We start from the raw sequence: 69,232 nt of genomic DNA on the forward strand, positions 1-69,232 counted from the left end.
GAATCACGATTTCCACTTTCATTAGTTCACTTTCAGCATCAGCGAAGGTGCAGTGGCACACTCCAGTGACACACTGCGGATTATAAAGTGGTCACGGTCGAGTAAACGTGTGCAGGTGTGATGTGAGGTTTCAAAGGAGACCTGAAGAGAATCCGTGACTTTCAAAAGAGCGTCTGCTTTGCATTCACGTTTCCTGGTGTTGTATCATGCTGTAAACATATCAGTGCAGATATCAGGCTCTAAGCTGTGTGGTGTCACGAAATAAGTGTGATCAGTTGCAGGATCCAGGGGTACAAAGGTGTAACATATGAGAAAAATTAACAATTTCACCAAGTCATCAGAATATTGATTAATTATTAGATTTGATCATCCATCCATCTTTTCCTGTTCTACAGGGTCGCAGGCAAGCTGGAGCCTATCCCAGCTGACTATGGGCAAGAGGCAAGGTACACCCCGTCTAGACACGGGGAGAACATGCAAACTCTGCACAGAAAGGCCCTCGCCGGCCGCGAACCCAGGACCTTCTTGCTGTGAGGCAACAGTGCTAACCATTACACCACCATGCCGCCCTAGATTTGATCATCCATCCATTATCCGTAGCCACTTATCCTATTCTACAGGGTCGTGGGCAAGCTGGAGCCTATCCCAGCTGACTATGGGCGAGAGGCGGGGTACACCCTGGACAAGTCACCAGGTTATCGCAGGGCTGAAACAGAGACAAACAACCATTTGCGGTCAATTTAGAGCCACCGATTAGCTGAACCTGCATGTCTTTGGACTGTGGGGGAAACCGGAGCACCCAGAGAGAACATGCAAACTCCACACAGAAAGGTCCTCGCCAGCCACTCGGCTCGAACCCAGGACCTTCTTGCTGTGAGACTACACCACCGTGCCAACCTAGATTTGATCATCCACTCATCCATTCATTATCCATAGCCGCTTATCCTGTTCTACAGGGGCATGGGCAAGCTGGAGCCTATCCCAGCTGACTATGGATGAGAGGCAGGGTACACCCTGGACAAGTATCGCAGGGCTGACACAGAGACAAACAACCATGCGCACCCATGGTCAATTTAGAGCCACTGATTAGCTGAACCTGCATGTCTTTGGACTGCGGGGGAAACCGGAGGACCCGGAGGAAACCCACGCAGACACGGGGAGAACAGACAAACTCCACACAGAAAGGCCCTCGCTGGCCGCTGGGCTCGAACCCAGGACCTTCTTGCTGTGAGACTACACCACCGTGCCACCCTAGATTTGATAATTCATTCATTCATCCATTATCTGTAGCCACTTATCCTGTTCTATAGGGTCATGGGCAAGCTGGAGCCTATCCCAGCTGACTATGGGCGAGAGCCGAGGTACACCCTGGACAAGTCACCGGGTTATCGCAGGACTGATACATACCGTAGAGACAAACAACCATTCACACTCACGGTCAATTTAGAGCCACCGATTAGCCTAACCTGCATGTCTTTGGACTGTGGGAGAAACCGGAGCACCCAGAGGAAACCCATGTAGACACGGGGAGAACATGCAAACTCCACACAGAAAGGCCCTAGCCGGCCAGTGGGCTCAAACCCAGGACCTTCTCGCTGTGAGGTGACAGTGCTAACCACTACACCACTGTGCCGCCGCCCTAGATTTGATCACGGGAACAAATATTTTAGTCATTTTGAGAGATTATCTATTATATTATTCATTTTAACTAATACCCAGAATGCATTGCAGGTGTGGTCTTTTTTGATATTTTCACATTTATTGTCTAAGATTTGCATTCTTATGCAGAAGTCATACAAGTTCATTTTTATTTCTAAAAAGAAGACATTATTTCCTCATGCTGGCTAGGTGGAAGCTTGAAAGCTTAAACCTTCTTTCCCTTGCTTTTTCAGCCAGCACCTCATGGTTTTTCTCATAATACTCTCTTTTCTTCGAGTTCTTTTTTCCTTTTGTTTTTTTCTCCAAATCGCTATTGAATTCGTAGAATCTTCCATTGTGATATTGTTGTTTCGCAAGCGAAGCGTAAAAAGTCACGCTATCTTTGCTAGTCACACAACGTTTAGCAAGGCTGTTCGTCATATCTATTGTTATTAGGGGTACTATTATATCAGCCCCCCTCTAACAGTCCCTCAAAGACCTTCACATGAAGAAGAAATGGCCGTGAAGTGAGCGGAGAAGAAGCGAGTTTGAACCTTTTTGTTTACCGCGCTCGCTTGCTTTGTAAACTGATACTGCCAAAGCAATTCTTAGATGTCGTTGATTGAAATATCTGTTCGGGGCTTCAGAAAATGTGTGAATTCGGGAGCTGTTTACGATGGAATCAAGAAGATTTGGTACCAAAAGAACATTTGGGATACGAGATTGACAGTTCAAGCCTTGCTGTTGTTAAGATGCATTGTACGCGATCCCAAGAAAGCATTTTTCAAAGCAAAATGGCTGAGTTTTCCTGCAATTTTATCTGCATAAACGTGTTCGGGGGTTGAGAATTCAGTGTAATTTTGGAATCGTTATTAGAAGTAGAAAGCTGAAAATTCGCAACCAGTAAGTAAATCGTATGAGAACTCTTGTGTATTTTTTGGAAGAGAACTTTAGCTTGTATGAAGTTAAAACTTAGTGATTTACAACCCCAATTCCAAAAAAGTTGGGACAAAGTACAAATTGTACATAAAAACGGAATGCAATCATGTGGAAGTTTAAAAAATCCATATTTTATTCAGAATAGAACATAGATGACATATCAAATGTTTAAACTGAGAAAATGTATCATTTAAAGAGAAAAATTAGGTGATTTTAAATTTCATGACAACAACACATCTCAAAACAGTTGGGACAAGGCCATGTTTACCACTGTGAGACATCCCCTTTTCTCTTTACAACAGTCTGTAAACGTCTGGGGACTGAGGAGACAAGTTGCTCAAGTTTAGGGATAGGAATGTTAACCCATTCTTGTCTAATGTAGGATTCTAGTTGCTCAACTGTCTTGGGTCTTTTTTGTCGTATCTTCTGTTTTATGATGCGCCAAATGTTTTCTATGGGTGAAAGATCTGGACTGCAGGCTGGCCAGTTCAGTACCCGGACCCTTCTTCTACGCAGCCATGATGCTGTAATTGATGCAGTATGTGGTTTGGCATTGTCATGTTGGAAAATGCAAGATTTTCCCTGAAAGAGACGTCGTCTGGATGGGAGCATATGTTGCTCTAGAACCTGGATATACCTTTCAGCATTGATGGTGTCTTTCCAGATGTGTAAGCTGCCCATGCCACACGCACTAATGCAACCCCATGCCATCAGAGATGCAGGCTTCTGAACTGAGCGCTGATAACAACTTGGGTTGTCCTTCTCCTCTTTAGTCCGAATGACACGGTGTCCCTGATTTCCATAAAGAACTTCAAATTTTGATTTGTCTGAGCACAGAACAGTTTTCCACTTTGCCACAGTCCATTTTAAATGAGCCTTGGCCCAGAGAAGACGTCTGCGCTTCTGGATCATGTTTAGATACGGCTTCTTCTTTGAACTATAGAGTTTTAGCTGGCAACGGCGGATGGCACGGTGAATTATGTTCACAGATAATGTTCTCTGGAAATATTCCTGAGCCCATCTTGTGATTTCCAATACAGAAGCATGCCTGTATGTGATGCAGTGCCGTCTAAGGGCCCGAAGATCACGGGCACCCAGTATGGTTTTCCGGCCTTGACCCTTACGCACAGAGATTCTTCCAGATTCTCTGAATCTTTTGATGATATTATGCACTGTAGATGATGATATGTTCAAACTCTTTGCAATTTTACACTGTCAAACTCCTTTCTGATATTGCTCCACTATTTGTCGGCGCAGAATTAGGGGGATTGGTGATCCTCTTCCCATCTTTACTTCTGAGAGCCGCTGCCACTCCAAGATGCTCTTTTTATACCCAGTCATGTTAATGACCTATTGCCAATTAACCTAATGAGTTGCAATTTGGTCCTCCAGCTGTTCCTTTTTTGTACCTTTAACTTTTCCAGCCTCTTATTGACCCTGTCCCAACTTTTTTGAGATGTGTTGCTGTCATGAAATTTCAAATGAGCCAATATTTGGCATGAAATTTCAAAATGTCTCATTTTCGACATTTGATATGTTGTCTATGTTCTATTGTGAATACAATATCAGTTTTTGAGATTTGTAAATTATTGCATTCCGTTTTTATTTACAATTTGTACTTTGTCCCAACTTTTTTGGAATCGGGGTTGTATTTTATATACGAGTATAATTAAAAACTGTTACATCATGCGTGTTTTGTTCTTTTGCTTGAAATCTTTCATTCTCGAGTTCCGTATTCTCCAGTTTGGGTCTATATCGTTAGCATAATAGTCAAAGTGTAAAATTCATTCAAAAATGAAAGAAAATTGATGCATTTTTTAAAAATAGTGAGTAAAAGTTCTGTTGGTGAGCGGCTTTCGTGTTACACCTTACATCGGAATTTAGCTCAAATTTCCAAATACTAAAATCGGTAAAAAAAAAACCCCCAAAAACAAAAAAACACATTGATTGTATTCCTATGACTTTTGGTCTGGAAGCAGTTTTCCCTTCTAGTAACCTGTGTGAGCAGTACCGATTTTATTGCCCTCTTCGTCGTTACATATTTTAACAATATATACACGGGGTACATCTTGTACCCCTGGATCTTGCAACTGATATGTCATGTTACCTTTATCAGTAAATGTCATGATAACTTGCGTCATATTCTCCAAGGTTTCTATTAATCCATTCATTCCGTTATAATTTCTACAGTATAGTATAGTAATGACGTACAAAGCAACTTTGGATTTAAAAAGTTGTCTATTCATAGATATGAAGACGTTTTCTGTGAGGGGATGTTTATTTAAGGAGACTCCAGTGTCAGTGCTTTGTAACAGTTGTGGTAAAAAAAATTCCGACACTGGAAATGGAGGGATTTGCATTTTCCCTGGAAAGTATATACATCAATTAGCTATAACATTAAAACCACTGAGAGGTGAAGTGAATAATATTATCACGTTGCAATGGCACCTGCCAAAGGGTGGGATACGAGTATATTGAACAGTCAGTTCTTGAAGTGGATGTGCTGGAAGCAGGAAAAATGGGCAAGCATAAAGACACAAGCAGGAACAAGGCACACAGTACACAATAGGCAGATTGGTGAATGTATATACAGTACAACCCCGATTCCAAAAAAGTTGGGACAAAGTACAAATTGTAAATAAAAACGGAGTGCAATGATGTGGAAGTTTCAAAATCCATATTTTATTCAGAATAGAACATAGATGACATATCAAATGTTTAAACTGAGAAAATGTATCATTTAAAGAGAAAAATTAGGTGATTTTAAATTTCATGACAACAACACATCTCAAAAAAGTTGGGACAAGGCCATGTTTACCACTGTGAGACATCCCCTTTTCTCTTTACAACAGTCTGTAAACGTCTGGGGACTGAGGAGACAAGTTGCTCAAGTTTAGGGATAGGAATGTTAACCCATTCTTGTCTAATGTAGGATTCTAGTTGCTCAACTGTCTTAGGTCTTTTTTGTCGTATCTTCCGTTTTATGATGCGCCAAATGTTTTCTATGGGTGAAAGATCTGGACTGCAGGCTGGCCAGTTCAGTACCCGGACCCTTCTTCTACGCAGCCATGATGCTGTAATTGATGCAGTATGTGGTTTGGCATTGTCATGTTGGGAAATGCAAGGTCTTCCCTGAAAGAGACGTCGTCTGGATGGGAGCATATGTTGCTCTAGAACCTGGATATACCTTTCAGCATTGATGGTGTCTTTCCAGATGTGTAAGCTGCCCATGCCACATGCACTAATGCAACCCCATACCATCAGAGATGCAGGCTTCTGAACTGAGTGCTGACAACAACTTGGGTCGTCCTTCTTGTCTTTAGTCCGAATGACACGGTGTCCCTGATTTCCATAAGGAACTTCAAATTTTGATTTGTCTGAGCACAGAACAGTTTTCCACTTTGCCACAGTCCATTTTAAATGAGCCTTGGCCCAGAGAAGACGTCTGCGCTTCTGGATCATGTTTAGATACGGCTTCTTCTTTGAACTATAGAGTTTTAGCTGGCAACGGCGGATGGCACGGTGAATTGTGTTCACAGATAATGTTCTCCAGAAATATTCCTGAGCCCATTTTGTGATTTCCAATACAGAAGCATGCCTGTATGTGATGCAGTGCCGTCTAAGGGTCCGAAGATCACGGGCACCTGGTATGGTTTTCCGACCTTGACCCTTACGCACAGAGATTCTTCCAGATTCTCTGAATCTTTTGATGATATTATGCACTCTAGATGATGATATGTTCAAACTCTTTGCAATTTTACACTGTCGAACTCCTTTCTGATATTGCTCCACTATTTGTCGGCACAGAATTAGGGGGATTGGTGATCCTCTTCCCATCTTTACTTCTGAGAGCCGCTGCCACTCCAAGATGCTCTTTTTATACCCAGTCATGTTAATGACCTATTGCCAATTGACCTAATGAGTTGCAATTTGGTCCTCCAGCTGTTCCTTTTTTGTACCTTTAACTTTTCCAGCCTCTTATTGCCCCTGTCCCAACTTTTTTGAGATGTGTTGCTGTCATGAAATTTCAAATGAGCCAATATTTGGCATGAAATTTCAAAATGTCTCACTTTCGACATTTGATATGTTGTCTGTGTTCTATTGTGAATACAATATCAGTTTTTGAGATTTGTAAATTATTGCATTCCGTTTTTATTTACAATTTGTACTTCGTCCCAACTTTTTTGGAATCGGGGTTGTAAAAGCTGCATATTTTCATCGTAAGAAATTCATAACAGAGGGGAAAAAGCAGGAAAAAAGGCTGGTGAAGAAAATTATTTATGGCTATAACTCGTGTCATGGATGTTCTTCAACATTTATTGACATTTTAAATAACAATTCATTCCATAATGTGTCACTCTTTAATAAAGAAAATAGTGTGATTTTTTTCCCTTTCATAAAACCCAATCAACCCATCCATCCATGCATCAAACAATCCATTAATCAAACTATCCATCAATCAATCCATCCATTCATCCATTAAACAATCCATCAAACAATCCATCCGAGTCCATCAATCCATCCATCCATCATACAATCCATCCAACCAACCATCAAACAATCCATCAATCCATCTATCAGTCCATCCAACCATCAAACAAGCCATCAATCAACAATCCATCCAACAATCCATCCATCATCCAACAATCCATCCATCCATCCAACAATCCAGTCAATCCATCCATCAATCTATCCAACAATCCATCCATCCATAATCCATCAATCAATCCATCAGTCCATCCATCCATCCACCAACCAATCCATCCATCCATCCACCCATCCACCAATCAAACAATCCATCGATCCAACAATCCAGTCAATCAATCCATCCATCCATCCATTAAACAAACAGTCCATCCATCCATCAATCCATCCATCAAACAATCCATCCATCAAACAATCCATCAATCCATCAAACAGTCCATCATCCACCCATCTAAACAATCCATCAATCAATCAATCCATCAATCAATCCCCATCAAACAATCCATCAAACCATCCATCCACCCATCTAAACAATCCATCAATCTATCCATCCATACAGTCATGTTACTGAGAAACCACAAAGCTCTTTGTCCTGAAAGACTTCACCTATCGGAAAATGTAACATTTCAGCTTTACTTCTGAAGTGCTGATACTGGAGACTCCTTCCAAAAATACTAAATAAATGTCCCCCAATAGAAAATGTCACCACATCACCGATCACACGTTTTTTTAAAATCCATAGAGCATTAATATAAACCTGTTATAGAAAATGTACCAACAGCTTCTGAACAATCAGAATCGAGAATTTAACTGCATGTTCCAAATGTTCTCATATTGAAGAAAAACAGTGACAAGTCTCCATCTACAAGCAAATATGATTCTTAATATGGCTGTATCATTTTAAAAATTATCTACGTTTTTTGGAACTGTACTGAGATATCTTCTGACACGCAGCCTGTTAACAACACAATTAAAGTGAGTTTTCTGGGCTCTGCTGGCCAGTTAATGCTTCAGGTAATTTGGCTTGGGTGTTGAGGGATGTCGACAGGACAGTGTAACCCCCCATCCCACTGCAGGAGGCAGTGCTACTGGAAACAGGAAATTGCTTGCAGGTGTGTGAGCATGCTTCCAATGAAAGGCAGGCAGCTGTGTTTGGAGACTCTGCCGGGACAAAAGTGGTTCTCTGATTGTGAGGGTTCATTTACTCACAAGGCTATAAAACTGAGTGGGGCAATTAGAGGTCTCGGAGAGGAGCGACACAACAGGGAGAACAGGATTGCTCTCCTTCAGCTGCCCTCTGAGGAAAAATAATAGCTTCAAATAAGTCCATACTGGCTGCTCATAAAGTGAGTGTGAGACAATTAGCAAATACAAGCCAATGGAAAGATACGCTTCCTTTAGGGCAGTTTTCAACCAAAGTCATTGTACCATAACATCTGTGGCTTTATTAACATGGTGCACTCAAATGTAGCTGGATAGTCGTCTGGATTCACTCAAATTCAGTAATTGCTAGTTGATTTTATTAGACAGGAGGCTAACAATCTCATATTGATCATTAGCTTGACGATAAAATTAATTATGTCCACACAAAGGCAGATAGACAGCTGCATTTGTGATTTTTTTTAAAGTATGTAATACTCTGCTGGCTTCATTCTATTTCCTCTGAATACCAAACATGGTCAAGAATAATTAAAAAAAATGCTAAACTTACAGTTTGGATAACTTTTCTTTGATTGTCCAATTTGTGCTGAGAAAACAAAACAGAGAGCAAATCTAAGTGGCGTTTCCGTTTGTTTAATCACCTGATAAAGACGGTCACTGTATCAATCTACAGTCTGGGCTAGAAAGAAATCAGCCCCAGCATCTCTTCAGACTATTCTGTATTTTTTTTAATGACCTTTGGTGGTGCTGTTGAGTTTGGTTTGACAAATATAAATAAACTAATTCGATCAAGTAACCGCAAATAATCCGATGTGGATGCTGAAAATAATTTTTTTAATTTCTGTAGTATTTTTGAAAGCCAGGTATGAGGCTACGTCTGTTCAAACTGAGCACTAGGATCTAATACATACATGCCATACATATACATGAAGTTTATACAAAATAAGGATGCTATAGAAACACAACATAACCACATATGCGTCAGAAAACAGAATCCAGGGACACATGTCTGCCCGGGGGCATTTTGAGTTATTGACAGATTCAGAAAGTACAGTTTCTAAGCTTTCCAATGATGCCTTCCATGTGGAGATCTGACAATATTTGAAGAATGTGTGGCCTTTTGAAAGTGTATACCTCTTAAAACAGAAAAGGGAGAAAATCGCCCTCAAAGTTTTCCATCTCAGCTACTCTGGGTGTAGGGCGGGCACATAATGGTGCTCATTTGCATGATATTAAGGAAAGCTCTACCCCCTACGAGCTAGCACGATACTACTTTCATGTAAACAAAGATCACCACGTCAATTTTCCTTCCATGCAAAGTATGCCCAACACAATTATGAAGTACAAAAATAAGTCCTAAAGTATACTTTAACGTTTTGTGGTTGAAAAATTACTCACACCGTAAGAAAGAAAGATAGCACGATGATGACACAACTAACACAACGCTAGTTTCATGTAAAGCCTCGGTCACAACCGGCCGTACAGTACGTGCTCCTACGGCCGGTCTACATGCAAAAAACACAAGAAACGCACGGAGAGCGCGCGTGTGACGTGCTGATTTTCGAGCCGCAGACCGGCCGCAGAGGTTCTTTGTCATGTCAAACAAACTCTACAGGCGCTTACGTTTTTTTCAGGTTGCAAGACAAACTTACGGCCAACGCGCGTCTTTCTCCATGAACAAAAAAAAAAAACCGCAGCGATTTGGGAAACGCCAAAAATCGCACGGCCAAAAAATCGTACGTCCGGTTGTGACCTAGGCTTAACCAAACCACAACACACTCCGTTACATGCAAAAATAACCACACAGCCTTAGATTAATAAACTTACCCCATCAGAAAGAGAAACGGCGCCTTGCACACATCAATGCCTCCGATGGAATGTAGTCCTAGAACGGTCCGTGTATCATCCGATCATTCAAGTATTCCATTCAATCTGGAAAACGAGGTTGCGGTTTTTTTTTGCTAGAAATGGTTATCTCCGATGTAAATACCGTGTGTCTGGTTGCTTCGCGGGGCTCCTCTGCGCTCTGTTTAGTAACTCATTCCATAGTGAAATCACACGCCTGTATGCAGTTAAGTAGCCACGAGCTCAGCTCGTATCATACAGCTGATTCGCGAAAAAAAAAAAAAAGACTTAAATCATCATGTGAATGGCCCATATGGTAATTTACCCACACCCCCCAGCAGGCTACAGTCCTAACAAAAACGAGACAATTTGCAACAAAAAATGTATGCTTTTCCAACAAAACAATCTATTATCTGAAATACTGATTGCATTCTTCAAGATCTCAACTTGCACATGATGGAAAAAAGCAAAAATCACAAATTTCGAAAAAAAATGCTTCTTTTGCGATTATCTCGGATTCGTTTCGACCGACATGTGTCTCTGGATTCGGTGAGGGGTCACATATGTCCAATGTTTCCTGATGCTGTCCAGCTAGCCTAAGAAAGTATATTTTGTAATTTTAACAATTATATTCCTGAGGCGGGTGGCACGGTGGTGTAGTGGTTAGTGCTGTCGCCTCACAGCAAGAAGGTCCTGGGTTCGAGCCCAGCGGCCAGCGAGGGCCTTTCTGTGTGGAGTTTGCATGCTCTCCCCGTGTCCGTGGGGGTTTCCTCCACAGTCCAAAGACATGCAAGTTAGGCTAATTGGTGGCTCTAAATTGACCGTAGGTGTGAATGGTTGTCTGTGTCTCTGTGTTAACCCTGCGATGACCTAGTGACTTGTCCAGGGTGTACCCCGCCTCTCGCCCATAGTCAGCTGGGATAGGCTCCAGCTTGCCTGCGACCCCATAGGACAGGATAAGCGGCTACAGATAATGGATGGATGGATTCCTGAGGCAAAAAATACAAACAGCACCACAAACAAACTCTCTACCATCGTTATTGGTAGGCCGATCGGTTCTGTCAATTATCTGCTATATCTGGTTTTGTATTTTCAAGTTCAAAAAGTACCCATTCATCCACATTTCTTTTGTTCGGCAAATACAGATGATCATCCAAGTCTTTCTATTTTATATTTGTTTGTATTCAAGTGTGAACTCACGAGACAGCTTTACATACTCAAATTCTCCACAAGTAGGAGAAAATAAATTTGATTTGAGCCAGCTGCTTATTTAAAAAAACAAAACAACCCTGCATCTAATCCCATATTGCCATCTAGTGGTCACTTTTGGCTAATACAACTTATATTTCTAAATTTGCACAAATAAAATACACACACCTCATTAAAAATTTCCAATCGTTTATTCTTTATTTAGTACCAAATTCCAAAATGTTAGAAAAAAGATCTATACAGATGTAATATCTAAAGTTTTTAATTTAAGAACGTTCCTCCATCCTTACACATCATGCCTCAGAGTCCTCCTCCTCCAGCGAAAATGAGCTCGAGTGCTGCTTGTAGGTCTCCGTCTGTAGCCTGGAGGGCTCGTAAAGCCAGTTCTTCATCTCTGATGCCCATATCTCTCAGCTGCTGCATCTGCGTCTGCCAGCGCCCCTACGGGACAAGAGAAGATGCAGCGTTCTAGTATGATCACTAAAAAGACCCATTCTCCTGCCAGTGTTTGTCGATGAAGATTGCACAGGTACATGTGCTTGATTTTACTCATTTGGGTGTCCGTAAAAATTTGAACCATATACTGTACCTCTAAGCCATTATTATCCATTAATTTTTTTTCCAAATTATGGAAATAGTCTACATTGGATATTTAAAAAAAAAAAAAAAAAGTGTACACACCCCGTTAAAATGATCGGTTTTTCTGATGTAAAAAAGGAGACCACGATAAATCATTTCAAAACTTTTCCCCACCTTTAATGTGACCTGTACAATTCTATTGAAAAACAAACAAAATCTGTTAAGGGGAAAAACAAACAAACAAACAAACAAACAAACAAACAAACAAACAAACAAACGTATAATAGGCTGGTTGCATAAGTGTGCACGCCCTTAAACTAATACTCTGTTGAAGCACCTTTTGATTTAATTACAGCATTCAGTCTTTTCGGGTCGGAGTCTATCAGCCTGCCACATCTAGACTTGGCAATATTTGCCCACTCTTCCTTGCAAAAGCACTCCAAATCTCTCAGAATGCAAGGGCGTCTCTTGTGCACAGCCCTCTTCAGGTCACCCCACAGATTTTCAATTGGATTTAGGTCTGGGCTCTGGCTGGGCCGTTCCAAAACTTTTTTGGGGTCATTGTCGTGCTGAAAGATGAAACTCCTCTTCATCTTCAGCTTTCTAGCGGACACCTGAAGGTTTTGGGCCAAAATTGACTGGTATTTGGAACTGTTCATAATTCCCTCCACCTTGACTAAAGCCCCTGTTCCAGCTGAAGAAAAACAAACCCAGAACACGATGCTGCCATCACCATGCTTCACCGTGGGTATGGTGTCCTTTTGGTGATGCGCAGTGTTGTTTTTGCACCAAACATACCTTTTGGAATTGTGGCCAAAAAGTTCAACCTTGGTTTCATCAGACCAGAACACATTTTCCCACATGCTTTTGGGAGAGTTGATGTATTTGTTTGCAAAATTTAACCAGGCCTGGATGTTTTTCTTTGACCCTACCTCATAGTCCAGACATATGGAGAATATAGGAGATTGTTGTCACGTGTAGTACACAACCAGTACTTGCCAGAAATTCCTGCAGCTCCTTCAGTGTTGCTGTCGGCCTCTCGGCAGCCTCCCTGACCAGTTTCCGTCTCGTCTTTTCATCAATTTTGGAGGGACGTCCAGTTCTTGGTAACGTCACTCAGGGGCAAAGACAGGTTTTTAATTTGGGCACCATGGCGAGCGTAGCGAGCCAAAAATTTTTTTTTTTTACTATTTTTGCGTGTGGCGTGCCGAAAATTTTTGATGTATCATTTTTAGTCATTTTTTTTAACCAATTATAAATATATCGAGCAATAAAAATAATAGAAATTACATAATCATGTGAAAGTATACGTAAAGTAGTGCTGTATCTAAAAAGTCAAAAGTTTTCTCCAACATTCTGAATAAATAAAAAAAGATAAAAATAGTTCAGGAATTTTTTATATGCATGAAAAATGGGAAACAATATGTAATATCAATCTATTTGCACAAGAGTATGGGCAGCAGAGAACTTTAAAATCTCAAACAGTGAAACAATAATGATCTAGAACAATCAAAATATCAAAAATATGACATATGTATCTGTCTAAGCTATTGATACATATAGAAAAAGCTAGAATATGTCAATTCAACAATATATCAATTAAAATAAAACAAGATATCAATATATAATATAACCACATAAAATAGTTTATAGTATGTCTTTACATATATTAATATTAGGTCCAGTAGTATAATTAGTATAACAGTCATTCAACAACACAATTAAAGTTATTACTCTTAGAATTATCACAAACCGACAGCCACGTGTTATCATGAATCGTTGAGAATTTCACAACATAAACAAAGGAAGTATATTTTACGACATTCAGACGTCAGAGACTCGGACACGGTTTACGGTAATCACTAGACGCATTTCATGTTCACTTCATGTTATGAAGTGACTGAACAACAAATTGAAATATATGCCAAAAAATGACATTTAACAATAATTTAAAAATATTTTGGGTTCTCCACCCTTATGAAACAGGATTTTTTCTTCTAATTTCAGTCCCCAAAGGATTTCGCGGGCCTTTTTTGTGATTGTTGCGGGCTAAAATGTCTGATGTTGCAGGGGTTTTTCCAAAAAACTGCGATGAAAGTTGCGGTGTTTTTTAGGTTTTTGTTGCGATTACATTGCGGGAGGAAGTGAAAGTTGCGAGAAATTGTTGCGATTTTCTCTTTTTGTGATTAAAATTGAGTGATATGTTAAATATTAAGTCATTACTGAAAAACTATTGATTAAAAAAACAGACACTGAGAAATGGTCCTATAAACAACTTTACCAATATAAAAGATTACCAGGACTAGAAAAATAGGCTTTACTTATCCAAATGCACCTGTTGGTTCAAAAGTTAAAGTGCAGAGAACCTCACAGCACAACATGAAGTTACCTTAAAATATAATATAAATGCCTCAGCTTTCATGTAAGAAAAAAAACTATTAATACTAGTACTGTGTGCAGGCAGTCTCTCCTGAAGACTAAATTAAACAATAATTATAAACTAATAAAATAAATGGCTCAGGCTTCATAGAAGAAAAAACAACAACAATTTGAACAGAATCTCACAGTATGATGCTGAAGCTGCCTCAACAATGGAAAATAAAATACCATTTTAGCAAAAATGTTGGCATGTATTAAGTAAAAAATAATGTCAAGTGCACACAGTCCTTCACTGTAAACATAACACACTTTCAGTAACAGAATTTAAGCCTATATAAACACTGACTCACACATCATGCAATGTTGCCAGATACTGCTGACGTTTTCCAGCCCAAAACCCGCCAAAATGCACTTAAAACCACCCAATCTGGCAACATTGCGCACATGCTGCTTCTCTTGAACGTATACACGGAAGTAAGGCGGAAGATAGTTTGTCGACGTCACCTCAAGACGACGCCAACGATTGGTCAAATTTGCGGGAAAGTTGCGGTGATTGGATATAATTGCAACACCGCCCTGAATTCGCGGGGATTGGTTGAATTTGCGTTGAAGTTGCAAATCGCAACATCGCAAAATCCTGGAGGGTCTGTAATTTGGGCAATTTTCGTATGTTCTATTTCGGGCCTTTTGACAAGCCTGTAATTTGGGCGCCGTTATACGGTATGTAATTGGGGCTGTATTTGCCCTTGACGTCACTGTTGTCCCATATTTTCTCCACTTCTTGATGACTGTCTTCACTGTGCTCCATGGTATATCTAACGCCGTGGAAATGTTTTTGTCCCCTTCTCCTGACTGATACCTTTCAACAATGAGATCCCTTTGATTCTTTGTAAGCTCTCTGGCTTTTGCTGGAGGATGCAACTGAGTAAATGTCTGAACTTTATTTGGGGTGAATCAGAGTCATTTTAATCGACGGCAGGTGTGAACCCGAAAAGACTGAATGCTGTAATTAAATCAAAAGGTGCTTCAACAAAGTATTAGTTTAAGGGTGTGCGCACTTATTTTTACATCAGAAAAACCTATATCATTTTAACCGGGTGTGTACACTTTTTATATCCACTGTATATACTTCCAGGAAACCCAGATAAGGTTGGAGAAAAGACTGATCAGAATGACTGCTTGTGTAGCAGGAAGTCTATTGTGCTACAATACAGAGCCTTTTGTTAAAGTATTCTGTTTCGGGCAGCTGTGAAAAGTTTCCTGTTTGAGTAACTGTTTAGCTTCATGTTGATTGTTTTCTTTTATTCCAGCTGAAATAAACTTCAAAATAAAGCTACGCGTGTGTGTGTGTGGGGTGCTCTTCTGGTTTTGCAAACCAGCCAACCCAATACAGTGCGTCATGTTTTGTTATAATCTAAATGTGACTCTATTCATGGAGATGTAAAGGTCAGTGGCACAATTACTGAAACCACTGCAGAGATGTACACAGGCCTCAGCAGGTACGTGTTGTCATGCAGACGGTGTCTGCGAGTGTGTGTTTCACCTGTAGAGGGGTCACTCTGGAAGCCTCCAGAGCCTGCTGCAGCGCCCGACTCAACACACTACTAGTGACAGGAGTCCCTGCTGCTGCTGCTGAAGAGCTGCCAGTGGACACATCCTGCAGAGAAAAAGGTGAAGAGGAGGCATGTGGAAGGCTTGGATATGAGCATCATACTACCAGTGCTGATCTTTATATGAGTCATACAGGTGCTGGTCATACCGGTATAATTAGAATATCATGAAAAAGTTGATTTATTTCAGTAATTCCAGTCAAAAAGTGAAACTTGTATATTATATTCATTCATTACACACAGACTGATATATTTCAAATGTTTATTTCTTTTAATTTTGATGATTATAACTGACAACTAATGAAAATCCCAAATTCAGTATCTCAGAAAATTAGAATATTACTTAAAGGAACAGTCCACCGTATTTCCATAACGAAATATGCTCATCTGAATTGAGACGAGCTGCTCCGTACCTCTCCGAGCTTTGCGCGACCTCCCAGTCAGTCAGACGCGCTGTCACTCCTGTTAGCAAAGTAGCTAGGCTCAGTATAGCCAACGGTATTTTTTGGGACTGTAGTTAGATGTGACTAAACTCTTCCGCGTTTTTCCTGTTTACATAGGTTTATATGACCAGTGACATGAAACAAGTTCAGTTACACAAATTGAAACGTAGCGATTTTCTATGCTATGGAAAGTCCGGGGGCGGCATGGTGGTGTAGTGGTTAGTGCTGTCGCCTCACAGCAAGAAGGTCCAGGTTCGAGCCCCGTGGCCGGCGAGGGCCTTTCTGTGTGGAGTTTGCATGTTCTCCCCGTGTCCGCGTGGGTTTCCTCCGGGTGCTCCGGTTTCCCCCACAGTCCAAAGACATGCAGGTTAGGTTAACTGGTGACTCTAAATTGACCGTAGGTGTGAATGTGAGTGTGAATGGTTGTCTGTGTCTATGTGTCAGCCCTGTGATGACCTGGCGACTTGTCCAGGGTGTACCCCGCCTTTCACCCGTAGTCAGCTGGGATAGGCTCCAGCTTGCCTGCGACCCTGTAGAACAGGATAAAGTGGCTACAGATAATGAGATGAGATGAGATGGAAAGTCCGCACTATAATGACAGGCGTACTAACACCTTCTGCGTGCTTCGGCAGCGCATTGATATGGAGCTCAGATATCAATGCGCTGCCGAAGCGCGCAGAAGGTGTTAGTACGCCTGTCATTATAGTGCGGACTTTCCATAGCACAGAAAATCGCTACGTTTCAATTTGTGTAACTGAACTTGTTTCATATCACTGGTCATATAAACCTATGTAAACAGGAAAAACGCGGAAGAGTTTGGTCGCATCTAACTACAGCCCCCAAAAATACCGTTGGCTATACTGAGCCTAGCTACATTGCTAGCAGGAGTAACAGAGCGTCTGACTGACTGGGAGGTCGCACAAAGCTCGGAGAGGTACGGAGCAGCTCGTCTCAATTCAGATAAGAGCATATTTCATTATGGAAATACGGTGGACTGTTCCTTTAAGACCAATACAAAAAAAGGATTTTTAGAAATGTTGGCCAACTGAAAAGTATGAACATGAAAAGTATGAGCATGTACAGCACTCAATACTTAGTTGGGGCTCCTTTTGCCTGAATTACTGCAGCAATGCGGCGTGGCATGGAGTCGATCAGTCTGTGGCACTGCTCAGGTGTTATGAGAGTCCAGGTTGCTCTGATCGTGGCCTTCAGCTCTTCTGCATTGTAGGGTCTGGCGTATCGCATCTTCCTCTTCACAATACCCCATAGATTTTCTATGGGGTTAAGATCAGGTGAGTTTGCTGGCCAATTAAGAACAGGGATACCATGGTCCTTAAACCAGGTACTGGTAGCTTTGGCACTGTGTGCAGGTGCCAAGTCCTGTTGGAAAATGAAATCTGCATCTCCATAAAGTTGGTCAGCAGCAGGAAGCATGAAGTGCTCTCAAACTTCCTGGTAGACGGCTGCGTTGACCTTGGACCTCAGAAAACACAGTGGACCAACACCCGCAGATGACATGGCACCCCAAACCATCACTGACTGTGGAAACTTTACACTGGACCTCAAGCAACGTGGATTCTGTGCCTCTCCTCTCTTCCTCCAGACTCTGGGACCTTGATTTCCAAAGGAAATGCAAAATTTACTTTCATCAGAGAACATAACTTTGGACCACTCAGCAGCAGTCCAGTCCTTTTTGTCTTTAGCCCAGGCGAGCCGCTTCTGACGCTGTCTCTTGTTCAAGAGTGGCTTGACACAAGGGATGCGACAGCTGAAACCCATGTCTTGCATATGTCTGTGCGTGGTGGTTCTTGAAGCACTGACTCCAGCTGCAGTCCACTCTTTGTGAATCTCCCCCACATTTTTGAATGGGTTTTGTTTCACAATCCTCTCCAGGGTGCGGTTATCCCTATTGCTTGTACACTTTTTTCTACCACATCTTTTCCTTCCCTTTGCCTCTCTATTAATGTGCTTGGACACAGAGCTCTGTGAACAGCCAGCCTCTTTAGCAATGACCTTTTGTGTCTTGCCCTCCTTGTGCAAGATGTCAATGGTCGTCTTTTGGACAACTGTCAAGTCAGCAGTCTTCCTCATGATTGTGTCGCCTACAGAACGAGACTGAGAGACCATTTAAAGGCCTTTGCAGGTGTTTTGAGTTAATTAGCTGATTAGAGTGTGGCACCAGGTGTCTTCAATATTGAACCTTTTCACAATATTCTAATTTTCTGAGATACGGGTCATTCCATGCCAAATCAAAAAATATCTGACAAATTTATGCTCGACCATCTCAGATTTCAATGAAATTTGGAGGGCTCAGAGATGCTATTAAAAGAAGTTAATCCCCAAAATTTGAGCTTCCTATCTCCAACGGTTTCAGAGATACTGGCATTTGAATTTTTCTATTTTTTTGTTTAAAACATACATATTTCAAAGTGTAACAATCTTTATTATGCAAGATAGAAACCTAAAATTTTGCACAGAGAGACTCAATGTCTTGTACTACAAGCTTCAACTTAGAATTTCAGTGGTCATTGTATATTAGATGGTGATTTTAACAAGGAAATTAAAAAGACAAATTTGCATTTTTTGCATTTTTAATTCATCCTGGAAGTTTGCCTGTGGCAGTAATGCTTAAACTAAGAATGTTATTCAAATCTACACAGAAATATCTACCAATTTCAGTTTTACCAAGTCTCCACTATTCCTAGTTTGTCTGTAATAGGGTTTTGAAATTCGCCGATTTCTAAAACATGCATTTTCAGTAGCATGGATTCCAATGTGGGATAGCAGTTAGGAACTTGTAAATTTTTTTCAGTAATCTCCTAGACCCATATTTTATATTTCCAAGTTTTTGTTCTGTGTCTCTCAAGTATTTCTGAGCTACAAGTGTTTAAAAAATCCATTTTTTCCAAATTCGAATTTTTGATATTATTTCCATTTTATTGATGATTAAGGACTGATAAATACAACTAAATGATTTGTATAGATAAGGAAACATTTTACTTGTGTTCATGTCACAGAAATATGGTTTTAAAAATATTATCATTTTGAAATAAGCTAAATAATATATGAACATTTCACATTTTTCAGTAAATATATATATATATATATATATATATATATATATATATATATATATATATATATATATATATATATATATAAAAACTAAAGTCAGTCAGTCATTTTTCATATAAAATCACTTAACTTACAATTTCTGTTGTATGTTAGTTTATGGCAGTCAGAATCTTTCTTTAGTCCAATTCCTATAGAACAGGGAGGAAGTTCAGCCATTTCTAGATGTCTAAGAAGAAACTCATTTATACTGATCTCAAATTGAAAGCAACTACAATTATATTCCCTAGTCAACTATTCAAAATATCCAATCCTTGCAAAGAAACACATTCAGTTAATAACATTGGTAAATTTTCTCAGTGCTCTGTATTACAATGTATTTAATATAATCCAAGCAATATAATGTTATCTGAACAAGTATGCAGTTTACAGACTCTAAAACTATAAGATATGAGCCACCTGTTCTGGTATCAAAGGTCACCTATTGTGCTGTGTTGATATTGATAAGGCTGGCTGTTGACTGGTACACAATAGCTGGTCATTGATTGCTAATGTTACACAGTCTTAGATTAAAATCAATTTACAAATAATTAATACTGAGCATTAATTGAAATTTTATTTAAAATTGAGATAGAAACATGTCTCCTAACCTACTTGAGCCTTACTGAAGCATTTATTAACCCTTAAATATCAGTTATATGAAAATATATCAAAAATTCGAATTTGGTGAAAATGGATTTTTTAAACCCCTGTAGTTTAAAAATACTTGAGAGACACAGAACAAAAATTTGGAAATATAAAATATGGGTCTTGGGGATTACTGAAAAAAATTTACAAGTTCCTAACTGCTATCCCACATTGGATTTCTTGCTACTGAAAATAGCATGTTTTAGAAATCGGCGAATTTCAAAACCCTATTACAGACAAACTAGGAATAGTGGAGACTTGGTAAAACTGAAATTGGTAGATATTTCTGTGTAGATTTGAATAACATTCTTAGTTTAAGCATTACTGCCACAGGCAAGCTTCCAGAATGAGTTAAAAATGCAAAAAAATGCAAATTTGTCTTTTTAATTTCCTTGTTAAAATCACCATCTAATATACAATGACCATTGAAATTCTAAGTTGAAGCTTGTAGTACAAGACATTGAGTCTCTCTGTGCAAAATTTTAGGTTTCTATCTTGCATAATAAAGATTATATTACACTTTGAAATATGTATGTTTTGAGCAAAAAACAAAAAAATCGAAAAATTCAAATGCCTGTATCTCTGAAACTATTGGTGATAGGAAGCTCAAGTTTTGGGGATTAACGTCTTTTAATAGTATCTCTGAGCCCTCCAAATTTCATTGAAATCTGAGCTGGTCGAGTATAACCTCTTGTTGATTTGGCATGGAATGACCCATACTGAATTTGGGGTTTTCATTAGTTGTCAGTTATAATCATCAAAATTAAAAGAAACAAACACTTGAAATATATCAGTCTGTGTGGAATGAATGTATACATTATACAAGTGTCACTTTTTGACTGGAATTACTGAAATAAATCAACTTTTTCATGATATTCAAATTACATGACCAGCACCTGTACTTGTAGATCTTTTAATGAAAATGTCTTTGAAATTGGAGTCAGTCTTTAATAATGCCAACGATCATAGTCATCAGGATTCTACCTAGGTCTTTTCAGCGTATCGGGCCAATACACAATCTTTCCTTGCCGCTACGCCCACAATATTGCCGGCACGCCTGTAAAAGTTGCCGCTACACGAATAAAAAGACTTATCAAGATTGAAAATGTGGCCTTTTGTTTAATTTTCTCTTGCTATCCCAGTGCAGCGGCGACGGCACGCTGCGCCGCCATGCGAACGCTCTACATTCGGACATACTCACTTCCCCGTCCACATAAGCGCCCAGTGCAGAGCTGCCCGAGTCGTTCCATGTGGAAAGTCACTGATCATGCTAGTCCGGTTTACCTCCTTCCTTATGCTGTGTGCACGGTGTTAAGAGGCGCTTACGCACCATACACGTAATACCCCGAGTTAGATCAGGATGATCATGTTTTGTAATTGAATGGCTGAAGCTGAAAATAAAGCAGATGCTTGGTGAACATGAACTGGTTGTTTTATTGTTATTCCATAAACGTGTCACTAATATAGCAATTTTTGGCCAAAAAACCCCCCACACAACTCTCACTGATATTACCAAAAAAGAGTGACTTTCAGGGAGGCCTGCAAGTGCCAGGAAATGCACTAGAATGCATCTCTGAGCATGTAGAACCCGTGGGGGCTCTAAGGCGGCCCCGGAACCCCTGGCTGTTATAACTGGTGCCACTACGCTGATATTTTGGTCTCGTTAGAACCCGGAGTCATGTTGTAGATAACACAAATTTCCTTCGACTCGTCAATAATCCACCATTTTGTCTGCATTTTGCTTTGACTACACTAGCTGTGGCTTTCAGTTAGATAAAAATGGCATGTATACTCACTAAGCACTTTAATAGGAACATCTGTACAGCTGCTCATTCATGCACTCAATTATCCAATCAGGATACAATTGGAAACTCGGATATTTTCGCTACGTTCACACTGCAAGGCTTAATGCTCAATTCCGATTTTTTTGTGAAATCCGATTTTTTTGTGAGGTCGTTCACATTAACAAATATATGCGACTTGTATGTGATCCTCAGTATGAACGAAAAGCGACCTAAAAGTGTTCCGCATGCGCATTGTAGGATACGACGACGTCACACGCAGTGAGCATGGCCAGTGTTTACGGAAGTAAAACCGCCCGGTTGCGGTATGACCCATCCAATCTAGCTTGAATAGCTGTATCCCCCCAAATGGAAATCAGCTCCCTAACCTCTGCGTCCTTCCATTGAGAAGATTCAGAACCTTCACAGCCCGAAGTGTCCCTCGCATTGATGTCATGCGCAGGGGCGCAGATACGTTTTTTGAACTGGGGGGGACAAAGCTGCCAGCAAACCAACCCCAACCCCGATATGCCTGTCAAACTTGTTGTGGGTTACTATAGCAACCAAGCTCGAGCTCGCAACCTGTGCAGTCTGCGCAGCTCAACCAACCGAATATCAGTCTTTGTTTTGTTTTATGTGAGTTGTTGCAACTATGTATACACTGCCGTGCACCTCAATAAACCGAATGGTAATTAGTCTTTTGATTTTTCCATGAGGTTTGCCTTATGCAAAGTGGGGGGGACCGAACGAAGTGAATTTAAATCTGGGTGGGACAAATCCCACCCGTCCCACCCTCTATCTGCGCCCGTGATTATGCGCCATGTTGTTGTAACTTTTTTTTGAGAGACCCGCCGCCTACTTCAGCGCAGAATAGTGACGTTTGTGGCTTGTTGATGACGTGTAAGTCGGATGAATGCGACCTGGCGGTTCAGACTGAAGTCGCATATGAAAAGAGCGGATAGGAATCGGAATTAGGACCACATATCCAAACGGCCTGGGTCGGATTTGAAAAAATCGGATCTGTGTCGTTCATATTGTCAATAAAAGATCGGATACAGGTCACATATGGGCGAAAAGATCGGATTTGAGTAACTTCAGCCTGCAGTGTGAACGTAGCCTTAGACAGTCAAAGTTTTTTTTTTTTAAAACAGGCAACCAGGCCATGTGTTTTCAATCTTTAGCCATCTAAGTTTTTGGTGAACTTGTGCCCAACGTAGCCTCGGATCCCTGTTGTGGGCAGACAAGAGTGTGACCTGATGAGGTGAGGTTATTTTCTGCTGTTTGAGTCCATCTGCCTGAAAGGGATCCTCCAGCGGGTTGATTTTCAAACTTATTTTATTTTATGTAAAATTAGTCCTAGACTTCAAAAATCAGACTTTCATTTTCAGAGACCAAACAGTTCTCTAGTTGTCTCAAACACACTTTCTGTAGATCATGTGGGGGGGATTAATAAAAAAAAAAAAAAAAAAGATTTTGCAGCACAAGGTCTCATGTCTGATCCAGTTTCTGTCGGTGGCCCTCTGTTCCAGCTGAGCAAACACACTTTGCATTTTCTCTGTGGAAATGCAGTCTAGCTCCAGCTTGTGCTCTCTTTTTAGCATCATTGTAGCCTTTATATGCTACAAAATGAGGCATATTTATCTAAAAACTGATAAATTTGGTAAAAATACTTGTAAAACTACGACGTAAACAGAGACTCTAAACAGCTGAATTGCTCCAAGCGAGTGCTACCTGATGTCATCGTATACGCCACCACGGCAGGAAGTCCATCCGGTATACTAAAAAAAAAAAAGCGTTTTTCTCGACAACTATTTGGTCTCCGAAAATGAAAAGTTTGATTTTTGAACTCTATGGCTACTTTTACATAAAATAGACTTGAAAATCAATCCACTGGAGGATCCCTTTAAAGTGCATATCACGGGTAAATTCAGGAGCAAGATCAATGTAATTCTCCTATTTTAAATTAAACTTGTGAAATATCTGTAACATTTTGCGCTTTTTTTTTTTACCTTGTGCAATACCAGAAAAATTCAGTTGAAATCAAGCCATTTGAGGCGAATTGGTCCGCCTCTGGAAAAAATTAGCATTTGGATTTCCCGGGAAACATTGATTTTCGTGACGTCATCTGCGGGACGCCTCCTTCTGAATCCTACGTCAGCGCTGGTTTGTTGATGAGAAAACGACCTGGTGGTTTCCTGCAAATTTCTTCAACGTTACTGCGTAATTATTAAAATGGTTAACAGATGTATCATAGGAGGGTGTAGCAACACCAATCTTGATGGGATTAGTACCGTACTCATCGTTTTCCAAAAGACCGGACAGTGAGAGAGAAATGGGAACGCTTGGTCTACACAGGCTGTGCACTGAAACCGTGCAAAGCTCTCGCAGCCTGCTGGCGGTTCCGCACGTGACGTCACGAATCTGGCTCCAGACTCCCTTGGGATTTTTCCAGACGCGTTTCGTTATTTTATTTTTTTCTGCTGTAGACAGATGGCCTTGTGCAAAATTACCCTTCTGGATGAGTGTGTAAAGGGACATACTTTCATATTAAAAAAAACGAAATTGGTCCAGGATATGCACTTTAAGGTTCAATGCTTTTCTATATTTTTTTTTTTGCGTGCATGTTCGTTCCTGTTAGCTCAACCCAGTCTGGCCATTCTCCTCTGACCTTGTATGCAGTCTTGTAGTCGAGTCACTGAACCTCGAGTCCAGTCTCGAATCCCCAGTGTTCAAGTCTGAGTCAAGTCCAAATCATTTAAAAAAAAAAATTTGAGTCCACTATTGATCCGAGTCGAGTCCGAGAACAAGACTGTTTTAGCGCCATTAACATTAGTTTGTTCCTGAACATGACGTATGAACAGGTGAATGTGCTTCTCTTTGTCAGGGAGTGTGAAGTATTCCGTCAGAGATGGTTGGGAGACGGATGTAAGTGCAGAAGGTGTGTTTATTAATACGAGTGAAGACATATACAATCCAGAACGGCAGGCAAAATCGTAAAACAGGCAGTAGGTCGAGCGAGGCACAAACAGGCTATCGTAGACTCGGTAAAATCAAAGATGAACAACAGGAAATCAGGAAACCAAACAAGGAAATAAGGCTCGGTAATGTATCAATACTGCGCAAAGTAAATGTGTTTTCACAGTTTTTATATAGGTGCACTGATTTCGCCTTAATCCTGCGAAGGTGCGAGTTGTTTACGGCGCGCGCGAGAGTCCGCTTGGTGCACGCGCTGTCCGGAGCGCGCCCAAGAGTCTATCTGATGCACGTGGCAAGGCACACAAGTGTGACACTCTTGCACGAAATTAGTACAAAAATTCATGTAGATATTTATATCTTATGCCAAATTATGGCGGCATGTTACAAAAAAAATAAAGAAAAAAATCCGAGTCCTCGTCTCCAATTTACGAGTCCAAGTCATCTATGTTATGCATTCCTCTGCTCCATATAATTGGCTGGCTGTATAAGTGCATGAATAGGCAGGTGTTTTAACAAAATGGCTGATGATTGTATGTTTGTTTAATGATACAGTAACCGTTTGTGTGCACACATATGCTAAGACTTACTTGGCCACCCAGAATGGGTGTGACTGCATTGCTTTCTGGTGTATTAGCTAGAGCTAGCGCTGTAGCTAGCTCACTCTGAGTGATGGGTCGAGGCCCTGTAGCTCCACCGCTGCTCAGGTTGGTTGGAGGTCTCGGGCGCTGGGACGAACCTGCACGACTTCCCTGGTGCAAGACAGAGTCCATGGGATTAAAATAATTTGATGAACTCCTGAGAAATCATTTCTAGCCAGTCTAATATACTAAAATACTGTACGTGTTTAAGCGTTTTAATACATCATAAAGCTTCAATAAGGAAAGAATCAAACAACATAACATGCCGTTATAGGAAAATACGGAGGCGTTTATTGAAAATCGCGCGCGCTGATAGTCTGAATTTCTTGACCAATTTCTCGAGAATCACCTCGAGCGACTCGACAAAATGGCTGTCAATCGCTTTGTCGCCGTAAGTGAGGAAGAATGAGAAATTATGAAAGAAAACGCTGTTCCTAAAGGCACTAAAGATGCTACGAAGTTTGGTCTGAAACTATTCAAATGCAAGGTGGGATTGGGAATTATTTTATCCATTTCAAAAAGTATCTGATGCGACTCGGTGTAGATAAGTGACAAATCTGCGCCGCACCGTTATCCCATTTGCATGCTGCTTTTGAAGATGGAAATAAAAGATTTTTTTAAAATACGACTGAAAATATATATACACTACCGTTCAAAAGTTTGGGGTCACTTTGAAATGTCCTTATTTTTGAAAGAAAAGCACTGTTCTTTTCAACGAAGATCACTTTAAACTAATCAGAAATCCACTCTATACATTGCTAATGTGGTAAATGACTATTCTAGCTGCAAATGTGTGGTTTTTGGTGCAATATCTCCATAGGTGTATAGAGGCCCATTTCCAGCAACTCTCACTCCAGTGTTCTAATGGTACAATGTGTTTGCTCATTGCCTCAGAAGGCTAATGGATGATTAGAAAACCCTTGTACAATCATGTTAGCACAGCTGAAAACAGTTTAGCTCTTTAGAGAAGCTATAAAACTCACCTTCCTTTGAGCAGATTGAGTTTCTGGAGCATCACATTTGTGGGGTCGATTAAATGCTCAAAATGGCCAGAAAAATGTCTCGACTATATTTTCTATTCATTTTACAACTTATGGTGGGAAATAAAAGTGTGACTTTTCATGGAAAACACAAAATTGTCTGGGTGACCCCAAACTTTTGAACGGTAGTGTATTTTTAAAATAATGACCTGTGCATTGATACCAAAACAATTATCCGCCTCAGGTTCAGTGAATAATAACCTGGACTTCACTGAGGCTTTGGCGAATAATTGTTAAATAGCCAACAACGAGGTGGTGTGATTTTCCTCTCATCAGCTCATCCCAAAGAGTTTTTTTATTCTTATACCACAGCAATTTGCCAAGGATTACAATTATTATTATTATTATTTTTTAAAAAGCCATCATAATTTATCCACTTACAGTTGCATTTAAAGGTCTGGATGCTTTCTTCGCACTCTCTCATTTACGAACAAATACAAATCTATGCACTGGAGAGGTAAACGAGAAGATTCTATGGTCCAAAAACATGTTTATGGACCTTACTGTATAGATCACAAGAATAAGCATTACTGTGAGTAAGAGGTCTTGGATTAAATATCGTGATCAAATACTGTATCCGTCAGTCGGAATTTGGACGCATGGAGTTTTTCCAAGTATAGGCAATTAAATAAGGACTAAAATGCATTTAACACGATTCCAATAAAAACCTAATTAACAGAATTTAAGGATTCTTTGCTTAGAATCTTAGATTTTACTCTCAGTCACTCTAAATGAAGAAGCAGCAGCAGCCTTTGTCACAGGCACACTCAAGCACAGTGAAATTCCTCCTTTGCATTTAACCCATCTGAAGCAGTGAACACACACACACACACACACACACACACTAGAGCCCTGCACTCCCGCGGGACCCGACGCAAAGCAGTGCGGCGCGGGACAAATTTTGAAAGCTCATTGCATGCACGGGCGGGAGGGGGAGTGCACAATGCGGGCGCGGGCGGGAGAGGTGATAAGCTGCAGTCCCGCTAACTAAAAACGTGTTTAAAATAAAATTTATAAATTATTAATTTATGTCTATCGTATATAATTTGTGCTGGATATTTAATTTGGCATTAATAAAAACATTTTAAGATGCCTAAATTTGCGGACGTGGTCTAATCTCGCGTACGTTTCCGATTCCTTTCCGCTCTTCCGTGTTTGAGATCTCCGATCATGGCAGAAGAGCAGAGCTCCTCTAGTGAAGCTCACAGTGCTTCAGAAGTAAGTGCTGCTTTAAAAAGAGGTACATTTACCGTTAAAAAGTCAAGAGTATTAGTCCTAAGTATTAAAAAGTATTTAAAAAAGTATTAACTAGTATTAAAAAGGACTGTGTATCACACAGATTGTTCAATTTAAAGCGAGAAATAGACAGTGTATAATCTGAGGAGCTGGTTGTGGTTGCGCAGCACTTCATATGAGAGGAGAATGAAATCACGGTTGGAATCATAACGCCACAGACTCGGAAGTGGGAGTGCGAGTGCGCAAAGCGAGAGCTGTCAATCAAAGCGAGAGCTGTCAATCATGAGCGCATGCAGCGCTCAACTTGGAATGTGTCAGCAGGATGTCAGAGTCTAAACAATAAACTTACAATAAATGAAGGATCGGTCAGTGGAGAGCTCAGCTAAGCTCAGCATGTTTAATTCCCCAAGCCAATGACAAGAACTTTCGTGAGAAATAACGCGAACGTCTGCATCATGCGGGATTTGCGGGCAGGAGCGGGACAAAATATGGCAGGCGCGGGCGGGAGCGGGACTGAAAATCATAATTCTTTGCAGGAGCGGGACTGCGCAATGCGGGAGCGGGCGGGAGCGGGACTGAAAATTCTGTCCCGCGCAGACCTCTAACACACACACACACACAGAACAGTGGGCAGCTATACTACAGTGCCCGGGGAGCAGGTGAAGGTTAGGTGCTATACTCAAAGGCACTTTAGCCCAAGGCCACCCCATGTTAACCTAACCACATGTCTTTGGACTGTCCGGGAAACCAGAGCACCCGGGGAACATGCAAACTCCACACAGAAAGGCCCTCGTCGGTCGCTGGGATTGAACCCAGAACCTTCTTGCCGTGAGGCGACAGTGCTAACCACTACACCATCGTGCTGCCAAATGAGTGCTTTATTAAAGGTGAGTGCACTTGTTCAGTGAAGCACTTGTTATACGACACTGTCAGTATCAAGAGTAAGAAAAATATATGCTGTGTGCTATGAATAATAATTAAAACTAGATCGATACTGGGACTAAAGTCACAGTGATTTGTGCTAGCTACTTAAGTACACTTTGAGGTTTTTTTCGGAAACTTATGACTTTACTACATTTGAAAGGTTAAATATCGTACTTTTCACTCCACTACATTTCTATCAAGGTCCTCGTTACTATGAAGCAGCTTTGAAAGTGGATGTTTTTTCCGTTTCTAAAACGTGATCGGTTTTTTCACAGGTGACACCGAGACAGCCTGTTAGTAATCACTAGGGTCACGTCACGTCCACAGGCTGTATAAAATCAAGTTCAGTGATTTCTCAGCAGCATTATTTAACACGATCAGTTGGCAGAATGGAAGGACGCGGTTCTTCTGGAGAATACACGCGCTCATGGATTTACCTAGAACCCATGTTTCAGTTTTCTGAAAGGATTAACGATTCGTTTCGTTTGAAACGTTTGCTGAAAACGAACCACATTACGGCCTACAAAAACGCGCCATCCAACCTGCGGAAGCATATTGAGGTACATAAACGATTTATTCCAAGACAAAGCTTGCAACAAAGTTGTCTGTGCTTTTAGAGCGAGCGATAACGCTGCAATAACTATGCAGTCTGGTTAGTCAAATGACTTTCTATAGATTTGCCCGCCAAGTTGCCATCGCCTTGTCCGCGGCTAACGTTTACACATAGCTAGCTAACTTGGATACTGTTAGTTAGCTAGCATGTAAAAACGGAGTTACGCTAACATGGATAACATTAACTTATCTGAAGTCCTTTCAGAAATATGTTTGAGCAGAATCTTGCCAAATAAACAGAATGGAGAAATCTTTCTTTTCTAGTAACGTTAGCTACCCAATATGATTTGGAGTTTGAAAAGAATTGGCTAGCATGTCAGGTGGCGTTTCACTGACTAGCTAGCGTAACGTTAAACCATCATGATGGCATGGCATGGGTTCATTTTGTGAATTCACATTTCTGTCTTTGGTAACAGTATTAGGTTTTGTAAGGCCCCGGTCATACCGCCCGAACTTTGCTGGAGCGTTCCTTGAACGGTAGGGAGGGGGGGCCGAATTTCGACAACGCTAGTCACCGCGCACAAAATGGGAAAAAAATCGAAAACACGGGCGTTGGCTTAGCGGTGCACCGCTGAAGCCGGCATTGCTTTAGCGTTGGTTTAGCGGTAGCGAGCGTTGGTTTAGCGGTGACGCGAGCGTTGGTATAGCAGCGTTCTGCACATGCGGGCTTTGGCTCAGCGGGGGTTTAAAGTTGGTTTAGCGGCATACCGCTTGTGACTACGGAGCTGAACGGATCGTTTTGATACAAGTTCTGATAGATTTTTGATAGAAGCTCCACCATCAGCTTGTCATACAGTCCCGCTCCGACACCTCTATACCAACGCCAAACCAAAGTTCATCGCCGCCATGGATAGCTGCTTCAACGCCCAACACTGTTCCAGCAACCCCGTGTCCGCTCGTAAAACGCTTACAACCGCTCCACCGAAGTTTGTGCAACATTTAATCGCCGCCCGGGCAACGCTGGCGAAGCAGCGGTGGTCCAGCGTTCAAGATTTCTGTGTTGGCCTAGCGGACCCAAGCGTCCACGAACTTGCATCTAGCGGTGCCAAACTTTGACTGGCCGTTGGTGGAGCGGGGGTGAACTTTGCCGGGGCGGAAAATTGCCCCCTCCTCACCGCTCGCAATATTTTGTGCAGCTCAAAACTTTCGGAGCGGTAGGAGGGCCCCTCGAGAAACATCAGCGGTGGCCGAGCGTATACGGCGTTGCTTTAACGGGGGCCAACTTTTGTGAACGGTTACGAGCGGTGATGAATTTTTTTCACCGCTCCAGGAACGCTCCAGCAAAGTTCGGGCGGTGTGACCGGGGCCTAAGCGTTGTGGCGATAATACAACGATGCGTTGACAGAAAATGTACTTTAAATACTTGAGTATTTTTGGTCTTTTTTCACCTTTATTGGATAGGACAGTGTAGAGACAGGAAATGAGCGGGAGAGAGAGACGGGGAGGGATCGGGAAATGACCTCGGGCCGGAATTGAACCCGGGTCCCCGGATTTATGGTATGGCGCCTTATCCACCTGAGCCACGACGCCCCCAAAAATACTTGAGTATTTTTAAAAGCAAGTACTTCAGTACTTTAACTTAAGTAAAAAAATTGACTGGACAACTTTCACTTGTATCGGAGTCACATTTGACCAGTGGGATCTGTACTTTGACTTAAAGGGATAGTTCGGGATTTTTGACATGAATCTGTATGGCATCCCCATCAATAGTGTCGTGCAAACACACTGACTTACCCCTGACAGCATCCTGTGAGTCCAGTTCTTGTCCAGTTTTGGTCCAGACGAAAGTAGTCCGGCAAGTTTGTTGGGGTCACGAAAGTAAAACGTTTTTCGTCTCAAAACAGTACGTGTTCAAAAGAGTGATACATTTGCATCACAAAACCGTTGCCAAATAAAAAGTCAGACCTCGAACTCGCTTGGCACTATTTTCTCTCCCTCGGTATCACTGCGCGCTGTCATGTTGACATCTGCGCAGGAATCAACACCTTTCCCATTGTTTGGCAGTGATCAGGAGTTCAGATCAGCGGCGCTAACAAGCTAATTTGAGAGCAAGAACAGCGACAAATTTATCACCTTCTATAACCTATACAATAATATATTTGTGAAAATGGTGCGCACTTGCGACTATCCAGGCTGTAGCAACAAAGATGTGGCTGAATCTCCGCACACATTTCACCGTCGTAGTCAGACATGTTGTCGCTAACTTTGCTAGCAGTAAACAATGTAGTGATGTGTCGGTCGCGAACGATCCGGTTCAAAGAGCCGGCTCTTTGAAGTGAACGACGGGAGCCGGCTCTTCGGTGGGAGCCGAGTTGGGGAGCCGAATTAGTTTTTTGTCCTTAGGTGCCTCAGAGAGAGAGAGAGAGAGAGAGAGAGAGAGACAGAGTTCAGCTCAGCTGAAGGATGATTGTCTATTTGACAACCATGATCATTGTTTTGTTGCCGTGAATTCCTAAAGCTCATGATATAAATTGTCGCTCATAAATTGACAGGTTCGGTCGGCAACCGCCTTGGCATGGCCAGATTAATCTGCGGTATACAACGAGACAGCAGTCATTATAACAGGAGCATATTTGCTGTTCCAGCGGCTTCTCATTACTGGTGGAGCAGAGTGCGGCACTTTTTTCTCTTTTTACATGCGCTCAAGGTGTCACATATTTTGTTGCACATTGTTCTGTGTTTGTTACGCTACGTTCACACTGCAAGGCTTAATGCTCAATTCCGATTTTTTTGTGAAATCCGATTTTTTTGTGAGGTCGTTCACATTAACAAATATATGCGACTTGTATGTGATCCTCAGTATGAACGAAAAGCGACCTAAAAGTGTTCCGCATGCGCATTGCAGGATACGACGACATCACACGCAGTGAGCATGGCCAGTGTTTACGGAAGTAAAACCGCCCGGTTGCGGTATGACCCATCCAATCTAGCTTGAATAGCTGCATCCCCCCAAATGGAAATCAGCTCCCTAACCTCTGCGTCCTTCCATTGAGAAGATTCAGAACCTTCACAGCCTGAAGCGTCCCTCGCATTGATGTCATGCGCAGGGGCGCAGATACGTTTTTGAACTGGGAGGGACAAAAAACTGGGGGGGGACAAAGCTGCCAGCAAACCAACCCCAAACCCCGATATGCCTGTCAAACTTGTTGTTAGTAACCATAGCAACCAAGCTCGAGCTCGCAACCTGTGCAGTCTGCGCAGCTCAACCAACCGAATATCAGTCTTTGTTTTGTTTTATGTGAGTTGTTGCAACTATGTATACACTGCTGTGCACCTCAATAAACCGAATGGTAATTAGTCTTTTGATTTTTCCGTGAGGTTTGCCTTATGCAAAGAAAGACAGCATAGACCTTTTTTTTCCTCCCTATAAGTGGGGGGGACCGAACGAGGTGAATTTAAATCTGGGTGGGACGAGTCCCACCCTCTATCTGCGCCCGTGATTATGCGCCATGTTGTTGTAACTTTTTTTGAGAGACCCGCCGCCTACTTCAGCGCAGAATAGTGACGTTTGTGGCTTGTTGATGACGTGTAAGTCGGATGAATGCGACCTGGCGGTTCAGACTGAAGTCGCATATGAAAAGATCGGATAGGAATCGGAATTAGGACCACATATCCAAACGGCCTGGGTCGGATTTGAAAAAAATCGGATCTGTGTCGTTCATATTGTCAATAAAAGATCGGATACAGGTCACATATGGGTGAAAAGATAGGATTTGAGTCACTTCAGCCTGCAGTGTGAACGTAGCCTTAAAATAATTTCCAACTTTGCTTCATAGTTTCTTAGGCCTGATTTATACTTCATAATTTATTTTGTGGCATTTTGTTCAAGGTCGAGTGTGAAATAAAGCCATAAAGGATAAACAGTTGATGTCTTCTGTGTATTTTATATTGGTAATATAACACAGTTTTGCATTATGTTTGTGAGAAAATAATTTATTAATTGGTAAGTAAGTTTTATTTCTATAGCTAGAACATTGTTACACTGCTATACTTTACAAAGCTTTACAATGGCTACAAAAACTAAAAAATAAAATGGAAAACATCCTATTGATAAAATATAAATAATAATGTAATTAATTAACTAGTTAATTGCAGCAATTAAATCAAAAATAAAATCTCAGGAGCCGTTTGGGAGCCGAAAGAGCCGGCTCCTTATAGTAAGAAGAGCCAAAAGAGCCGGCTCCCGAAAAAGAGCCGAAATTCCCATCACTAAAACAATGAATGAAACAGCCGTGGCTGTCACCTGGCGGCAGCGCGCAGTGATAAGAAGGGAGAGAAAATAGTGCCAAGCGATTTCGAGGTCTGACTTTTTATTTGGCAACGGTTTTGTGATGCAAATATATCACTCTTTTGAACACATACTGTTTTGAGACGAAAAACGTTTTACTTTCGTGACCCCAACAAACTTGCCGGACTACTTTCGTCTGGACCAAAACTGGACAAGAACTGGACTCACAGGATGCTGTCAGGGGTAAGTCCGTGTGTTTGCACGACACTATTGATGGGGATGCCATACAGATTCATGTCAAAAATCCGAACTATCCTTTTAAGTAATGAAGTTGGGTACTCTGTCCACCTCTGGCTCTTACAAACCGGGACGTCGGGTCACCGTACCCTATAGATCCGGGACGGTAAGAGATAAAGAATGGCGCTTAGTAAGGAAAAACATCCCATTTTTCATGGATCATTCCGGTTCGGTGATCCAGATCAGCACCAAAAGTCATAGCAGTGTAATTCAGCCCAGACGCATTCTTCCTGTGAAATTTGGTGATTGGTTGAAAACTGAGGGAGAAATAGCATCCAAAAAAGAAAAAAAAAAAGTTAGGATAATAATACTACTACTAATAATAATCCTGAGTGAGAGTAACAATTTGCACTACCACTGGTAGCGCAAATTAAAAAAAAAATCACCACAAGCATTTCGCCGTTCACACAGCTCTATTGATTCCTTCAATTATTAATCCTCGAATATTTAACCCTGAACCCATTTCTTGAAGTTTAATCAAAAATCTTAATAAAGGGTGTAAAGACTTGACTGCTTGTGGATATATTACAAAGTGCATCACAGGACCTACAAAATGTATTCCAAATTTACAGGACATTTTCTAACAGACGGCAATTTCTATTTATTTAATCAAACACAGCAGATTTGAAGTGTTTTCTAGTTTTGCAAATATTTAATTATCCATCTGTTTTAATGTTGTGGTATGAGTGCTTTGTATCGTTCTCAGGACAGTTGTTAGAGTTTGCAGGAAAGACAGTATGGGGTAAAGTATTAAATACAACCGAAGGGGAAAAAAAAAACCCAACTTACAGATTGGAAATCATCTTCATCGTCAGACATTCCCTCAAACAGAAATCCTCCTGTCAGAGACAAAGAATAAGGAAAGCCTCATAAATATGTGGATAGAATTCATTCATATTTAACCACAGTGCTGTGGAATTCTCAAATCTGGTTGGTCAGAAGGTGTTGATTATTGTTATAGAACTGCAGCTCTGACAGTAGTTCCAGCTGCAAGACAAATTTAGATTAATGCTCTCACTCGAATACATTATTGGATCTATAACAACTTACACAAGGACTTGTATAGTGGATGCTAGATATACCGTAGCGCCCACTATACAGATTTTAACAATGTGTTATGTAGCAAAGGAAAACGACTAAGTACTGATATGAAGCTTTCTGTAAGGAGACGTTTATCTAATGTTCATTTAACACTAACGAACTATAAATGGATCAAAAAGCAGGGACTTCAAAGTTTGGGAGAATAGCAGGGTACAAATAATTTACAGCAGGGTGCAAAATGGCAAAATGTCTGCCAGCGGCAGACATAATGCACGCAAAGCGTGCAGGGATGGATGGATGGATGGATGGATGGATACATATGCAAGTACGAATTTTTCATGGGGCGGGATGGTTTGGAACAGGCCATCTAAAATTGGGATAACATTTACCCGGGACGGGTATTTGAGGCGGATTCGTCTAGCTTAAGCTTGATTAGCGTTGTTACGCACGCCAGTGTTTCCCACAGAAATTTTGGAGACTACGGGGGCAAGCCATGAGGGAGGCGCGGGGGTTGTTTAAAATTGAGTGATATGTTAAATATTAAGTTATTACTGAAAAACTATTGATTAAAAAAAACAGACACTGAGAAATGGTCCTATAAACAACTTTACCAATATAAAAGATTACCAGGACTACAAAAATGCAGAAAAATAGGCTTTACTTATCCAAATGCACCTGTTGGTTCAAAAGTCAAAGTGCAGAGAACCTCACAGCACAACATGAAGTTACCTTCAAATATAATATAAATGCCTCAGCTTTCATGTAGGAAAAAAAACTATTAATACTAGTACTGTGTGCAGGCAGTCTCTCCTGAAGACTAAATTAAACAATAATTATAAACTAATAAAATAAATGGCTCAGGCTTCATAGAAGAAAAAAAAACAATTTGAACAGAATCTCACAGTATGATGCTAAAGCTGCCTAAACAATGGAAAATAAAATACCATTTTGGCAAAAACGTTGGCATCCATTAATTTCTCGTATTAAGTAAAAAAAAAATATGTTGCCAGATACTACTGACGTTTTACAGCCCAAAATATGTTCAAAACCCGCCAAAATGCACTTAAAACCGCCCAAATTGGGCGGGAAACCCCCCAATCTGGCAACACAGGCGGCAGTAATGGCTGCACTCATGTCGAGGATGTAAACACAGTTGACACGGCAACGGACATACATGACATAGTGGATGTAATTTACGTTCACAACTTTTTTTGCTGTCAGAAATATTTAATATTAAATTTTGTGACTCAACTGACAATAGCCGGCGATTTGCCGCCGGTGACCGGCTACTTTTGAGACCGCTGAAAAAGTACACAAATATAAAATCACTGGCAAATTGTAGGAATAAAATGCCATGGGACATGCTGCTCTGGGAAAATGATCAATTCCGAGTGCTAACAGCGGCAAATCCGCTTTACGTTGGGATGCAACACACCACACCACATTATCTCGTCTTAGATTATTTTCCTTTTACAGCATGCCCTGCTGTGTTTATTTTATTTCTATACTCTTATACCACAGGTTATGCGACTTGACCCCCTCAGAACACACGTATTTAACACAAGGTTTATAATAACCTGGCATTTCACTGTAGGAACTAGCAGGGGCGTTGTGGGAGGAGCTTGTATTTGATTGGCCAGGCATGCTGCTCGTCACAGAGTGGAGGATCAGGATGATGGCGTTAACCAGCGCCGGATGAGAACGAACCAACCTGGAGGAAAAACACAGAGGCCATTAGTGTTGTATCGTTACTTTAATGATTTTACAGCAGGGAATAACAAATTACAATTTTACAAAAAAAAATAATACAAATAACAGGTGCTGATGGGAGCCTGGAAACAGGAATAAATTTCCCTTAGATAAAGGCGTCCGAGAAACAAAATAGATAAATAAATGAGACCGTCAACGACGGCATACAGTGGTGCTTGAAAGTTTGTGAACCCTGAGAATTTTCTATATTTCTGCATAAATATGACCTAAAACATCAGATTTTCACACAAGTCCTAAAAGTAGATAAAGAGAACCCAGTTAAACAAATGAGACAAAAATATTATCCTTGGTCATTTATTTATTGAGGAAAACGACCCAATATTACATATCTGTGAGTGGCAAAAGTATGTAAACCTCTAGGATTAGCAGTTAATTTGAAGGTGAAATTAGAGTCAGGTGTTTTCAGTCAATGGGATGACAATCAGGTGTGAGTGGGCACCCTGTTTTATTTAAAGAACAGGGATCTATCAAAGTCTGATCTTCACAACACGTTTGTGGAAGTGTATCATGGCACGAACAAAGGAGATTTCTGAAGACCTCAGAAAAAGCGTTGTTGATGCTCATCAGGCTGGAAAAGGTTACAAAACCATCTCTAAAGAGTTTGGACTCCACCAATCCACAGTCAGACAGATTGTGTATAAATAGAGGAAACTCAAGACCATTGCTCCCCTCTCCAGGAATGGTCGACCAACAAAGATCACTACAAGAGCAAGGCGTGTAATAGTCGGCGAGGTCACAAAGGACCCCAGGGTAACGTCTAAGCAACTGAAGGCCTCTCTCACATTGGCTAATGTTCATGAGTCCACCATCAGGAGAACACTGAACAACAATGGTGTGCATGGCAGGGTTGCAAGGAGAAAGCCACCGCTGTCCAAAGAGAACATTGCTGCTCATCTGCAGTTTGCTAAAGATCACGTGGACAAGCCAGAAGGCTATTGGAAAAATGTTTTGTGGACGGATAAGACCAAAATAAAACTTTTTGGTTTAAATGAGAAGCGTTATGTTTGGAGAAAGGAAAACACTGCATTCCAGCATAAGAACCTTATCCCATCTGTGAAACATGGTGGTGGTAGTATCATGGTTTGGGCCTGTTTTGCTGCATCTGGGCCAGGACGGCTTGCCATCATTGATGGAACAATGAATTCTGAATTATACCAGCAAATTCTAAAGGAAAATGTCAGGACATCTGTCCATGAACTGAATCTCAAGAGAAGGTGGGTCATGCAGCAAGACAACGACCCTAAGCACACAAGTCGTTCTACCAAAGAACGGTTAAAGAAGAATAAAGTTCATGTTTTGGAATGGCCAAGTCAAAGTCCTGACCTTAAGCCGATCGAAATGTTGTGGAAGGACCTGAAGCGAGCAGTTCATGTGAGGAAACCCACCAACATCCCAGAGTTGAAGCTGTTCTGTACGGAGGAACGGGCTAAAATTCCTCCAAGCCAGTGTGCAGGACTGATCAACAGTTACCGGAAATGTTTAGTTGCAGTTATTGCTGCACAAGGGGGTCACACCAGATACTGAAAGCAAAGGTTCACATACTTTTGCCATTCACAGATATGTAACATTGGATTGTTTTCCTCAATAAATAAATGACCAAGTATAATATTTTTGTCTCATTTGTTTAACTGGGTTCTCTTTATCTACTTTCAGGACTTGTGTGAAAATCTGATGATGTTTTAGGTCATATTTATGCAGAAATATAGAACATTCTAAAGGTTTCACAAACTTTCAAGCACCACTGTATGTATATTTTATATAATAATAAAACTCACACATCAAGCAGACTGGGGTCTGTGAACTGCACAAACAGATCCTTATCTTGTAGTACACCTGCAAAACCAGATAACCACCATCTTTCATTTGCATATGTGCATGGGAACTAAGCTTCATTAGAGATGAGGTGCGGTTCAAGACTTGCCTAACGCGACGGGGTCTGAGCTGAGCCCTGGGGAAGCCACGATGATCTGATCCAGAGACTCCTTATTGCTCAGCATCTTAAAAACCTGCAGTCAAATGAAAAGCATTGAAAATAAATCTACTTTAAAAAAAAAAAAAACATTATAAAATGACATCTGAAATTGAAAAACCACACACCAGGCTGGAAGGAGTTACTGGGTTAGTTTTCGTAAATAACTATTTATTAACTACTTACTGCATCTCTGTATGCAGCGTTGGAGTGCATGGCAGCCTGAAGCAGTCTGAACTCTCTCGCCGCAGCACTTCTGTTTACTGGTTCTAGATGTGTCAATAGCAAGGTATTCATTTTACGGAGATGAGATTTATTTATATATAAATTGCAAACACTGCCTGCCACAATTATTGCCACCCCTTTTCAAGATTATTAAAAAGGGGTTGGGGGGAATCCACCTTTTGTTGAAGTCGCTTCATCTCACACTTGAAAAATGAGAAAAATCCAACCTTTAATTGAAATAAATTAATTCAGAGGAAAAAAAAAAAACAAGTCCCTCATCAAGAAATAATTAAAAATAAACAAAAAAAAAAGTGCCACTATTATTGGCATCCTTGCATTTAATACTTTGTCCAGTAAAACAGCCCCGAGTCTCTCTTACCCCTTTTCCACCAAAGCAGTTCCAGGGCTGGTTTGGGGCCAGTGCTTAGTTTGGAACTGGGTTTTCTGTTTCCACTGACAAAGAACTGGCTCTGGGGCCAGAAAAACCGGTTCCAGGGTAGCACCAGCTCTTTGCTGGGCTAGAGGAAAGAACTGCTTACGTCAGCGGGGGGCGGAGTTGTTAAGACCAACAACAATAGCAAGACCACAAGAGGGCGCCATTTTTAAATAAGCGACGAGATATCATGGATGCAGTAAAGCAGCAGTCATCCATTATTGTTGTTGCTTCTTCTTCTTCTCCGTGTTGTTGTTGCTTCGATGTTCGCGCCAAGGTTTATGCAAACGCAGCGACGTAACTGACATATACAGTGACGTAATGACGTGGCTCCCCTTAGCACTAGGGATGGCGAAAACTAAAAAAAATCTTGACCGACCACCGAGCCTCATTAGCCGGTTAAAGTCGGTTAACCTATGAGTTTAAACAGGGATGCAAACGGCGCGCCTTTTTCACGGCTCGTGCAGATCCGATTTTTTTTAGGGGGGAGGGGGGGCGTTGGAGTGTCTGAATAATTTCATCAGAGTAAATTCTGTATTAAAATTACTACATAAGCAAATGCTGTTACAGTCCATGAAAAAGCCGTGAAAAAAGTCGGCATCTGCGCCTTTAGTTTGTGTGGAGAGATATGATCTGCGATAACATGCATTGTTGGCTACAGACCGAAACATTTCAGAATGCACTGGCCAAGGCAGGACTAAACTCAATGTGCCTTCTAATAATAAAAAAAAAAAAACAGAATAGTAATTTGTAAGCGAAAAAGTCTGTGTCTACACTTTTTTTTCTTTCGCCGAGTGGCAGCTGTGTTCAACTGGGGCGGGACATGACTGAATGGGTGTTTCTGATTTGTCAGCTGTCTTTAACTGGGGTGGGAGGGCGGGACATGACTGAATGGGTGTTTCTGATTTGTCAGCTGTCGTCCTTACACCGCATGGCATGGCCAAAGCGTTTACAACACAGAATTCCAGGTTCTCCGCTCCAAAATCGGCAGCTTCAAAACGATTGATTTTTTTTTTTCACCGACAACCAAAAAAAAATTAACCGGTTGACGTTGATTCGGTCAACCGGTCATCGGTTAACATCCCTACTTAGCACCCCGAGCTATGGAAAAGCAAACTGGTTCTCAGCTGGTTCGCAAATTGGACGAGTTGTGAACCAGCACTGGAACTGATTTGGTGGAAAAGAGGCATCTGATAACAGTTTATAAGGTTGGAGATACAGACCATTCTTCTTTACACACTCTCTCCACATCATCCAGGGTCCGAGGCCCTCTCTTGTGTTCTCTCCTTCAGGTCAGGGGACTGAGATGGCCATGGCGGAAGCTTGATTCTGTGCTCAGCGAACCAATGATTTGGACATATGCTTCAGATCATTGTCCTGCTGGAAGATCCAATGACGACCCAGTTTCAGTTTCCTGGCAGAGGGAGCCAGATTTTGGTTTAAAATGTCCTAGGATTTCATGGAGTCCACGACGCCATGTACCCAAACAAGGTTTCCAGGGTCTTTGGAGGACAAACAGCCCCAAAACGTCACAGACCCGCCACCATATTTTAGAGCTGGGATCAGGTTCTTTTCATTATACCCGTCCTTCTTTATACACCTTGAGTGTTTGTTGCCAAAAAGCTCCATTTTTGTTCCATCAGACCAAAGAACACCATTCCAGTCAAAGTTGTAGCAGCGTTTCACAAACTTCAGGTGCTTATGTTTGTGGTTAAGTGACAGAAAAGGCTTTTCTCCCCCCCCGATATACCTTCCAAATAATCTGTTGGTATGGAGGTGGAGTTTGATGGTGGTTTTGGAGACTTGGAAACCCCAAGATTTTACTTTCTATTGTAATTCACCAACAGTGATCCTTGGGGATTTTTTTTTTTTGCCTCTCTCTCCTCCTCACTGTACATGGGGGCAAAATTAACTTGGGTCCTATTCCAGGTAAGTTTGTACCAGTTGGACATTTTCAGGCGAGTAGCTGGTTTTTTTGTTTTGTTTTTTTAAATGACCATTCCCTGATTTATGAAGGTCAACACACTTCTCCCTCACTTTGGTTTGTGTGTTCTCTTATTTTTCCCATGTTGAAGGATGACGAAGGGAATTTGGCATCTGTGTCACCTCATATTTGTTCCCCAGTTAATTAGGACGTCATGGATTACAGCTCGAAAGTTCCTACACACTCTGATCAACTCAAAAATACTGCACAATTTAATTGGGAAACATGCTTCAGTTACATTGCGTTCACTATCATTTCCAGGGGTGCCGATAATAGTGGCGTATGCGTTTTTGTTTAAAATAATTATTTCTTGATGAGGGAATGGCTTTTCTTTGAATAAATGTATTTCAATTAAAGGTTGGATTTTTTTTTACCTCGCCCGCAACGGACTAAGCGGGGCGAGGTATTGTAATCAGTTTGTTTGCTTGTGTGTCTCTGTTAACAATCTAGCGTCTAGACGGTTGCACCGATTGACTTTAAATTTTCAGGGTAAGTGAACAATGGTCTGTAGATAACCTGATTCAATTTTGGGGGAAATCGGGTCAAGGTGAAGGTCACCGGAAAGGTCAACCTTTCGGTCAACATAACATTTCCCATTATAACTCAAAAACGGTTGCTGATAGACAGATGTTTACTCTTAGGAGCATATACAGTGGTGCTTGAAAGTTTGTGAACCCTTTAGAATTTTCTATATTTCTGCATAAATATGGCCTAAAACATCATCAGATTTTCACACAAGTCCTAAAAGTAGATAAAGAGAACCCAGTTAAACAAATGAGACAAAAATATTACACTTGGTTATTTATTTATTGAGGAAAATGATCCAATATTACATATCTGTGAGTGGCAAAAGTATGTGAACCTTTGCTTTGAGTATCTGGTGTGACCCCCTTGTGCAGCAATAACTGCAACTAAACGTTTCCGGTAACTGTTGATCAGTCCTGCACACCGGCTTGGAGGAATTTTAGCCCGTTCCTCCATACAGAACAGCTTCAACTCTGGGATGTTGGTGGGTTTCCTCACATAAACTGCCACTTCAGGTCCTTCCACAGCATTTCGATTGGATTAAGGTCAGGACTTTGACTTGGCCATTCCAAAACATTAACTTTATTCTTCTTTAACCGTTCTTTGGTAGAACGACTTGTGTGCTTAGGGTCGTTGTCTTGCTGCATGACCCACCTTCTCTTGAGATTCAGTTCATGGACAGATGTCCTGACATTTTCCTTTATAATTCACTGGTATAATTCAGAATTCATTGTTCCATCAATGATGGCAAGCCGTCCTGGCCCAGATGCAGCAAAACAGGCCCAAACCATGATACTACCACCACCATGTTTCACAGATGGGATAAGGTTCTTATGCTGGAATGCAGTGTTTTCCTTTCTCCAAACATAACGCTTCTCATTTAAACCAAAAAGTTCTATTTTGGTCTCATCCGTCCACAAAACATTTTTTCCAGCAGCCTTCTGGCTTGTCCACGTGATCTTTAGCAAACTGCAGATGAGCAGCAATATTCTTTTTGGAGAGCAGTGGCTTTCTCCTTGCAACCATGCCATGCACACCATTGTTGTTCAGTGTTCTCCTCATGGTGGACTCATGAACATTAACATTAGCCAATGTGAGAAAGGCCTTCAGTTGCTTAGAAGTTACCCTGGGGTCTTTTGTGACCTCGCTGACTATTACACGCCTTGCTCTTGGAGTGATCTCTGTTGGTCGACCACTCCTGGGGAGGGTAACAATGGTCTTGAATTTCCTCCATTTGTACACAATCTGTCTGACTGTGGATTGGTGGAGTCCAAACTCTTTAGAGATGGTTTTGTAACCTTTTCCAGCCTGATGAGCATCAACAACGCTTTTTCTGAGGTCCTCAGAAATCTCCTTTGTTTGTGCCATGATACACTTCCACAAATGTGTGTTGTGAAGATCAGACTTTGATGGATCCCTGTTCTTTAAATAAAACAGGGTGCCCACTCACACCTGATTGTCATCCCATTGATTGAAAAAACCTGACTCTAATTCCACCTTCAAATTAACAGCTAATCCTAGAGGTTCACATACTTTTGCCACTCACAGATATGTAATATTGGATCATTTTCCTCAATAAATAAATGACCAAGTATAATATTTTTGTCTCATTTGTTTAACTGGGTTCTCTTTATCTACTTTTAGGACTTGTGTGAAAATCTGATGATGTTTTCGGTCATATTTATGCAGAAATATAGAAAATTCTAAAGGGTTCACAAACTTTCAAGCACCACTGTAGGAACTCCCATATGGCCTTTCATTTGGCACCATGACCTTTGACCTTGAAAGATCAAACTCAAAGTCACGGATTTTCATAGGGCTGTAACTTGAAAAGGTTGACGGATATTTACCATTATCAACTTATAGGAAGTGCCATATGGGCTTTCAGTCGCCGCCAGGACCTTTGACCCTGAATGACACTGAAATGTCAAACTCAAGGTCATGGATTTTCATAGGACTATAACCTGACAGCTGATGATTGAGAAATATTACCATTATCAACATATAGGTATAAAATAAGTGCTGCCGGGCGAGGTTTGTTTTGCCTGGCAACACTTGTTCTAAACCTTTTTACTAATCTTTACGGGCGGGCAATAATTTGAGGACACGGTGTATATATTCTGACAAATGGTATGCCATATGTACAGTACAATACATACACTGTGTGCACAATTATTAGGCAAGTGAGTACTCTGACCCTACCATTATTTCTATGCATGTTTTCCAACCGCAAGCTAGATACACTTGAATGCTAATTGGATTTAAGCATTCTCAGGTGGTATTTATTTGTGTAATGAGGGAGGGTGTGACCTAAAGTCATTAATACCCTATATTAAGGTGTGCATAATTATTAGGCAGCTTCTTTATCTCAGGCAAAATGGGCCAAAAAAGAGATTTAACAGACACTGAAAAGACAAAAATTATAAAATGCCTATCAGAGGGATGCAGCACTCTTGAAATAGCTAAGCTATAGAAATGTGAGCACAGAACAATCAAACGTTTTGTTGCAAATAGTCAACAGGGTCGCAAAAAATGTGTGGAGAAGAAAAGACACAAATTAACCGCAAAAGACTTGAGAAGGATTAAACATGAAGCTACCAGGAACCCATTATCCTCCAGTGCCACAATATTCTAGAACTGCAACCGACCTGGAGTGTCCAGAAGGACAAGGTGCTCAGAGACATGGCCAAGGTAAGGAAGGCTGAAACACGACCACCACTAAACAAGACTCACAAGTTGAAATGTCAAGATTGGGCCAAGAAATATCTGAAGACAGATTTTCCAAAGGTTTTTATGGACGGATGAAATGAGAGTGACTCTGGATAGACCAGATGGATGGGCCCATAGCTGGATAACTAATGGACACAGGGCACTTTGACTCAGACACCAGCAAGGTGGTGGAGGGGTAATGGCATGGGCTGCTATTATTAAGGATGAGCTAGTTTGACCATTTCAGGTTGAAGATGGACTTAACATCAACTTCCAAACCTACTGCCAGTTTCTAAAAGATACATTCTTCAAGCAGTGGTATGGGAAGAAGTCTGCATCATTCAAGAAGGCCATGATTGTTATGCACCATCACATGCACCCAAGTACTCCACTGCTTGGCGAGCCCGCAAAGGCCTTAAAGATGACAAAGTAATGACATGGCCCCCTTCCTCACCTGACTTAAACCCTATTGAGTACTTGTGGCCCCTTCTTAAGCATGAGATTTACAGCGAGGGAAGACAATACACCACTCTGAATAGCATTTGGGAGGCCGTGGTTGCTCCTGCACAAAAAGTTGATCGTCAACAAATCAAAAAACTAACAGACTGGATGGAAGGCTCATGGCAGTTATTGAAAAGAAGGGTGGCTATATTGGTCACTGAATATTTTTGAAATGCTAGAAGTGTTTATTTGTTAATTCTGAGTTGTTTATTTGTTACACTGAAAATTAAAATAAACAAGTGAGATGGGAAACTTTAAGCTTTTCATTTAGTTGCATAATAATTCTGCACACTAAATGTTGCCTAATAATTCTGCACACTTGTATATTCCCCTGAGAAGGCCTAAACTCCCCTTTCCTTTGTTAATCATTCTGGTTTTAGGTTTATTAACAATTTGGATTGACTGAGAGCACTGTATTTGTTCAACGATAAAATTAATCATCAGGAATACAACTTGCCTAATAATTGTGCACACAGTGTAGACGATTCTTATACACACCATTCAGATACGGTTTTCTTTATTTAACTGCCATTCTCTTTGTGTCTTGTTAGTGACACTGACGGTGCTTAAACAAACAGTCAGAAAACTTCACCTGGACTGATGGATGATGAGAAACTCACCAGGCTTGACCTCAGGTTCAGGCCACACCTTCTTTAAGATGTGCAACGTAGATCCAGATTTGATTCCGTAAGAATCTAATGTCAAGTCGTCTTTTAGCTTACACCCGCAGTGCACCAGCTCTTAAACAAATAGAAAAGAAAAGAAAAACAGAAGTACTCGGTTTGACAAGGTGCAGAGAGATACAGGACAAGACCACAGCTGATTTACGCCATGATGCTCCAGACAGAAACGACAATTTTGGTCATGTCGGTCACAAATTGTCTTCGAAATGTAAGAGAGCTCAAAAGTGAACAGAAAATTAGTTTGAAGGAACGCTTCGTTCAGTTTTTGTCCACTCACATCACCTCATTCTTTGAAACTTTACCGAAAAGGCATGAAGCTCTGCCTTTAATCACAAATTCATCAAACACATGAAAAGTTGTATTTTTAGAACTGTTCTTTCTCAAAATAAGTTTCCAGATGAGCCGTCTGGTATTTTCTTGATTAAAGTGAGACGGCCTTCGATTTCATAAAATCCGTGAAATTCGGTTCTCTCTGAAATGTGGTCATTGTGATACTAGTGCTGTCAAGCGATTAAAATATTTAATCGCGATTACGGTAATGTCGCGACTGTCATAGTTAACTCGCGATTAATCGCAATTTAATCGCACATTTTTGTCACATGAAAAACCATTGTAATTCTCTTATCAGCATAAAAAAGTGAATGGGCTTGCTCACCGTTCAAGCTACGGGGGTACTCGGGGGATCCGAGATCCCCTGAAACAGACATGAGATCCCTTGAAAACATGATTTGGGAAATGTTGGGGGGTCTCTAAAATATTGGCAAAATGATGTTTATTGACATAGCAATCGTGTGTAATGGGAAGCATTTGCATATCCGAAGTGAGCGCGCGATGGAGAGCCGCGCTCTGAGACAAGCGCAAGCACCCCAACCACCCCCAAAGGGAAAAAAAAGGGACCCCCCGAAAATATCGGCATAGTTCGAACACTGGTTGTACCAATGTTTTTTTTTTTTATTGCAGAGCATAACACGTCTTGTCACAGCCACTGCAAAGTCGGGCTGGAGCCGCCGATGGGAAAACGAAACCTAAGCCGAGCACCGTGGCTCTTCGGGGGAGGGCAGAGGACTCTGGCTGTGCGGGGCATGGCATTACAGTCTAGCTGCTATCGTTTTTCTAAGCAAAGTCTCTGTTCCAAGTTCCTGGCAGTTTCAAAAGCTTATGAAAAACCTACATCATGTCACAGAGCGTTAATCTCGCGATAAAAAAATTATCGCCGTTAAAATTGAGTCAAGTTAACGCGTTAATAACGCGACATTTTTGACAGCATTATGTGATACATGTTTATTTTTGTAATATCTCACAAAATATCAGGCCATTCTGTGGCTGGGAAGTTATTTAATTCGAGGGAAGCAAACAATGTGCATAAAATCGCTCGCTTTGCGCAGTCAAGCAGACAGAGGTAGTCTGTGTGCGTGCGCGCATGCGCAGGATTACCTTTGACCGTACACTGACTGTTACATCATTTTGTCGCTAAACGAACAGCTGATCACACCGAGGTGCTCGCTGACCGCTGATATTTATTAGTTTGGTCCTGCGTTTCCTTTCCTTTGTCTTTTCTTCTCGCTTTCTTTTCGTTACTGTAGTCGGTCTTTCACGTTTCATTCGCACACTCACGTCCTCCTGTTTCAAATTTGTATCCCGCAATGCCTCGCGCGAACGGGGAAAGCCTACCACGTGATGCATGATGTAGTATCTTGAATTGGGTCATGGTGAAGCAGGGAAAAAATAGCAGAGAATTTAGGGCCATGTGGCTTTAAATTCATTAATTGTTCCATTTAAAAAAATAAAATAAAATTGGAAGCCTGTGATTTGAGTTCAGGAGCTTTCGGTCCACGAAACAAAAATAATTGGGTGTCGGGGAAAATTCTTTTTACGACCTACACTTGAAAAATCTGAAAGGCGGTCTACCTTTAAACAATAATAGAATAGAGCTTCTCATGATATTCGAGTGAAAATGACCCTGTTCACTTGCAGTGCCAAGGCAAACCAAGACAAACCTATGAGCTCCGGATCTGGCAGCGAATCCGGTAACTGAGCTGAGACCAGCTGCTTTATGGTGGCCACCATGTAGCTTCCAGGTTCAACATCCTCCGGGAAAGGCAACACTGACTTCGGCCTGTCGTGAAGCTTCAGAGACAGATACCAAAATGGATTTTCCATGTCCTTGAGAAAATAAATACATTTAAAAGGTGCATTAGGTAAGATTAGTCATTTCCCCACAAAATTAGGGGCCAGATTTACAAAGCAGGGCAAATATAAAAAGTGCCTGTGGGAGTGGCCAGTTCTGCAGGTGATCTAACAATTTAACTCACCTGCAGTTATTTTAATAATGACCAACGCAACCAACCAAAACCAGCACAAATTAGTGAGGGTTGCAAACATGTGCATGACTCCTTCTAGGTTCCAGATCGTCTTTGATTTCTTCCATAAATTAAGAATAACGTGCCATGGCAATCGATATTTTCTGAGGTTTTCCTTTGGCATTCCAAATTAATTAACACGGATGGAGAATATTCTCTGCCTTCTACTACACACAATCTCGTCTCCGTGCTGGCGCCTCCTAGTGACAACCATGTCAAGCACAAAATGGGTTAAGATACCCTCTTAAGTGTTAAATAACAGCACAATTAGCAGTAAATTGACTGCTGGGAAACTTAGGCTACATCCACACGACAACGGCAACGAGATGTTATTTAAAAATATATCGCGTCCAAATGGGCAACGATTAGTAAAATATCAGGTCCATATGGCAACGCAACGCTTGCTGAAAACGATGCAATACACATGCCACACCTCTAGGGGCGCTGTAAGACGGTCCCTTCGGAGACACCAGAACAATAGAAGAAGTAAGGACGCATGCGCATAAACTATTATGCGCGAGACTTCATCTCATCTCATTATCTCTAGCCGCTTTATCCTGTTCTACAGGGTCGCGGGCAAGCTGGAGCCTATCCCAGCTGACTACGGGCGAAAGGCGGGGTACACCCTGGACAAGTCGCCAGGTCATCACAGGGCTGACACATAGACACAGACAACCATTCACACTCACATTCACACCTACGATCAATTTAGAGTCACCAGTTAACCTAACCTGCATGTCTTTTGGACTGTGGGGGGGAAACCGGAGCACCCGGAGGAAACCCACGCGGACACGGGGAGAACATGCAAACTCCACACAGAAAGGCCCTCGCTGGCCCCGGGGCTCGAACCCAGGACCTTCTTGCTGTGAGACGACAGCGCTAACCACTACACCACCGTGCCGCCCCGCGCGAGACTTCATATTAGCCACAAAGTCAGGAAAATCTGTTCGTAAAATTACATTATAATGACCAAATACAATGAAAAGTATTTTTCCAGTCTCACCTGTGAAAGGTAATCCCATATGATCTCGTTTGGACAGCAAACCTGTTGGTACAGTTAAACGCAGCTAATCTTTATTCTCCGCTTTGACCTATCCAATATGGCGACGAGGATGACGTATGATTCTACGCGGAAGGCGGCGTCTTTAATGGTCCGGAATAAATTGAATGCTACACGTTGATGGATTAATTTGCTCTTCTACGCCCTTTTTGAGGAATGTATTGTAGGACTTAAACCCACATCTGAAGAGGTGAGATCGCTCCTTTTTTTCCCTATTTTTGCTGGCGGGATTGACTCTGCCCTAAGGGCAGAGTCTCTCTCTCTCTCTCTCTCACTTTGCACCATTACACAATAAATATTCACAGTGAAAATATTTTGTAAGCGCGTTTCATGAACCAAGTTATAGGATTTGTTGACAACTCGCATCGAGTTCGTTACACTTCTACCCGGCGTGAAGCACTCACAGTCATGTGGTTGTGACGTCATCGTAAACAAATCCGTTCTACTCATCCAGACGACTTCGCAATGGCAACGTTGCCAGATCTTTCCACTCTGGAACCCGTTCTCAAAAAGATTGCGTTTTGGGCACCCAAAACGCCGGTGCCGTGTGGACGCCAGGCCTAAACGATAAGCAATTGTATCGGAGTCACCTGAATCCGTTGCCGTGTGGACAGGGCCTTAGTAAACCATGTTGCATCAAAGTCCTTCCCGCACCATTCATGGCACGTTTGGCGGCACGGATCTCTGTTTCGTAGCCCTCGGGCTCTCGTCTATATTACATAGCTAGCCCTCCACTATAACCCTAGTCATCTGTCTCTTTCTGTCAAGTTACATGTTGATCCTGAAACACCAGTGATGCTTTCTGCTCCTCGGACCTGCCTGGATCCATCCTGATGCCCTGCTTCTGGCTGGAGTCTCATCACGTCGCTCATGTCGAGGTGGAGTCTCTACCCCCACACTTGGAAGACGGCTCTGGAAACTTACAGTGGCATGCAAAAGTTTGGGCACCCTTGCTGAAAATGTCTGTTACTGTGAATAGTTAAGTGAGCAGAAGATGAACTGATCACCAAAAGGCATAAGGGTAAAGACGAGACATTTCTTTAATATTTTCCGCAAGATTACATTTTTATTTCCATCATTTCTTCTTGCTGCTCCCGATTAGGTGTCGCCACAGTGGATCTTTTGTCTCCATTGCTCCTTGTCTTCCGCATCCTTCTCTACCACACCTGCTACTTTCATGTCCTTTCTCACCACATCCATGTATCTCCTCTGGCTTTCCTCATTTTAGTTTGCCTGGCAGCTCCATCCTCAACATTCTCCTTCCCACATGCTCTGCATCTCTTCTCAGGATGTGCCCATACCATCTCAGTCTCATCTCTCTTAGCTTAATTCCCAAGCTCTCCACATGTGCTGTCCCTCTGATGTGCTCGTTCCTTATCCTGTCCAACCTCCCATCGCAAACCTTAACATCCTCAACTCCGCCACCTCCAACTTTGCCTCCTGTCTCTTCATTAAGGGTATGGTCTCCAATCCATACATCACAGCTGGTCTCACTACTGTCTTATACATCTTACCTTTCACTTTTGCTGGAACTTTCCTATTACAAATGACTCCCGAAATCCTTCTCAAACTGCTCCACCCTGCCTGCACTCTCTTTCTCACCTCACTATCGCAGCTCCCATTTTTGGCTTCTTTAACAACAAAGGACACTCATTTCAGGATTGCAACGTACGCATTTTAGCCAAAGAGGATTGTTGGTATGAGCGAGGAGTTAAAGAAGCCATTTTTGTCAACCTGGAATGGCCATCACTGAACAGAGGTGGCGGTCTAAGACATCATTTATCAGCCACCTAAAATGCGGTCCTTGGCACACTTCCCAGACAACTGAATGCACACCAAAACCCAGCTGTTTTTAGCGACTCATACCCCTTTTCCACCACATCAGTTCCAGGGCTGGTTCGGGGCCAGTGCTGGTTCACAACTCGTTCAACTTGCAAGCCAGCTGAAAACCAGTTTGCTTTTCCATAGCTCGAGGTGCTAAGGGGAGCCACGTCATTACGTCACTACGTTTGCATAAACCTTGGCGCGAATATCGAAGCAAAAACAACACTGAAGCAGCAGCAGCAACAACAATAATAATGGATGACTTCGCGTTTGTACAGCTGCTGCTTCTCGTCGCTTAAAAATGGCGACCTTTCGCGGTCTTGTTATTGTTGTTGGTCTTAACAACTCCGCCCCCCCGCTGACGTAAGCGGTTCTTTCCTCTGGCCCAGCAGAGAGTTGGTGCTAGCCTGGAACCGGTTTTTCTGGCCCCAGAGCCAGTTCTTTGTCAGTGGAAACAGAAAACCCGGTTCCAAACTAAGCACTGGCCCCGAACCAGCCCTGGAACTGCTTTGGTGGAAAAGGGGCAACAGTCAACCATAATAAGCTAATTAAGGTCTGGAACCTTGGTAAAAGTTACTTAAGGACTCAAATGTATTGGGGTGCCCAAACTTTCGCATGGTGTTCCTTTTCTTTTTTCACTCTCCAATTGTACAAAACAAAAATAATACACAAATCTTGCAGAAAACACTGAAATGTCTTGTCTTTAACTTTATGCCTTTTGGTGATCAGTTCATCTTCTGCTCACTTAACTATTCACAGTAACAGACATTTTCAGCAAGGGTGCCCAAACTTTTGCATGCCGCTGTACAGTTTTGCTACGACGGCTGAGGACAACGGACACAATAACTTTCGGACTGCGCTTGTCATGATGCACTCCATCAATAAGCGGTTTATAACTTCAACAAAAGACATATATGTTATTTACCAGCTGGGAGGTCCATATGGTGAAATACCATGAGGTCAGTATTCAAGGCCGAGGTCACGGTATTTCACCATACATACCGACCTTAAGCTGGTAAATAATATATTTATTTTTTTCTTTACCAAATTCTAACAGAAAACGAGAGCGCCCGAAAGGGAAAAAACGAGCCAAGCCGCCATTTTGAATCCTCATTCACGGCTGTAATGCGAATTGCTTCCTCCTCGGTATACAAGTGCACTTCCATGGCAGGAAAAAAAACTACATTTTGCCGCCTATGTAGTCCCCTATTTATACAAAATTGAGTCATTCAGGATTCAGCCATGTTTTTGCTCGGTGTTAGCAACAGTTAGAGGTTTTTAGCTTTCTCCTGAAATGTTTTCTTTTATTTCTTCTTCCTCAGGGTAGTAAAACTCACTTTCACTGTGAACACTGTCGTTATCGCCATTCATGCTGTAAAATTAATGCTATTTTGAATCATCATTCACGGCTGTAATGCAAATGGCTTCCTCCTCGGTATACAAGTGCACTTCCATAGCAGGAAAAAAACCTACATTTTGTCGCCTATGTAGTCCCCTATTTATACAAATAAGAGTCATTCAGGATTCAGCCGTGTTTTTGCTCAGTGTTAGCAAATTACATGTTTTTAGCTTTCTCCTGAAATGCATATATACATGTTATTTACCAGCTGGGAGGTCCGTATGGTGAAATACCGTGACCAAGGTCTTGAAAGTACTGAGTGAGGCCCTCTGGGCCGAGGTCAGAATTCAAGGCCGAGGTCACGGTATTTCACCATACAGATCGACCTTAAGCTGGCAAATAATATATTTATTTTTTTCTTTATCAAATTCTAACAGAAAACGAGAGCGCCTGAAAGGGAAAACCGAGCTGAGCTGCCATTTTGAATCCTCATTCACGGCTGTAATGCAAATTGCTTCCTCCTCGGTATACAAGTGCACATCCATGGCAGGAAAAAACTACATTTTGCCGCCTATGTAGTCCCCTATTTATGAGTCATTCTATAATTAGGGGTACATCTCAAGCCCATGTGCTGTATTTGTCAATTTCACTAACTATTAACTTCAGCCAATGATCTTTTGTACATTAGCACACATTTCTCTTTTATATAATACAACCCTGATTCCAAAAAAGTTGGGACAAAGTACAAATTGTAAATAAAAACGGAATGCAATAATTTACAAAATCTCAAAAAATGATATTGTATTCACAATAGAACATAGACAACATATCAAATGTCGAAAGTGAGATATTTTGAAATTTCATGCCAAATATTGGCTCATTTGAAATTTCATGACAGCAACACATCTCAAAAAAGTTGGGACAGGGGCAATAAGAGGCTGGAAAAGTTAAAGGTACAAAAAAGGAACAGCTGGAGGACCAAATTGCAACTCATTAGGTCAATTGGCAATAGGTCATTAACATGACTGGGTATAAAAAGAGCATCTTGGAGTGGCAGCGGCTCTCAGAAGTAAAGATGGGAAGAGGATCACCAATCCCCCTAATTCTGCACCGACAAATAGTGGAGCAATATCAGAAAGGAGTTCGACAGTGTAAAATTGCAAAGAGTTTGAACAGATCATCATCTACAGTGCATAATATCATCAAAAGATTCAGAGAATCTGGAAGAATCTCTGTGCGTAAGGGTCAAGGTCGGAAAACCATACTGGGTGCCCGTGATCTTCGGGCCCTTAGACGGCACTGCATCACATACAGGCATGCTTCTGTATTGGAAATCACAAAATGGGCTCAGGAATATTTCCAGAGAACATTATCTGTGAACACAATTCACCGTGCCATCTGCCGTTGCCAGCTAAAACTCTATAGTTCAAAGAAGAAGCCGTATCTAAACATGATCCAGAAGCGCAGACGTCTTCTCTGGGCTGAGGCTCATTTAAAATGGACTGTGGCAAAGTGGAAAACTGTTCTGTGGTCAGACGAATCAAAATGTGAAGTTCTTTATGGAAATCAGGGACGCCGTGTCATTCGGACTAAAGAGGAGAAGGACGACCCAAGTTGTTATCAGCGCTCAGTTCAGAAGCCTGCATCTCTGATGGTATGGGGTTGCATTAGTGCGTGTGGCATGGGCAGCTTACACATCTGGAAAGACACAATCAATGCTGAAAGGTATATCCAGGTTCTAGAGCAACATATGCTCCCATCCAGACGACATCTCTTTCAGGGAAGACCTTGCATTTTCCAACATGACAATGCCAAACCACATACTGCATCAATTACAGCATCATGGCTGCGTAGAAGAAGGGTCCGGGTACTGAACTGGCCAGCCTGCAGTCCAGATCTTTCACCCATAGAAAACATTTGGCGCATCATAAAACGGAAGATACGACAAAAAAGACCTAAGACAGTTGAGCAACTAGAATCCTACATTAGACAAGAATGGGTTAACATTCCTATCCCTAAACTTGAGCAACTTGTCTCCTCAGTCCCCAGACGTTTACAGACTGTTGTAAAGAGAAAAGGGGATGTCTCACAGTGGTAAACATGGCCTTGTCCCAACTTTTTTGAGATGTGTTGTTGTCATGAAATTTAAAATCACCTAATTTTTCTCTTTAAATGATACATTTTCTCAGTTTAAACATTTGATATGTCATCTATGTTCTATTCTGAATAAAATATGGAATTTTGAAACTTTCACATCATTGCATTCCGTTTTTATTTACAATTTGTACTTTGTCCCAACTTTTTTGGAATTGGGGTTGTACAAAAAGTCAACAAATTACATCATTTTACTCTGCAAAAATGCATACATAATACTGGAATTTGGTGTTTTTATGCTGTCCGATTTTCCAAATGTCAGGTTTGGTCTTCATATTTATATTTTAAAAAAAGGTTTTTGTTTAAAATTTTTACAAATATTTATTCATGGTAATTATTATAATATGACAAAAGTGTTTAAAAGCCTAAAATGCTTTATATTATAAATTAAATGAAGAATTTTGTGTGCGTCCGAGAAACTTATGTCAACTGTGTTACCCACTGAAAGCCCCCCCATAAATCGGCAAATGGTTTGGTCCTAAGTCATGTGACCAACATCATGTGATGTCATATCCTCTTTGGTGGGAAATTTGAAGACCGTGTGGTAAGTTTTGAGTTCACCTCTTCAATATTTTCATCAATGCTGTTGTATAGTCCTAGAGAGGGTTAATTGTCTGTCAACTGTGTCGTCAACATATTCATATAAACCTGATTTAGAAATTGTATTTACAAAGTATACAGCTAAAGATAATAAAAATATGAATTGATTAAGGTCTTGTAGTGAAAGCTCGGAGGTCTGCAGTTAGCACAACACTCTAAAAATGGCCGAAATGTCAACTGTGTTACCGTCAACTGTGTTACCCATCAGCTATGACACAGTTGAGGAGGAGTATGTTTTTGTCACTTAATCTTCATATTGACAGACAAACAAACAATGATTTAATATGTTCAATTTGTTAAATAAGCTACGTTTCTCTGAAATTGTGTCTAAATGTTGTTTTAACAGTTCACCTGAATTCATCAGCTTATTTGTAGTTAAATTTAAAACAATAAAAAGCTCTTTTTATCCTAAAAAGTGTCCTCTTGTTCTTCTGCCCTGTCAACTGTGTTACTCCCGTCAATTGTGTTACATTGCCTGTCAACTGTGTTGCAAGTGTTTTTTGTGCTATAAATCTCATGTCTTTGATGAACTGTAAAATAAAAGATTGGGGATTATCTCTGGATAGGGAAGTCTTGTATAAGGAGGGAGAACAACTCTAAATTCGACGTAACAAGGATTTATGTTGAAAAAAGTGTCATTCTGCATCACAGTGAACCATAAAATCCTATTTATGAAGCTCAAAATTCATATTTTCCATAACAGTTGTACAGATTAATTAAAAACATCTTGTTAATGGACTTAAGCACTTTCAAACAAATGTGTTTTCAAATGTGTAGTATTTTTATATATGTTTAAGATGACATAACATTTGTCCGTAACACGGTTGACAAAATAAACAATCAAATGTTCATTTTCATTAAAATATTTTAAAAGTAATTTAAGATTAAGCTTGGCAATTAATTTGTTTAGGAACTTGAGGGTATATACCATGGAAACATATAGGTTATTTATTGAAAAAGAATACTGATATTTTGAGATTTGGCTTTCCATGAAATGTACCCTTAATTATAGAATGACTCTTATACAAATAGGAGTCATTCAGGATTCAGCCATGCTTTTGCTCGACCAAAGTTCTACAGTATTATGACCTTTATATTGCATAAATAAAGCCATTTGGTGAAACTTTGAAGAAGAGATTGTCCTGGTTTAAAGTTTTTACCGAACGTAACATTATGTATTAGGATAACATGGTCCAAAATGGGCCTCATTAACTGATGAGATCAAACTGTTAGCAAGTTAGAGGTTTTTAGCTGCCTGAAATGGTTTCTTTAATTTTGTCTTCCTCAGGGTAGTAAAACTCACTTTCGCTGCGAACACTGTCATTATCGCTATCCATGCTGTAAAATTAATGCTATTCTCCTGAGAAATAATATATTTATTTTTTTCTTTACCAAATTCTAACAGAAAACGAGAGCGCCTGAAAGGGAACACCGAGCCGAGCCGCCATTTTGAATCCTTATTCACGGCTGTAAAGCTAGCCGCACACTACGCCGATTTTCAGCGTACCGAGCCAACTGAAGTCGCGAGTCAGGCGTAAAGACTAGTTTTCGATGATTTCATCTCACAGCCGATTTGAAAAACTAATCGGGAGCCAGACTGATCGGCTAGAGTTGCTAGCAATAGCCAATCATATCTTTCGCATAACAACACGTGACATCATTAAACACAATTTCTAGCGCGAGAAATACGTGTTGGTAGCACCTAATGCAGGTATATACTGTAATTCCAAAGACTGAAGCTTTATCCATAGACACAGTGGGCTGGAAAGCCACTCTGCTCAAGTTGTGTGGCTGAATTCCAAATCGCTTTAACTCCCCTATATAAGTGCACTATTTAAGGTTGGAAATAATAGCTCATGCAGCCTAGATAGTGCGCTACATATTCTGTGTTGTGTCATTTGTAATTCAGCCTGTAGCATCTTCAAGTGTTGGATTTAACAGTAACTATATCCAATAGCCAATCACAAAGCTATTAAGTTGTCACGTGATATTTAGCGGAATGTTTGTTATGATGCTTAGTTCGCATAATCTCGTTTGGTGTCGCTTCAATCGCGACTGCACTCGTGAACAGTCGTGAGTTAGTCGGGGATATGTGCGTGCCCTGTCGGGAGTCGGCTCTGAAATGGGTCGGTTCGGTACCGCGTGGATCGGCGTAGTGTGCGGCTAGCTTAATGCAAATAGCTTCCTCCTCAGTATACAAGTGCACTTCCATGGCAGGAAAAAAACTACATTTTGCCGTCTATGTAGTCCCCTATTTATACAAATAGGCGTCATTCAGGATTCAGCCATGTTTTTGTTCGGTGTTAGCAAATTACAGGTTTTTAGCTTTCTCCTGAAATGTTTTCTTTTATTTATTCCTCAGGGTACACTTAAAAAAAGTTACGCCAACTTACTGCACAAGATTTTTGAGTTTTGAAGAAAGTTGTGCCAACTTATACTTCTGGTCTCAGATAACTTAGCCTTCATATTCACACAAAGGTGTTAGTACGCCTGTCATTATAGTGCGGACTTTCCATAGCAGAGAAAATCGCTACGTTTCACTTTGTGTAACTGAACTTGTTTCATATCACTGGTCATATAAACCTATGTAAACAGGAACAACGCGGAAGAGTTTGGTTGCATCTGGGTCAGTCCATGAAATGATGTTACTTTTCATTGGTCCGGGTTTACATAATCATTTCATCTTTAATTTCCATGATTTAAAGAAATATTTAGCAGATTATCCATAAATATTGTTTGAAGAAATAAAATAAATAAAAAAATGAAGTTTTCTTTTGAAATAAAGAAATGTGAAACATTTTCTTCCCCTGTGACTGGACACGGATGACACGTTTTTTGTGACATGGAATATTTGCTGACTTTGAGCTTAAATAAACCTTCATTACTTTCTGAGAATTTCAATAAAATTAGTTTCATGGTACTTGCAATTTAGTTTTACACTCACATAATAAAGTTAAGAAGGTTCTATAAACTATTTAGCTTCGAATTCATCCACTAAAAATAGGTTGTGAACGTAACATTGTGATGTCCTACCGTGTTACGTTAGAAACCAGGCTTATAAAAAATGATAAAACGAGTTGAAATCATGATTGATGTTTTAATATAAAGAAGAATATACTATAAAACGATGTAGGTAGAAAGAAATTTAAACAAACGGCAATAAAAGAAATTATCGATGTTTTTTCTCACATCCTAACTTAGTGTCCACTCACTTCCTGGTTCGTTCACAACCTGCGAGACCCATTTACTCAATCTAGGTCAGCTGAACTGACGCGAGAGAACTTCTTGCGGGATCTCACACACCACAACACATGCTCTCGTCGCTATCAATGGCATCAAAATGGCGGCCAGCAAGAGCAAATCTATTCATAAAACCTATATTAACAAACATTTCTGGGACATTTTGAAAAGTTTGTGTCTTCGTTACACGCGCAACTTCGTGGGGTAGGGTGCAAGTTCTTGTTATTTTAAGAAATTAAGCTAGAGAAGTGCAGATATAAGTGTGACTAAGTAAAGTAATGAATTCAATAATCTCATTTACCCCATATAGGATGAAACTGTTTCCTGTTAATGACTTGTTATTGTTCAAATCTTAAAGAGATTTTATGAAGTTTGTGAAATACTGGTATTTCATATTTTCAGTGTTTATGATGTTGAACTAATATTTCTAATGAATTCTTATTCAGTGTTAATGTTTAAAGTAAGCATATAAAAGCAAAAAATTGATTTTATCAATATTTTTCCTTTATTTTTAAAAGCTTGTTCGTGTCCTTGTTACATTAGCAACCGGGTAAATATTTATGGATTTTATCATACATTGTAGAGCAGGAGTTATCTTAACAACTATGTTATATTTTCTTATATGTTCAATGCTTCATGGAAATAAAAGTTGTTTTCAGTTGTAAATTGTTTTAAGTGACTCCCTCTATGTCACATTTTGGTAACCCCATTTCATGGACTGACCCATCTAACTACAGCCCCAAAAAATACCATTGGCCATACTGAGCCTAGCTACATTGCTAACAGGAGTGACAGCGCGTCTGACTGCGTCTGACTGACTGGGAGGTCGCGCAAAGCTCGGAGAGGTACGGAGCAGCTCGTCTCAATTCAGATAAGAGCATATTTCATTATGGAAGTACGGTGGACTGTTCCTTTAATTTCAGTTTTACATGATAATAATTCAACTTGAAGGCCACTAATCTTTCATCCAAGTAAAAACTTCAAAATTTTAGTTCAATTTTCTTTTTATCCCACAATGAAACATAACAGTCCAGTTCAAATAGCATGTTTATTTTAACATGATGGTAGCAAAACTGCTATAAAACTGTAGTGCTTTTTTGTGAAGTCACACATTCACTTATTTTAAGCCTGAAGCTAATTTGACAAACGAAATGTGCAAACAATTCAGTACCAGCCAGTTAAAATGCTACAAATGGCATACAATGAACATAAAGAGTGAATCTATTAAAACACATACATATTCAAAAGGTTGGCAAACTGCACGTCATTTGCTACCATCATGTTTCCCTCTCGGGCGGCACGGTGGTGTAGTGGTTAGCACTGTCGCCTCACAGCAAGAAGGTCCTGGGTTCGAGCCCCGGGGCCGGCGAAGGCCTTTCTGTGTGGAGTTTGCATGTTCTCCCCGTGTCCGCGCGGGTTTCCTCCGGGTGCTCCGGTTTCCCCCACAGTCCAAAGACATGCAGGTTAGGTTAACTGGTGACTCTAAATTGAGCGTAGGTGTGAATGTGAGTGTGAATGGTTGTCTGTGTCTATGTGTCAGCCCTGTGATGACCTGGCAACTTGTCCAGGGTGTACCCCGCCTTTCGCCCGTAGTCAGCTGGGATAGGATCCAGCTTGCCTGCGACCCTGTAGAACAGGATAAAGCGGCTAGAGATAATGAGATGAGATGAGATGTTTCCCTCTCGCCAGAGGGCTGTACCGCAGGAGACAGACCCGCTCGCCAGCCAATCAGAGCACAGGATTTGGATTTAATTCATGTTAAAAGTAGAATGAATTTCCTGGTTCCGCAGTTATACTTAGTGGCTATACAGAACACTATTATAGAAGTGATTTATTTATAAATCACGCTCTCTGTTGTCACCCAGATGAGGATGGGTTCTATTTTGAGTCTGTTTTCTTCCTCATGTCATCTGAGAGAGTTTTTCTTGCCACTGTCGCCTCAGGCTTGCTCATCAGGGACAAATTAAGGATAAAATTAGCTTGATTTTCCGTGATCACTGAAAAAAAATTGCAGAAATCAAAGAAACGCTTGTCTGAAACGGAAAATGGGTTTTGGTCAGCATCTATTTTCCCAACCCGAGAAATTCAGTCCATGCAGTTATACAGCAAGGGTGTTTTGTTTGCAAAAAGAAATCAAATCTCGTTGGAAACCGGGTTGTCCACAAATTATCAACGTCCTACCATGCTGTAAATAACACAAGGGCTTATGATCAGAGAAAAAAAATAATAAAAACATCCAGGGATTATAAATGTAATCGAGTGCCATATCAGATTCTTTTCTCTGTAATTCAATCGAATCATGTCAGATCTAAATTAAATTCTACTGCTGCATAATATAATATTTATTCCACATCTCGTACATCAGTAAAGAAACTTACTTCCTGATCATCCAGCACGAGTGTAAACAAGATTTCTTCTTCTTCACAGTTTATCAGTTGTTCTCAGACTAACAAAAGCGTGCACTATCTCCCCCTGGTGGACTGAAGGGTGAAGCGCTATTAAAAGAAAGCCTTTAAAGTGCATATCCTGGACCATCTCATCTCATCTCATTATCTCTCGCTGCTTTATCCTGTTCTACAGGGTCGCAGGCAAGCTGGAGCCTATCCCAGCTGACTACGGGCGAAAGGCGGGGTACACCCTGGACAAGTCGCCAGGTCATCACAGGGCTGACACATAGACACAGACAACCATTCACACTCACATTCACACCTACGGTCAATTTAGAGTCACCAGTTAACCTAACCTGCATGTCTTTGGACTGTGGGGGAAACCGGAGCACCCGGAGGAAACCCACGCGGACACGGGGAGAACATGCAAACTCCACACAGAAAGGCCCTCGCTGGCCACGGGGCTCGAACCCGGACCTTCTTGCTGTGAGGCGACAGCGCTAACCACTACACCACCGTGCCGCCCATCCTGGACCATTTTAGTTTTTTTTTTTAAATATGAAAGTATGTCCCTTTACACACTCATCCAGAAGGGTAATTTTGCACAAGGCAATCTGTCTACAGCAGAAAAAAAATAAAATAACAAAATGCATCTGGAAAAATCCCAAGGAAGTCTCATCTCATCTCATTATCTTTCGCTGCTTTATCCTGTTCTACAGGGTCGCAGGCAAGCTGACTACAGGCAAAAGGCGGGGTACACCCTGGACAAGTCGCCAGGTCATCACAGGGCTGACACATAGACAACCATTCACACTCACTTCAGAGCCACCAGTTAACCTAACCTGCATGTCTGTGGACGAAACCGGAGCACCCGGAGGAAACCCACGTGGGCAACGTGCAAACTCTGCACAGAAAGGCCCTCGCCGGCCACGGGGCTCGAACCCGGACCTTCTTGCTGTGAGGCGACAGCGCTAACCACTACACCACCGTGCCGCCCATCCCAAGGAAGTCTGGAGCCAGATTCGTGACGTCTCCTGCGGAACTGCCAGCAGGCTGCGAGAGCTTGCACGGTTTCAGTGCACAGCCTGTGTAGACCAAGTTTAGCAGCTAACGATTTTGCATTGAAATATGGAATCGTCACCTGAGCGCAATGTTACTTCACCTTTGGATGAAGAATAGAATGAGATGTCAGAATTATTTCTTACCCTGTGTAATGGAAACTTCTAATAAACACTTCAGAATGCTTAGCAGTCATCTTTTCAGTTATTTATTATAGTAGATCATATAACATATATAAAATAGGAAAGGAAAGAGAAGAATAGAAGAAGACACCACTTCTGATGATGCTGAGAGTACGCGCACTCTGAGTTGTGTTTTAGGAATGTTATCTATTATACTCTGAAGGCATTCACTCACTGCTTGTGTCTTCACGTGATTGGCTCAAGATTTTCTATGAAGTTTTGCTAATGAGTGCACCTGGCATGCTTTGGTACGTGCAGGCAGATGCAAGTTAGGGAGAGCTCAAGCTCCCTGCTTATCACCACCGAGGTCAGGAAAGGTGGTTACATCATGAGAAGATGCGTAGTTAGGACGAACTCAAGCACCCTGCTCATTACCACCAAGGCCACAGAAAAGCAATTACAACATTGGAAAAAACATCTTTCTCAGTATATTAGGCCACTTGAGCTCAACACATAGAAACACAGAGAATAGGAATGTTCATCCACTAAATTTCCCTCACATTCTCCCCCCTTTTTATCCTACAGGATAATAATTGCTAAAGAAAGAAAAGAACTGTACACAGTTTCAGTGATAAGAGTTCTCAGAGAGATTCGACTTAACAATACATAGATCAGGAATAATAGAACAGGAAACAATCATAATGAAAGTGTTTTAAGTCAGGACTAGTTTCATGTCAACTGTGCTGATGTCATCAAACGGTGGGTTATAGTCTTCGTGTGGGTTTGGAGGCCAGTCAGGTAAGTCGTCTGAGTCTATTTTCCCATCTGGTAACCAATATTTGTCAGCTGCCTCTGAAACACAGACATACAACATTGACAGAAAACAGGGAGCAAACATAGCATCACAATCACTAAACCCAGGACCGGTATGGTAGATGGAATCAGAGTCTTCCATCCACTAAACCAACTGTCTTTGACTCTGTGTCAGCCTGGGTTCCCTGTATCGATCACCACACGGATCCTCCCGTGAGCCCCAGCAGGATCAGGATGCTCAGGCCCACAACTGGACCTAGCTTATAATGATTTACCCCCTTCATTTTATGTTAACTATGTCTCTGAGTTACGGTAACCCTTGCCCTTCTTGACATGTATTGGTGCTCAGAGGGCGGGAACGCCCTATCAGCCCTCGTCCCACCTCACCGGGACCTGGAGGAAACTCGAAACCCTAAGACTTATCTATCGGCTAGACACTGAAATACTCTTCCTTATTGAGGGTGCGTGCGTGATTGATGTGATACTTGCACTGTTCCATGTAGTGATGCCTTTCTTCCTCACGAGCTTTAGTCAGCGTCTGGGTCACTTAGGCCTTCTTTTCCCTCCTGCTCAGCCGGTTCAGGAACCCTCCTGCAGTGGCTAGCGTGGATCCACGTCACTCTGCCCGTGACCTTCACTGCCGTTGGGGTCGTGAGCAGGACCTGGAATGGGCCATTCCACCATGGCTTGTTCCACTTGGTTCGTCGGAAGTCCTTCACCACGATCCAATCCCCTGGTTGTAGATCGTGCAGAGGTCCCTCAGCGGGTTTGGGAAGTGCTTCTTTTACCTGTTTGTGGATAGATTTCAAAGCAGAGGACAACGTTGCATGGTAATTCAACATTGCATCATCACACAGTGTGGTGTCCGGCAGTGTTCCTTGAATTGGCCCTATCCCCATGTTGGGTACTCGTCCAAACAGAATTTCGAATGGGCTTAACCCATGTTTAGGCCTAGTTTGCATTCTCATTTGTGTGAGTACTACAGGGAGGACCTTTGTCCATCCTAGCCCTGTTTCTGCACAAGCTTTGCTTAGTTTATTTTTAAGGGACCCATTTTCCCTCTCTACTGCTCCCGCACTGGCAGGATGGTAGGCACAATGTTGTTTCAGGTCTATCCCTAGGAATGCTCCTATTTTCTTTAGGGCTGCATTAACAAAGGGTGTTCCATTGTCACTTGAGATTTTGCTAGGTCTACCCCACCTAGGAATTATATCTCTCAGGAGTGCTTTGACTACTGCCTCCGAGTCTTGTTTAGCTGTGGGGAATACTTCAACCCATTTTGAAAACATGTCAACTATTACCAGGCAATACCTTTTCCCTTCACTAGGTGTCAGCTCAGTAAAGTCCATTTGGAGGTGATCAAATGGTTTGTCTGGTATTGGGTGTGCTGCTTGAGTTAGTCTGATACCTTGACCTGCATTATGTTGTGCACATATCAAGCATTGCTTGCAAAACTTTGCAGCATAATTTGAAAACCCCTTTGTGAACCATCTCTTTGTTACTTCTGCTACCATCCCCCCCTTTTGACACATGGGTGAGCCCATGTGCCAATTTTGCATAGAAAGGGAACATGTATTTTGGTAGACAGGGACGGCCCGAGGGACAAACCCAGACCAAGTTTGCAAAGATACAGCCTGCCTGTTTCCAGACTCGTCTCTCGTCCTGAGTGGCAGTGCTCTGAAGGTCTGCTAGCTCTAAACAGGGGGTAGAAACCTGAGGAAAAACAAGGTTAGAGGGTGAACTGGAAGCTGAGGCTGCACACTTAGCTGCCGCATCCGCCCTGGCATTCCCTTGAGGCACAAGATCAGTATTGTTAGTACTGTATGGGCAGCACACTTACACACAGCAATGGCTCTAGGGAGTAGAATAGCATCCAACAACTCAGAGACCAGTTTATGATGTGCAATGGGAGATCCTGTGCTAGTGAGAAAATGTCTGTGTTTCCAAATGGTGGCAAAATCGTGCACAACGCCAAATGCATACCTACTGTCTGTAAAAATATTGACTGCCCTGCAGCCAATTTACATGCCTCAATAAGGGCACAGAGCTCTGCGGCCTGCGCTGACAGGTTTGAGGGTAGACACGACGCCTTGAGGACCTTGTGATCTGAGACTACGGCAAAACCTACTTTGTTCTTTCCCGTCTCTGGGTCTCTGGAGGCTGAACCATCCACATAGAGGGCCATGTCTGGATTTTCCAAAGGGTCGCTCTTTAAGTCTGCTCTGGGGGAACAAAAATCGTTAGTGAGAGCAACACAGTCATGTGGCTCTCCATCGTCCTCTGTAGGGAGAAGAGAGGCAGGATTCAGAACAGTACAACGTTTCACAATGATGTTAGGCATATCAAGTATGACAGTGTTAGACTTCAACCATCTCTGTGCTGACAAATGTGACGTCTTTTTCTCCAACAGAAGCAGGGGAACAGCATGTGGGACCAAAAGGGTGAGGTTAGAATACCCCGCAATATTTCTGGAGGCAGTTACCGCCTTTTCAGCTGCAGCAACTGCACGCAGGCAAACAGGAAGTCCAGCTGCCACTGGATCCACCCTGCTGGAGAAGTAGGCTACAGTTCTCAATCTATCCCTGTGTTTCTGCAAAAGAACAGAGGTCATAAAAACCCTTCTTTTCATCTACACTTTGAACAAAATGGTTTATTGGGGTCAGGCAGTCCCAGAGTGGGTGTGGTCTGCAGAGCGCTCTTTAGGGACGTCAGGTGCGCGCGGGACAGCCGCAGCATTGACTGCTTGCAGATCTTGGACAAACCTCCACTCATCGGGCTGGGACGGTTTTCTTGCCTTCTTAACTGGGAAAATAGGAGCGTGCACCGGAGAGTCCTGGCAAGGGACAATTACATCTGCCTTCAGCAATGAATCAAAGACCAGTCTTATACCTGTGATTGCTTCTGGTTTGAGTGGGTATTGGATCTGTTTAGGCTTGAAATCTGATTTGGGGGTGATCACCACTGGTTCAGCATTCTTTATTAGGCCTACATCATGTTTACCCTTCGCCCAAACGGAATTTGGAACTCCTGCCAATTTGGGGTACACCTCTGCTGGAGTTATGCCTGTGGAAACCGAGACAAACAGGCCACTATGGCCGGGGTCCCCAGGATCCTGGTCATCAGTGGCTAATATTGCACTGCGCTTAACATGCACACACATAGCCTGACTTTGCTTGTAGACCCCAAGCTTTTGGCAAAACAACACACTAGGGTCCTCTGTTTGGGACCATTCATTGCCATTGGCTGCGCACTTCTTGACCCACTCCCCCACGTCTTTCCAATGGGTGGCTCGTGGCCTTGCTAATGAGACATGGGGTATAGAATTAACGATGTCAAAGAAATCATGTTGGCAGTAGTTGACCTCAGAGTCCTCTGACACGAGGCTGCGTATAACATGTTTGAGAACACTGCGATGAACACTGATGCAGTTGTTCGGACAATGAGTAAAATGGACCTGCACAGTGCAATAATGTTTAGACCAATATGTAGTTTTGAGGGTCAATCTTTCATGTGCGTGGGGCTCTGCAAACCAAGTCTTTTCAAACTCTACATCTTGCCCTTGGTGAACATGTGCTGTACAATGCAAATCTTCCTCTTTCATATAATCTGTGTCAACTGATGAGGTGTTCAAGTATGCGAGCTGTACAAGGTGTTTGGGAGTTTGTGTGAGTTGATCTGAGCAGAGCCGCCAGACATACACATACAGGGGGCTTCCAAGACCATACTGCACACCGCACATTTCACTTACTTCAATAGTTAGTCCACCTGGAGTGGACATGAGATTTACTCCTAATTTGCACATTAAATCATGTGCTAACAAATTTACTGGACATGTATGTGAGATGAGAAATGAGTGGGACGTAACTATTCCTCCCTCGCTTTTACACGGGAGGTTGACTGAGATAGTTTCGGTTACAGGTTGTCCTGAGATGCCCACTGTCTGAATAGAATTTGAGCTGAGCAGTGGGTCTACTGGAAGTACCCCATGTTGTATCACTGAGTGTGCTGCTCCAGAATCTACTAAAAAGGTTAACACATGCCCACATACAGTGAGGGGCATACAAGGGAGTTGAGAGAAGGGACTAGTTGTGTATTTTAACAAACTTAATGCAACTTCAAGTGTATCTATTTGGACTGGTGTATCGGGCGTTTCTGTGTAGTCTTGCTGTGCATGCAGGTGCTGCTACTAATGTGTTTAATGTTATGTGAATGCTCCTGTCTATGTGTATCATCAGGTGTGTGTGTTACCTCCCCTGTTCTCTGTGTGGGGCCCGTTCCCGGAGTCTGCCCGTCAGTCTGCTTTGCTGTACTCCTCATGGGGCCTCTTCCTCTTTATCCAGGCTGAACAGTCTGGAAAAGAGTGAGAGTGGCGGCGTGTAGGTCTTGGTCTCTTTGTGCTGACTTTGTCTTCTCCTTTCTTTTCATCAGACTTTCTGCATACACAGCGTACTGCTCGATCTTGGTGAGGCTCAAGAGTGCCTTCCACTGCAGCCAGGTTCATGGGCCTGGTCAGGCCACTGTGTTTCTCGTGCGCGGCGGTGAGACAGGCAAGAAACGCTGACACACCTTCTCCATCTTCTTGCTTACACATACTGATCTTAGTCATGTCTATGTTCAAGGGAAAAGCACTGTCCAGACGAGCACAGAGAGCAGTGATGGTATCTCTGTACTCACCATTGCCAGCCGCGCTCCAGTCTGGTATAGTCATTCGCTGGTCAGCTTCCGGCCACTCTTTGGAAACTTTGTTCCAACCTATACCCATCTTGATCATGAGTAGGCGGCGAAGTTCATGGGTGGTTAGTCGGAATTCTCTGCAAAACATCAACAGTTCGTTCCCAAATCTCTTTCCTCCTACCTCTCTCACGTTGGGAAGAGAAGCCATGCTTTCCTTCATATCAGCTGTCATCCAGGGTCTGTGGACAAGAAGCACGCTGTCAGCTCCAGCCACTTCCACAATTGGAAGATGAAGAACTTCAGACTTTAGGTTACAGCCTTGTGGACCCACTGGTGAGCATGTGGTCAGGTACAGGAGGGTGTCTCTTCCGTCGCCATATGCAAGACCGGATCTCATGTGTGACGGAGAAGCGCTGAGAGGTGCTGATGCTGGAGGCAGCTGGTAGGCTGGGAGAGATTCCAGAGGCTGTTTTTTTTTCTTTGTCTCGACTTCTCCCCCTTTCTGTGGGTGAAGCGCTTGTGTGAGTGATGCTCCGCCTTGCTGAGGAGGCAGTGTGTGTCGGGGTGGTGGGGCAGACTCCAGGTCAGGGTCCAACTGAAATTTCAAACACTGAGAAGAGGGTGAGAGCCCTGCCTGTCGTTTCTCTCTTTTGTACTCTCTCTTAAGTGTTTCTTCTTTCCATGCAGAAAATGCCCTCCAGTCCCCTAAAAACTTAACATTATCTGCAGACTCTTCTTTTTCCTTCTGTTTCAACTTTTCTTCTAACTGTCCTATCTGCCTGGGACTAAAACTGCCCTTTTCAGGGAATCCTAAGTCCTTTACCCATATGTCAAACTGTGCCAAACAATCCTCGCCATATGAGGTTTTCATAAACTGGATGTTTGGGCTGTCATAGGAACATCCGATTCTTATTATAGCACATGTAGCCTCATACTTACTTGCTTTTTCTTTTCTTTCCCTAACTTACTGTTTCTGTTCCTCATTATACACTGCTATAGCAATAGGTTATGACAACAATGGCTGAGTTTTTATTTGGATCACAAGAAGAACAAGTTGGACTATGTCCAAAAATGCGACACAATAATCCTTTAGGTGTGTTCTTATTAGTAAACAATTTATCTGACATTTGCCTTAAACTAAAGTAGGTACAGTATCATTTAGCACAACAACCTCAAAGACAACTCGTGCATGTGTACGAAATCTATTTCTCTGTTTCAGAATTTGGAGGAGGACAGTACTCTGTTAATTCATCAATATTTTGCGTGCACACCTTTGTGTCTTTGCGACTTCGTGATTGAACCTCTCTATCCCGTTCCTACGACGGGCCAGTTGTTCACACAGAACAAAGGGAGCAAGATTCAATTCTTTCCAGTTACGAATCGCTGAATGTGAGTCAGTCGAGACACGCACCCGTACTTCCCTCTCTCAAGTAGGTGAGCCGTTACCTAGTCGTCACTTAGGTGGATAATTCTCTTACACAACCCAATAAACTACTCACGGTTTATTGTCTCAAAATTGTGTTTTATCCGTTTCGGCAAACATATTGATGGTACCACAGCTTAACAGTCCTCCTGGGCTCGGACAAACTTCTGTCCGTCTCTTATATCAGTCTTCCTTGACTGGGACAATCTCTGCAGGAGTGGAACCCAGTGTGTTCTTCTGCTGTTGCATGCTGAGATGCTTTTCTGCTCATCACAGTTGTAAAGAGTTACTATGAGTTATTATATCCTTCCTGGCAGCTCGAACCAATCTGGCCATTTTCCTCTGACATCTCTTATCAGCAAGGCAAGGGTGGCACCATGGTGTCGTGGTTAGCGCCGTCACCTCATAGCAAGAAGGTCCTGGGTTCGAGCCCAGGAAGGCCTTTGTGTGGATTTTGCATGTTCTCCCCGTGTCTGCGTGGGTTTCCTTCGGGTGCTCCAAAAACATGAAGGTTAGGTTAATTGGTGACTCTAAATTGACCGTAGGTGTGAATGTGAG

The 69,232-nt window shown here is 41.8% G+C and overlaps 1 protein-coding gene across 1 annotated transcript; it reads right to left on the reverse strand.

Annotated features, from left to right (window-relative positions):
• Nucleotides 1-11,449: 11,449 nt before the first annotated feature.
• ubl7b (ubiquitin-like 7b (bone marrow stromal cell-derived)) lies at nucleotides 11,450-60,636 on the reverse strand. The gene is made up of 11 exons (XM_060923335.1): nucleotides 60,575-60,636; nucleotides 47,617-47,782; nucleotides 45,557-45,676; nucleotides 38,746-38,828; nucleotides 38,512-38,596; nucleotides 38,366-38,423; nucleotides 36,398-36,531; nucleotides 34,569-34,618; nucleotides 25,392-25,553; nucleotides 15,779-15,892; nucleotides 11,450-11,718 (listed from the first exon to the last, which is right to left on the reverse strand). The coding sequence occupies exons 2-11, from the start codon at nucleotides 47,777-47,779 to the stop codon at nucleotides 11,578-11,580; spliced, it is 1,110 nt and encodes a 369-aa protein (XP_060779318.1). The 5' UTR covers nucleotides 47,780-47,782; nucleotides 60,575-60,636; the 3' UTR covers nucleotides 11,450-11,577.
• Nucleotides 60,637-69,232: the final 8,596 nt, after the last annotated feature.

The sequence above is a fragment of the Neoarius graeffei genome, chromosome 6 (assembly GCF_027579695.1).
Source record: "Neoarius graeffei isolate fNeoGra1 chromosome 6, fNeoGra1.pri, whole genome shotgun sequence".
Lineage (NCBI taxonomy): Eukaryota > Metazoa > Chordata > Actinopteri > Siluriformes > Ariidae > Neoarius > Neoarius graeffei.

What these genes read in the sequence shown, in the direction of transcription:
- ubl7b (XM_060923335.1), bottom strand. Translation starts at nt 47,779, where the DNA reads ATGGAAAATCCATTTTGGTATCTGTCTCTGAAGCTTCACGACAGGCCG. An exon ending in TGAACCTGAGGTCAAGCCTG is followed by an intron (nt 38,829 to 45,556) that starts GTGAGTTTCTCA and finishes TGACACATCTAG; the next exon opens with AACCAGTAAACAGAAGTGCT. An exon ending in CACCCATTCTGGGTGGCCAA is followed by an intron (nt 15,893 to 25,391) that starts GTAAGTCTTAGC and finishes TTTTCTCTGCAG; the next exon opens with GATGTGTCCACTGGCAGCTC.